Genomic DNA, 71140 nt, shown 5'->3' on the forward strand with positions numbered 1-71140 from the left:
TGCATAGGAGTGCGTAGGAAAATCTGTCGTCGTCGTCGTCGAGGCTGGAGTGGGAGAGCAAAACGTGGACTGGACGAGACAAGTTCGTCGGCAGAGAAACGAATCCACGAGAAGGTTGTGTCTGGGGCGGAGGCGTCTCATCAGCTAACAGACCCGGAAGGGAGCCCACCCAGGAAAGGCACCCACGCACACGCACACACACGCACGCACACGCACAGCAGACGCACACGCACACCCCCTCCTGCAAATAAATACACACGCACGCACGCACGCTACCATGAGAGCCCCCTGCCCCCGCTGGGCTCGGGTCAGACTCCCCCGCGAGCTCCGCTCCATGTGAGGGAGTGTCCCATACAGCGGGTCTGGAGGACGCACGGCCCCTTCGGGTGCAGGAGGAGTTCGGCCACCCAGTGCCCACGGCCCGTGCATCCCGCCTCCTGGTGGCAGGAAGACGGCAGCGCCAGGGCTAGAGAGCAGAGCAAATCCGCGTGTCTGCCATGGCCGGACAAGAAGGCAGCTGCACTTTCGGACTTTGGCATTGCACAACCTTGACCAGAGAGCTCTGGTTCGCAGGAGACCTCCCTCGAAAACACACCAGGCCAAAGCTTCAGTGAGGTCGCGCCTGGGGCTGTGTGCCAAGTGGGCTCCAGGGTCCTCTTCAATCTCTCCGCATCACTTCCAAGACATGACGAGACCTTTACTGCATCCGTTGGTAACCAAGCTGCCAAGTGGCCCAGAAAGTTCCATTAAGAATCCCAGCATACTATGCTCGGCCATGTAGAGCTCACTGTGTTTCTGAAACAGAACACGAGTATCCTGTAGTCCGTGAACATAGTGAAGGCCTCTGGCCGCATGTGGTGGAGAATGTGGATAATGAGCTCATTCCTGGGGGGGGGAAGACAGAGCAACAGAGTGTGTCTGTGGCCAGAACTAAAACTTGAAACACCCTCCAGGCCTGGCGACGACCTTGAGTGCGTGTGGAAGGCCCAAGATACCCAGACTTCCCACAAAGGGTTCAATTCCTGGAAGTCGCTCAGTCTGGCATTAACAGCGAAAACTTCCCAACTATAAACTAAATTTGTGATCTGATTATAAACGGAATAAACCCTAGAGGAGACACGTAAAGAGGCAGAAAAGAGAGCTATGGCTGACAAAATGCAGAAAGTGGTTTCAAACATTCATTTTCTAGTTTAACCTCAGTAACGCAAGGACAGAAGGAGATGGTCCGAGAAGCAAATAGGCTGCCAAAAAGCAACTGTTTTCTCTCTCACAAAAGTGAAGTGAACAAGTGAACAGGGTTTACAACTGAAGAGAATAAAGGTGGACTTTGGAGTAAACGGAAAAAAAGGAAAGAGCCTCCATTCTCTGCCCAAATGACCCGAACAGTGTCCACAACTGAACCAAGTGTAAATGTTGGCACTGCTCTGATGTGACCTCTAGCATGGGGACATGACCTCTACTGTCGTGGTGTGACCTCTACTGTGGTGGCATGACCTCTACTGTGGCAGTGTGACCTCTACCGTGGTGACGTGACCTTTGACATGGTGGCGTGATCTCCAGCATGGTGATGTGACCTTTGGCATGGCGACACAGCCTCTGGCCTGGTGACATGACCTCCGGCGTGGTGATATGACATTCGGTGTGCTCAGTGGGGCTCCCAGCATAGTCAGTCCCCCGCCGTGCCTCCCCCGTGGCCCCTCGCCCGGCACCACCCGCCTCATCCCCACAGCCTGGCCGCTGTGGTACAGGAGGGAACGGTTTCCCAAGCGGGGTTTCCAGTGGCTTTGGACGGCGGAGCTCCGTGAGGGTCAGTCGCCAGGTTATCCCACACAACAAATGCTTATACTACACACGTGCCTAGGGAGGGGAAGAGGAATCCCAGGGTTTTCTCCAGGCTGTGAGTGAAAGGACCCCCCTGCCTGCCCCCAAAGACACGCTCCCATGGTGGCACAGTGGAACCCGCCGAGGGAGCTCGGCCTCAGGTCTTCCTCCAGGCGAACGCCTCGTCGGCGAGCACCTGGGCCAGCCTGGTGTTGAAGGGCCCGTAGAAGTCCTGCAGGATCCTCTGGGTGACCGGCCACATGGGCCCCAGGTTCCGGTCCTCGGGACGCCGCGCGTTGGACGCGGGGCTCTTTGTCATCAGGGTCTCCTGTTTCTCCCCCAAGGGCCCTGGAACACAGAAACGCTCCCGTGAGGCCGGAGGCACGGCAGGAAGGAACCCTGCAAAACCCCCAGCCCTGCTTCGTGCTGAGACAGGAGCTCCCCCGAAGCGCTGGGGGATGAAAACTCTCCGGCTGGATCCATCCCAGAGCCGCTGAGGGCAGAACGTAGAAGGGCCCTCGTGAAGAAGCAGGGACTGTCCGGCCGGGGGCTGCACCCCTGCCCTCAGACGTGCGGCGGGAACCGGGGGATGCAGCCTCACCCGAGCCTCCCCTCCTGCTTTCATGGCCACAGAGCCACGAAGGGCTGGCTCTCGTGGCCGTCAGCCTGTCCCTGGATAACTGTCTGACCCACCTGGCATGGTCCCTGTACTTAGATATTCCTGCTAACCAGCCTGCCCGAGTTCTGCCAGTGTCGTTTCTGCTTCAGGCTGCTGATGCGAAGGGCCCGTGGCTGTGCCATATTTCACCTTGTGTATCATGCTGTACAGTGGCCATGGGGGCCGGGAGGAGGCCACCTGTGTCCAGAGACTCCAGGAGCCGCAAGGGGTCCACCTGCCACAAGGGGACCGATGGGGAGAGAGGCCCGGGAACAAGCCACCTCCATCCGCAGCCCTCTAGACCACAGACCTCTCCGTGGCTTAACCAACCAGATCACTGCTCAGGCCCCCCGGATTTGGCCAAAGTCCTGAGCCTTTACACAGAAAACCCTATTCTAGTGTCCTTGGGATGTGCATAATAGAAGGAACAGAACAGGCCTTTCCTGTCTCAGGGACTAGCTCATCAATGCAGCAGGATCTACCAGGGGTCAAATCAAAGAAAAATGGTTCTGGGCCGTCACAGGGAAAAGTGATCACCTCCCTCATGCCACTAGCTCACCCACGACAGAAGGGCTCCAAGACAGTGGTGGGCCAACGTACTTCAAGAAATATTCCAACAACAGAATTCCCAGGCCAGATTATTAGATGGGGCCACGGGGCGAGTCCTGGGGAAGAACGTGTGCTCTGCTCTAGATCCTCAACAAGTGGTTCACGGGGGCCACCCACATGGGCAGCAATCCGTGTCCACACTCCCACCCTGCTGGCCATCACCATGGCCAGGAGCAGCTAACCTTCCTAGACGTGCTGCTCAACTATGCGGCCCCAACTCCAGGGGTTCCCAAAAACCTGGGACGATGCAATTAACTGTCCATTCCCTCCTCCAAGCCTTGTGGCCTCTGCAAGACTGTTCCAGCCACACACTGACCTCTGACCTGTCCTCAAGGCTCAGCTCACAGACCATGCCTTCCATGAATATTTCCATTCCATCCTTCAGCAGCTGGGACCCCAAGTCACGTGTGTGAACCTACAGCAAGCGTGCTACCCCTCCCCCACTTCATTCTACTAGTTACTCGATGACCTGAGCTGTGGCTTTCCCGTCTCCCTCTGCTGGACTGAGAGCTCCCCGATGAGAGACCCCTCTCTACCCCAGATGCAGGCCCTGCACTTGGCAAACAGCTACTGAGCTAGCTAGGCCCAGCCTGGCGCACGGAGTCTGCCTGTGACTCAGTGAGCACCTCGGCCGCGCGGGGTGCACGGTCTGTGCCAGCCCCACGCTCTCCCGCATGACATTCCTACCGAGGTTGAGGAACTGGAAGACCCTGTTCATGGTGTACTTGACGTTGGACGCGTGGTCTTCCAGGCGGAGGATGAGAAACTGTTCTTTGTTAAAGACGGCGAGCCAGTCCAGGAGGTACACGGCATACAGACCGACCTGGAGCCTCACCTAGAACCAAAGGAGGAGGCAGGCGTTACGTGAGGGTCCTTCCCCCCTCGTTTTCCCCACAGCGCTCGGGCACGGGTATGAGCCAATGCCAAGAGTTATCCAAGTGAACAGCTGCCTTCAAAGGACGGATTTTGAACCCCGAGAGTTCTCGGGTCCTCACGCAGGGTTCTGAGCTCCCCACACAAATGCTTCCTGCTCAGGGCCACACGGAATCCTCACGACAACCCCGTAGCTGGCAGCAGGGCACACTACAGAGTGAAGGAAGGAAGGAAGGCCGAGGAAGGAAGAGGCCGAGCCCGCACACAGAACGGGCAAACGTTCTCTGCACAGTAACCGGGCGCTCCTGCTCCTACACCCAGCACACGATGGCCATGAAAACGCCTCAGGCACAAGCCAGGTGAGGGAAAGGCCGAGCGCCTGGGGCCACCCGAACCCCGTGACCAGGTGGCTGTGTGGATGGCCAAACACAGCCTGTTCTAGGCAGTCACATGTCCGGGTCCCCATGCGCCTGTGCCTTTGCTCACACCTACCTGGCAAGATTACACACACACTGAAGAATTAACCCTACCCGGAGGGAAGTCTGGCCCCTGTCCTTGGCTCCTGGGAGGTGACCTCTGGGTCACCTAGGATATCCTGCCTGATAAGTATCTTTGCTCACCTGGGACATCGGGCCACCTGACAGTAAACAGCATGAGTGACGACAGGGGCTCTTGGCGACACAGGATCAGTCTGACCTGTGGTAGGGGCTGGACAGTAAAGATAGTAGGTGACTGTGCCCCAGGACACAGTGTGGCCATCGAGGCTTGCTGGGCTTCCCTAGCGGGAATGCTTGGTGCAGACCACGTGCTTCTTCCCTGCACGGGTTTTAATGGGTACCCCTCCCTGCTGTAACCACGAGTCCCCGTCTTCAGTGTGCCCTTGATTCCTTCCTGGGACTGAACCCCAGAAGTGGTTTTGGGGACCCCCGACTTACATCAGAAAGGAGAGCAGTCTTGGCACACTCCCGTGACCTTCACAGTTGCGGAGGGAACAGCTCTCTCCCCCTCCACCCTGCCGCCCCTTCTCCTTCCTCCCGCCTCCCCAAGTCCTCCGGACCCTGCTCCACTTCCTGTCTACTGCTCTGCCTCGGCGACCTTCCCAACTGTTTCCCTCCATGGCCTCTGCCTTGCCTCACGCCAGCTGCCCCGATCAGGCCCCACGGTCACGGCCTCCTCACTGGTGCTCCCATCTAGTCTCCCAGCACCCAGCCCTCAGCCACCACCAGTGAAAACTATCCCCACGCCCTGCCCTCCCACCACGGTCCCAGCGTGGCAAGCTCTTGGTCCGGCTTGTGCTCAGCCCCCAGCCAGCCCCTCTGGGCCTTGGCTCCCAAAGCTGAAGGCCCAGGCTCCTCCGTCATCCTGCCGCACAAGGCCGACCAGGCTCCGGCTGACTCGATTCCTCTCCCACTATTCTTCTCCCACTTTGTTATTTTTCCAATCCTGTGGGAGGATGCAGAGGAAGAACAGTGAGAGGGGATAAGCTGTCTCCAAAACCCATTAGGTACCGCCAGCTCCCAGGATGTCGCTTCCTTGTGCGCCAGCCCGTAACAAAGACCCCAAGCTGGGCCAAAGCCAGAGAGAACCTGGGTGTGTGCCAGCCTCAGAGATCCTGTGTGCGTCGCCTCCAACACAGACAAACCATTATGAGCAGGTCTTCTTGAGTCGTCGGCCTCCTAGAGCATTTCCACTTTCTGTCAGGCCCATGGCCAATCCCCCTCAGGGAGGACCGGCCTCACGAGGGTCATCTCTTCCAGAGAACCTACCTTTGGGACCTGAGAACTTTCTAGAATGAAAGAAGCTGGTGTTTGCGACAAGGTGGGGCCCTGTAGCATCACCGGGAACCCACACCTGACCTGGTCACGTGTGACAGACTATTTCTCGGCAAGCCTGCTTGTGGCCACCGGGGCAGAGCCGGCACAGCCGCTCCCGGGAGGAGTCTTCCCTCACAGGCGGCAAAGGCCCTGGCGGGGGAGGTGGCTCTGCAGGGGAAGGGAGGTGGGCTGGCTCCCACAGCCGCAGGTTCCCTGGTTCCCTAGACATGCCCCTCTTCGGGCCGCCCCGCCCCCTTGCCACTCCAGGGAAGCCCTGGCCGCCCGAGTGACACATTCTGGTTCACACGGCGTCACCACTACAACAGGACGCCATTAAGACACACCTAGGACAGGCCCCCTCAGAGTTCTTCTTCGCCTTTTCCCCGCAGAGGCCAGAGAATCAAAACGGAATGAAGATAAAAAGGGTATTTAGAAGTGTCTGACAGATTTAAAATGACAAAATCTCGGAACACCTGGGTGGCTCAGCTGGTTAAGCCTCTGCCTTCAGCTCAGTTCTTGATCCCAGGGTGCTGGGATCGAGTCCCACATCGGACTCCTTGCTCAGCGGGGAACCTGCTTCTCTCTCTGCCTCTGCCTGCCTCTCTGCCGGCTTGTGCTCTCTCGCGCGCGCGCTCTCTCTCTGACACATAAATAAATAAAATCTTTTTTTAAAAATGACAAAATCTCAGAACTAAGAAAAGCCTTTGAGGTGCTCTGCCCAGCCAACTCTTGATGGAGAAAGGGAAACCCAGGGAGGGGGAGGGGTCTGCCGAGGTCAGCTGGGAGCACCCACCAGGAGGAGCTGGTGCCAGGGTCCCCGCCACCAGGGCTTTTCCCCCACATGGGGACAGAGCCAAGGAGAGGTGGATACAGGCTCTTCCCAGACAGGCACTATGCCAAGCCTCTCCATTCCCCATCAGGGGTTCAGGTGGGACACCCCACCCAGCCCATCTGCCATCCGCTAGTGGTGAAAACTCCTCGCTTGTTCACTCGTTCATTCTGCAAATAGTCACGTGCACACGGCACGCCAGGTGGCCCACGAGCCAATGGAGACATGCTGCTATGTCACCAACATGGGCCCTGGCTGCCTGGAGCCCGGGCCTCGCGGGGGAGGTGGAGCTGAGCTGCTGAAGAAACCAATGTCTGGAGCCACCAGCCCTTCCTGCAGGAGCTGGCCAGGGGCTGAAGAGTAAAGCCAGTCTGCGACCCGTGACGCCCACCACCCCTGTCCTGTCTACCCGTCCTGTCCCTGGGCATCTCTCTCTGACCGCTAAGCACCACCTCGGCATCCTCAGCAAAACTGAGACTAAGCGCAAAAGGTCAGTTTAGACCTTGGGAGCTAACCAGCTAAGGTAGAAACGCCATGAGTCTGAAAGGCCACAGGACCTGGGACGAACATGAGGCCTGTTACCAGCTCGAAGTGCCTTCCCTTTCTCCATCAGTGTCTGGGAGCCTCAGTGTCCTCATCTGTAAAATGGGCACAGATTTCAGGGTAGCGTGGAGGGTAGAACATGGAGTACCACGAGAGCTCAAGAGGGTGCCTGGTGTAGCGTCGGGAGTGAACAAAGGTTGGATCCCGCCGTCCTGTTCTCCCCGGCAAGGGTGCCGAGGGGCTGGAGGCCCGGCCAGCTCCGGGGGACACAGAGTGCCCGGCGGCACGGATGTTCATTCTTTTCACCACGTTTAGGTCAGATGTTCACTACTCCATGAGAGACACACAACATGAAGCCCCTGAAATGAGCCCTGCCCCCAGGAAGGAGCCCCACCCGGCCCTGCCTGGCCTTGCCCTTCCAAAGCCAGCCGGCGTTAAGCGCTTCCTCATCCAAGGCCGGGAGGGGAAGCCCACACCGATGCCTCCCTTTCAGAGTGTCTGCGGGATCACCTCCTGAAGACAGAGCTCAGTAGTCACACTGCCAGGGATGTGGGAGAGCAAGACCTCAGCGGGTAAAAGAGACAATAAGAACGGGAACACGCGTTAATGGCAGCAGCTCTATGCGTGTGACAAAATCCAAGTCTTCTGGCCATCGGTCCGCACTGAAGCCAGCGACGACGGCAGATAAGATGGCTGGGCCTGCCGAGGCCCGTTCTCCCAACCTCTCCAGCCCCCTCGTTAATGCCTCACTAGGATCCGTGCTGACAGTCACATACACAGTTCCTGGCGGCCCCTCACGTGATGGTTTCTTGAGTTGTTTTTCCCTCCCTGCTTCCGCACACTTGACATTCTACAATACAATAATGAAACCAAGAATCCACCTGGACTGGGGCTTCGCTTCCGGCCTGCACTTCTGCTGCTGCCAGGTCGTGCAGCCCCCATGGGCCTCTCTTTGTTCCAAATGACTGGACTCTGAGTAACCAGTCTGCCTCTTGACAAGCGTGCCACACAGCTCTGGGAGAGGATGGTTCGAGCACCTCTCTGAACCATGCTAGCTGGGTAAGTCACCTCAGCTCGCCCCATCCTGCCTCGTGCCCTCCCTCTCTTCCAGGCCGTGCCCGGCTCGGGTTTCCTCCAGCACCGGGCACGGTACTGAGCACGGGATGGGCACCCAAGAGATGCCTCTGGAGACGAATCGAGACTCAGCTGTAAGTGAGGCCAGTCCCCATTTCATGCCACGCCCTTGAATTTTTAGGAAATATCTCCAGAAAATGGCTCTTCTGTCCAGCAGGCCCTGCATGGATGACCCTTACGGTCATAAATAATCATGATTAAAAAGCAACAGCTAAGAGTCAGAGCCATTTTGAAGCAAAAACTGTACTTGGCACCTCAGCCAGAAAACACACGGTTTCCCCCTCTGATCTCACCGGTTCATCCAATCCGCCTACACATCTTTTCCACTATTCCTCCTAATTGCTTCTAGTAACCTCCATTTTTTCATACCCTGTCTCCGCCACCAATTCTCTTCCAGAAATCCCATCCCTCCCCACCCTGGCCTCCCTGCCTCTGGGAGACAATCCCCCTCCCACCCCTGGGGACCCAGGACACCGGGCATCTTTCTCAAATGCAAAACTGCTACAGCAATCCTGGCCTTAAGCCCTCCCTGGGGACCCTCTCCCTCAGGATGTGTCCAGACTTCCAAGGTTCACCGGGTTCCTGGGGATGCAGGCTCACGCTTCCCTTTTCCCATCACCCCACCATCCACACAACCACGTACTGTGGCGGCTGCAGCAAACACCCTCCAAGCTCACCCCTCGGCCTTTGTACAGCCTGCTCCCCTCTCCTGCACATCTATCTCCATGTCCCTGGATGACTCATCCTTTAGACCTCAGCTCAACATTACCTCTCCTGGGAAGCCCCCCTGATACTCTGTGTCCAGATAGCCTCTGCTCCTACCCCAGCCTCTATGTCTCTCACCCGGGACCCAGTGACACGCCTGTCCTGCCACAGCTGCAGTCCCAGCCCAGGTGCCAGCCCAGACCCAGCAAGACGACGAATGCGCGTGAAGGATGGTGGAACAGAATACGCTGCCTGAAATATGCCACTTTGGTATCAGGATTATTTTGAGCTGAAGGCAACTAAGAAACACAGATATAAGAGCTCTCTGCCTTTACCCTGTTGGCCTACAAGCAGTACATTAACTTGTATGGGGGCCCTTCCCCGCTCTCCACCAGGATGGACCAAAGTTTGTCACTGGAGACAACTCTGGACCTCTGCCGGCCTTCGGACAGCGCTAAGGATCTGACATGACAAACCTCACTAAAGCTTGCCCTTACCAGCCATTACCTCCCTCGTACGTTTATTTGCCTTTCCACCATTTGCTGCCCTAGAAATTCAAAGTCCTTTTCCTGTTAAGTTGTTATATAAGCCTGAGATCTAACCACTCCTCTGAGTTACTCATCAGAGACAAGTGTATTTGCAACACACGCGTTAATCAACTTGTGGGTTTTTTTCCCCTTGCGCATCCGTCTTTTGTCAGTCTAATCTACGGGGCCCCAACCAATGACACTACGACGGCTGAAAGAAAAGGATTATTTATTTCTGTTCTCCATGTGAACGAACGATTGCTCTGATCCTTACAGCTACTGGGTGAAGCAACCGTATTACTCCGTTTTATGAGGAAGCCACTGAGTCTCAGAGAAGCTCAAACACCTGTTCAGAGTCACACAGCTAATAAACACCCAGGCTGGGAACTACACCGTCTGACTCTACCCTACACCCCTGGCCAGATTCCGTGCAGATCTGTGCCCTTGTGTGCACCTCCTCTGACAAACTAAAAACTCCGGCAGGAGCGCGTCAATCCAGCTGGCAACATTTTAAAGCACCAGAGCCATCCACCACTGGAGAATGTGCTCCAGGCCATCTGAGAGCGGGTCCCCGTGTCGCCAATCCTAATCGCACAGTGCGTTTTCTGAGCCTCACTATATGGTAATCTTCCTAAATGCACCCTCATTCCCGCAGAGGGAGGAGAGAGTATTGCACTGGGGAGATCAGCAGAGAAGGACACCTGGTGCCCGCTCGAAGGGCCCATCCCTTTTACAGTTTTTACGTCCGCGTATTTGCCTGTGCATCAGCCACTGCTCAGAGGCACGGGGAGAGGCATCTGCACATTCAAACGCTTCTCTGTGTCTCTGTGCTCCCGTCCCATCCACCATGCCGCCTGCATAATAAGCACCGGGGCGCCTGTGCTCGCGGGGGGGGTGCTTCCAGGATACGCACAGGCATGGCATTGTTGAGCGTGTTGTTGTAGACGCAGGCGCGCAAGGAATAACCGAGCATGCAATTTTCAAACAGCTGCAGAGCTTCTGTCACTTTTTCATGGAAGTCATCGGCAGATTTATTCGAACTTGCGAAGTAGAGATAGTCAGAGTACAACCTGTGAATAAAATAGAGGGATATTTTTACCAACCCAGGACTGGGAAACCACGCTCCCGGCGCGACAATGACAATCAGCATGCAGTCACGTGGCCTCATAGCGCCATCAGGACCCTGCCGCTTCTCGCTGTTCCCTGCGGATAGGCCACCTTCCTGTACCCTCTCACACCTTCTCACCCCTGCCAGGGCCACCAGGCTCTCCTGGACTCAGAGTCGTCTATACTGGCCCCAAACAAGCCACTGGTACTTTATTCTTTCCAGCCTCTTTTTTTTTTTTTTAAGATTTTATATATTTATTTGACAGAGAGAGACACACCGAGAGAGGGGACACAAGCAGGGGGAGTGGGAGAGGGAGAAGCAGGCCTCCCGCTGAGCAGGGAGCCCGATGCAGTGCTCCATCCCAGGACCCTGGGACCACGACCTGAGCTGAAGGCAGATGCTTAACGACGGAGACACCCAGGCGCCCTCTTTCCAGCCTCTTGCGTGCGCAGCCCTGCTTTGCCTGTCCCAGTGAGCTTAGAAACTGTACGAGAGCGAAGACAGGCCCTGGAAATGTTATGCTCCTCCCATTCTCTCTCTCCTCCATCTGAAGCAACGAAAGCATCTGTCGCTTTTACATTACAGTTCCTCGTGAAACTCCTGCCCATTCCACAGACGTTCCAAACATTAAAAAAAAAAAAATTATGAGATGTTATCTTTCTAGATTGTTAGGGACCTATTTTTTAACACAATATAAAAACACTCGCACATGTGCATGTAGTCACCGTAACCCTGCTTGTCCGCGTTCACAGGTCCGTTCACATGGATCCCTCCTCACAGACGTGCCGTGTCTTCCTATGGACCCGGCGGTGCCGCTCCTTGACCGAGCTTTCCTGGGGCTCCTCTAAACCTCTTCCCAGCTAGGTCTCACCTTATAGATGACCACGTCCACTCCTGAATTGCCCAATTTCAGCAAGAATCCAGCGAGGTTGGTTTAGCCAAAATTCCCCGCCCTCTGATATCTGATCATGCTCTGATATCTGATCGCCCTCACTGGGTGGTGGCTTCCTGGTCCCCCACTGACACTCAGGAGATGTCTGGTCCCCCCAGCCCACCTTCAGCCAGAATCCTGCTAGGTTGGGTTGGTCAAAGCACCGACCTTCTTACCCTGATGCATCCTCAGTAATTTCCAAAGCCCCAACCCGTCCTCCTTGGCTATAAGTCCCCACTTTCCCCTGCTGTGCCCGAGCTGTCCCCACGCTGTGTGCCGACCCCCCACACCTGGCCCAGAATAAAGCCCGCCTTCCAGCCTTGACCAAGCGGCAGGATAAGGGTCTGCTTGCTCGCTCGCTCGCTTGCTCTTTCCTTCCAACCTTCCTTCCTTCAGTACATCCTCTGCAAATATACTTTACTGGACTCTGCATTACAGACGGATTTTTTTTAAGCACGGGGTTTTTCTTTTCTTACATCACATGAACAACCAGCAAGACGAGATGAGTTACAGCAGCATAATAAACACAGCCCCCATGGGACGTCATCCTGCCCAGTGTCTCCAGCGGCCGTAACTGGGAGTCCCGCTCCCCAAAGGGGACCTTCGTTATCGCTGCTGAAATACCCTGCCGGAAGTTTCTTGTGCTACTCAAGCACATATCCACACATTTTATATTTCTGAAAACACACAAGGTGTCAGATTGCATCCGATGGAGTCAGGTCACAGACCTACCACGGTGGCACTTTTCCAGGTGCCTCCTTCGGAGGATTCCAAGCACCCACAGCAGCGGGCGAGATGGGACACAGCAGCCTGACAGAACCGGGATCCCACGTCACCCAGTAACTCCTTTCTTTAACGGAACTGGGTTATGAACGCCCACACCTCTTCCTGCTCTGCTTGCCAAGAGGCTAAGCTCTTCATCTTTTTGTTTTTCAAAAATCCCTTCTTCATTTCTGCCTGGTGCCTTTCCGATGCCTGCTCCGACGGGACCTCCCGGCCGCACCCTCCCCTCACACACCATCCTCGGCCTGCTTGTGGGAACACGGGGCTGACGCGGGGCGGCCCCCTGGCTCCAAGGACTCAAGTTCTCCCTCCTGGGACGCCATACTTCCTACCCCCCGACTTCTCCAACATGGCTGCACTCATGCCCGTGGAGGCAAGTCAGTGCCTCTTCCTCTGTACCGAGTGTCTGAGCGCACACATCTGTCCACACATCTGTCCTGCCCACCACTCCCCACGCTAGGGCCTGACCCTGGAACGCAGCACACCCACTGGTCGGAAACCACAGGACCCCACGGCAGCTGCAAATGTTCCTCCCGCGCCCCTCCCTCTGACGGGAGGGTACGCAGATGCACCGACAACAAGCGTGGCTTCGTGGGGACCGGAGCTTCTCACCTTGGCCATTTGGCACGAGGCCTTTGACACGACCCTTTAGAATCCATCCACAGCCAGTGTCCCCAGAGGACACCTGTGAGAAGTCTGGAGATGCCTGGGATCTGCCCACAGATGGCCTAGAATCGACACACATCCCGGAATGGGAGTTTCGCAGACTTTCACCTGTTTGGTTAAATTCTTCAAAAGGCCCTGCTTCCAGATCATCATTAGTGATGCTCGGTGACTGGTGAGTTCCTGCCCCACAGATCCGTACCCATCCGAGCACATCATGCAGGATGATACTACATCCATCCGTTACAGTGTCCCCCAATGCCACCTGTCTGTCCCTTGCAGCACCCACTGCTGGAGGCCGGTCATAGTCTTAACCTCGAGGCTGATGGGTAAATGCCCAAATCAGATTTGCACGGACCTCAAAGAGCAATTCAGTTGTACCTGCCACATGTGCCACGTGGCCGTGAGTCTGACGGGATGCCCTTCTCGGCTCACACCTTTTATATCAGTCCCGCTGATATTATGGCCTAGGCCAAGAAACTCTGTCCAGGAAAAGTACAGACACCTTTGAAACTATCATCAAAATCTGTGTTTAATAGGAAATCCAAGAACAAAGTTCTTCCCCAGGACTCCTACAGGACTACCCACATTCTTTAGGGGAACCAGAATTCTATCGCATAAATTGCTATCTAAAAACTCAACCACTGGGTCAAGCTTTCCATATGAAGAGTTGATTCTGTAGTTATAACGTTTCTTGTGGACGTTTGGCTCATGAATAAAACAAGAACCCTGAAACCTGCCTCAATTTTAAACACCAAGTAACTTCATGAAGAATCTGCTGATTCCATACAATTCTTTAGAGATCAGGAAGTAATCGCAGGGTGCAGACTGGAACGTGCCTGATGTTCCAACCAGGCCAGGCCAGCCCTGGGAGGGAGAGGACTATGGGTTTTCATGTTTGAGGTGAGGTGAAATGAACTCAGGACCCCCCCTTCTGGGAGTCAGGGTCAAAGCCTATCACAACCAGGCCAGGCTTACTTTCTCAGTAGAGCAGAGGGGGGCTGTCCCTGGTCCCTCAGACTCTCCAGGAACCCCAGATCTGCCCACAGAATGTGCTCAGGATTCCCTGGAGCCCACACGCATGCCAGGATGGATATCTATAAGCCGACGTCCTTCATGCTCCACTTTGCCAAAAACATCTGAGCAGAGACTTTATTCATCACAAGGAATGGCCATCCCTCCTATGTGGATTCTGTAGATCCCCCCAAAATACATCCCCAGTACCTGTGAATGGGATCTTATTTGGAAATAGGGTCTTTGCAAACAAGATTATGTTGAAGATCCTGAGATGAGACCATTGTGGATACAGGGTGCGTTGTAAACCCAGTGTCCTGACAAAGGAGAAAGAGATACCGGGGAGAAGGCCACATGAAGATGGAGGGAGAGGATGGTGTGATACCACAAGCTGGGGACCACCCAGGGCTGTGAGCCACCAGCAGCAGCTGGACACAGGCCTGGGACAGTCCCTTCCACAGAAGCCCCAGAAGGACACTACCCTGCTGACACCTGGCCTTTAAGATCTTTTTATTTATTTATTTGTCAGAGAGAGAGAGGGAGAGAGAGCGAGCACAGGCAGACAGAATGGCAGGCAGAGGCAGAGGGAGAAGCAGGCTCCCTGACGAGCAAGGAGCCCGATGTGGGACTCGATCCCAGGACGCTGGGATCATGACCTGAGCCGAAGGCAGCTGCTTAACCAACTGAGCCACCCAGGCGTCCCGACACCTGGCCTTTAGACAGCTAGCCCTGGGTTGCTTGAAGCCACCAGCTTTATGGGAATTTGTTGCAATAGCCCCAGGCAATGCATGCAGGTCCTAACCTCCCATTGCCAGGAAGACGGAGGGGTCATTTCTGCCAGCACCCCTCTCCTGCCCTGAGACCCTGGCAGAGTCCTGAGCGTGCAGCTGGATGGGGGCACAGGTCATTTTCCCACAGAGATGCAAGAAGGAAGGCAGAGGAAAAGCACGAGCTCTCACTCTCAGGGGAGCTCTGTTTACACCCCTGAGGAATGAGACTCATGCTTCACAAGAACAGAAGCAATACTAAAAGCAATGATTTCCCTGTAGCTACTCTTGGGGGAGAAAGGACCAGGTAGTGACCAAGGATGACTGAAAGCCACTTGGATAGTTTAAAGCCATTAAGAAAAATGCTGAAAAGGGCAGCAAATGTATCAAGAAAAAGGATCCAAAAGCTGGAGCAGGCACAGTCAGGTAACAAGAGCTAAATCTCAACATCCACATTCTGGTCTTTCAAGTCAACTGTAGAACGATAATGTAGGGGGAGAAGCCAATGGGGAAAACACACAGCAGGTGTAAGCTGACCTAAGCTCGTAATGAATCACCACAGAGCTGCCGGGACGCTTATGCAAATCTTAGGATGTATTAACCAAGGTATGGCACGGAGAATGAGGAAGGGTGTCACTCTGCTCCTCCTGGCAGGTCGGGACCCCAAAGGATGCTTGCCTGCTTCAGTGCTAGGTACCGAATTGGGGGTGGGGAGGAGCTGTTCCATCCGAAGAAGCAAGACTCAGAAGGAAGAATAGGTTTCAAAGGCTACATGGCTATCTGGGGCTGGAAGCAGACCTGAACGCTGCTCCTGAAGGACTACCTGACCAGTGGGTAGAAGGTTCGGGAACTGGTTTGAGGCAAGGGAAAAAGTCTCCAGCTGGGACAGTCCAGCGTGAAGTGAGTGGCCCCAGCCCAGGGGCAGTCAAGGCTGGTGGGGCTGCGGGAGAGCTGGCTGACCCTGCCGCTCAGCCTGCCCCCCGCGGCTTAGGGGCTGCCAAGCCCCCTTTTGCTGAACCACCTCGTTTTCTTCCTCCTCAACCATCCCAAACAGATGGGTGTTACATTTGGCCAGGACTGTTTCCAAGAACAATTCCCAATGTAAGTCCAAATACATTCCATGCCTTCTGTGCTAGGCTTATTTGAAAAGGCTGCTAGGCGTGGGGTTCAGCCCCCACTAAGGGAGTTGGCCCTCGGGGAGGTGCGCTTAGCTCCTGCCTGGGCAGTATGGGGGTCCTGGGAGCCAGCACCGCTGCGATAGGGAGTAGGGGAGAATGTGTGTGCGGGGGGGGGGGCTCCCTCAACCTGGTGCCTCTGGAAGGGACCACGTCTCTCTCAGGGGCACAGATGAGAGGCCATCGGGGCCACCACTGAAGGCCCCACCATTTAAGATCGAGACGGTGACACCAAGGCCAGCAGTCATTTCTTCAACGACACTGAGAGGGTGTCACTCCGAACCTATGTGAGCAGAGGTGGGGGGACCGAGCGCCACAACAACGGGGGCAGCCCCTACTCTGTGGGCTGGTCTCGTGGGCCAGGCTGTGGCCTTCAGCTGCCTCCATCCTCATGGCTTCCCCTCACCAGGCCCTGCACTGGGCACTACGCGCACATCCTCGTTCTGTGTTCACGACCTGCACGCACCCCCCCCACCCCTGGACACAAGCTGAGTGTCCTCACCCTGTCTCCGGAGGAGAACACTGGCTTTGGGAGAGACCAGGGAGCCTCGCAAGGTTACGCAGCCCCAGCCCCTGGCCTCAGAGTTTAGAGACGGAGCCAAACCAATAGCTGATGAGAGCAGGGTGCGAGCCACCAGAGCCAGAGGGTTTGGGGTTTTATTTTGATGTTCTGAATGTCGGAAGTACACGGGGATTCGGAATGCTGAGGAAAAGTTAATAAGTGGCAGCAAACAGAAAAGCAATCACGACGCGTCACAGAGCCGCAAACAAACAAATGCTCGGGATCAACACGATGAGCTTCGCTGCCCTGGGAAAGCCGACGTGGTTACGGAGCACCACACTGGGCATCCGGAGAATGACAGCAGCGACAAACAGGTGTTCAGGTATTTGCTAGAATCTCAGAGCTCCCGGCGTGACCTCTGGGCACCTGCATAAGCGGACGGTCCTTGGCTGCAGTAACAGCTCATTGGGTTTTAAGGGTTTTAGCTCTTCAATGACGACGTGCTTGTCGGTCGGCCTCCCTGAGACCAGGAGACCCAGGCAGGTTCCAGCTCCAATGTCTCTAGCTCAAGGAGGCTGGTTTGTTCTCCTTTTGTCGTGGTTTTGTTCGTACCATTTTAAAATGGAGAAGTAATCCACACACCAACAATTCAGTCATTTTTAGCAGACACACACAGCTGCACAAGCCCCACCAGCCAATTCCAGAAGACCCGCACCACCCCCAGAAAGTCGCTGTTGGTTTTAACCTGCCAGTGCCCAGGGAGGCTCACAGGAGAGGTCACGGCGATCCGAGGGCCACAAGGCACAGGGAAGTTTTGACCGCATCAGCTGCGTCTCGAGAGCCCGCGCGGTGTCATCCCTCCCAGCTACTGCTCCACGCACCAGACATCTGGGAGAGCTGGGCTGTGAGAAACGACTGGGGGCAGACCCCGAGGTGGGGGGCGGTGGGGAGCAGCTGACGGCTCCTGGGGGGCGGGGCTCAGCGCAGGCTGTCCTGGCCCAGACATCGCCGTGCACCCAGAGCCCCCGCCAGCCGGCTTCTCAATGACACACATGGGAACGGCCCTAGTTCCTCAGCCAGGAGCCCCCAAAACAAGGGCACGCTCTCATCCTCTGCTTCAGCCCCCGACCCCGGGATATCTCCGCCTTTCTGCAGCCACCTGAAGGGTGATTACAAAAATGAAACCCAGAGCGTCCCTTCATCATTCTCCATTTGCCGTCATCCACATTCAAATCAATAAGTTCCTGACCTCTGATATGGTGCCATCAATAATGATTACGTATATTTTTCCTACAGGGAAATAAAGGCCATTTAACGTGGCCGGGAAGGAGGCCCTTCTGTCTCACTGAATCATAAGCTGTGACTTTCCTATCATGAGGAACAACCAAGCAGGACTGACCAGGCCGGCTCCCTTGGAGGAGAAGTCGAGAGTCACCCGAAGCCATACACATGGGTGACACTGCTGAGGCTCATTTTCTGCCAGAGAAGAACATCCAGGCTTGGGCCTAACGTGTCCACGTGGGCGCAGCACCTCCAGCCCATGGGGCTCGTGTTGGGGCTGGGTCATCCCTTCCCCTTGAGCAGGAGTAGGGTTCTGGGTTCACCTTTGTTTCTTCTAGAGCATCCAGTCATGGGTCCTTGGTCAACGTTCATGGAACCAAGCGTAGAACCTCTCAGAGATGAGATCAGAAATCTCCTTGGTCTACGAGCCCGGCATGGTTCACAAAGCACTTTCACACAGTTTCCTGGTGATCCTGACAGCAGGTGTCTCTGGCAAGGAAGAAAAGGAAGCGCCCAGGATCGCTGGGCTACCCCTGGTTAAAGCAGCGGCCAAGTCAGGCCTGGATCCCAGGCTGGGGGACCCCACCACGGAGCATGGCCATGCCCCCCCGAACAGCTTCAACTTGCCAACCTCACAAATCCAAGGTGTCTGAAGTGACCTGGCGGTCCGGGAGTGGACTGAGCAGCCTCCCCCGCACTGTCCTGGCCAGTCCTGGCCGGCTCACCCTTCCCGCTCTGTTGGCAGAGGCTGACTCCCTGGCCCTGGGGTGGGCCCCAGCTCAGCCCTATGAGCATGACCTCACATCACTTTTAAGGCTCATCAAAGACATGCCAATGACACCCAGACAGACAGCTTCTGAGACGCAAAATGCCTCAAATTTCCAGGGAACAGGCCACTGAGAGACACTCCAGTCTCCTGCAGATGGCCGCTGATCCTTCATCCTCCCGGGTCTTAAAGACAAAGGTGAGAGCAAGAGCCGGAGGAGGGAGGCAGAGCGTGGAATCGATCTGCGGCCTCATGACCTCTACGCTCCGTGGCTTCCACCCCCCACAACCACAACTCGAACCCTTGCCCAGAGTTCTCCAAATTTCCCTTTAAGATCATGGATGTTGGGCGCCTGGGTGGCTCAGTCGGTTAAGCATCTGCCTTCGGCTCAGGTCATGATCCCAGGGTCCTAGGATGGAGCCCCCCGTGGATCTTGCTTTTCCCTCTCCCTCTACCTGCCCCTCCCCGTTTGCACTCACTCTCTCTCGCTATCTCTCTGTCAAATGAATAAATAAAATCTTAAAAAAAAAAAAAAAGGTCACAGATGTTACTAACTAATCCACCCCTGCTAGGGAACAGCCAGCCCTCTAATCCTGGCGCAAACACGTGCTAGAGAGCCCGTCACGGGACGCCAGCAAGCCAGCTCCCCTCTCCCGCTGCAGGGAGTGTCCACGGCACGACATCAGTGCTTCCAGGGACGCAGAGACGGTGAGCCTTTTGGAGAAGATTTTCAGCACAGGCTGAACCACGAGAGAAATTCCTGCCGCGGGTAAGAGGTCTGCAGCAACTCAGGAGCCTGGGTGGGCGCGGCTTCCTATCATCTGAGCTCGATGTCGCCCTGGGATCGGTATCCTGATCTCGCCAGTGTGGAGTCCACGCTTAGCCAACCAGGAAGACGGGGGTCCTTATGGCTCACAGAGCCTTGCCAAAGTGGGGAGTCATCCTGCTGGTGGCTCATGGTCCCATCCCATGCAGCGTCTGCCATCAGCGGGAAAGACCTGCTCCGTGCAGGCCTCCCCAGGACAGACGGTAAACAGTGGCTGCTGGACGGGAGAGGCCTCAGCGGCGCCATCTCAGAAGGGCGGTCCCAGCCACATGGCTCCTGATGGCATCAGGGAGACCTCTGTGCAACTGCGCCACGGCCCACCCCTTCACACTGTCGGCACCCACCCCCACCCCGGCTTGTCCCACGACGGGCCCCATAAACCTCCTACACACACAGCTATCTCCACCTCTGCGTCCCGAGGACCAGCCTCTGATAGGGAAGACAGCTCGAGTCCTCAGTCAAACCGACAGGGGCTCAACCCCAGCCTGGTCACTACTAACCAGGTGACCGCGGGTAGGCGACTGAGCCCCACCGCCCACACACCGGCTTGCCAATTGCAAATGAGGCAATACCTGAACAAGGCTTAGCACAGAGGCAGCCTGGAGTTAATGCCAAGGTCACTTAATGAGGGCTGTCCCCACCCCTTCCATTAGACACGGGCTCCGGGAGGCCAGACAAGGATTTTGCCCTCCAGTGGTCGTCTCACTGCCAGCCCTTCAAAGGTGTCCAATAACTGTGTATAGTGAGCAGATGCACACTCGCTCGCATCACTGTTAGTATTTACTCCACTGTGACCTAGTCGTAACAGCTACCAATTACACAATGCTTTGCATTTCCAGCCTGTTTAAATATGTTACCTATATTAAGTAACTCTTACAACCCTAAGAGCAGGACGATTTCCCCCCATTTCACCAAGAAGGAAATGAGACACAGAGAGGTCAAGTAGCTGCCCCAAGGTCAGTGGCAGAGCTGGGACCATCTGGTCCCCCAAAGCTATGATTCTATCAAGGTGACCCTGGTTTGCCACTTATTACCCATACGTCCTACCACCCACTTTGCAGATGGAATAAAATCCATGAAACCAGGATTCCTGTCCAAAGGCTTAGCATTGCTCGTTACTTTGTCCGAATGACCAAGTGCGTGCAAACGGATACACTGTATTAAGTGCTTCACTCCCTCCCTTCCTCGTGCATCATCATAGATTAATTACTGACCCAGTCCAGTAGATTGTTAAAAAGTTAGTTTCTACAAGCAGATGAAGAAAACAATGCCCCAGGAGTCAAGGTTCAAGATGCCCAGGTCAAAATCAAGTTCTCGTTCTTAACTGAGCTCGGTTCTCCTTCCCGATTTGACCATCATCATAAAACGTGAGCAGCACCCAGCATCCTGCGCTGGTCACTGCCCTCCCCGGCAGTAAGACGATGCACAGACTTAAACCCAAAATACAGACACAGTAAAATCCTTAACAGATGGCGTGTGACCCCACTCCAAGTGTCCCCTGAATGAACTGTGTCAGCACCTTCCAGCCATTTGTCCCGGTGAATGACGGTGGCCTCTGAATTACGAGGCCAACTCTGTCAACCACTCACAGACGAAGAGACGGGAAGCTACCGGGAGATGTGTTGGAAAGAACAGTCTTTCCCACTTTAGAGTCGAATTAAAGGAAGAAAAATTCTGCTTTTTAATTAACTAGGCCAATTTGGCCTAGAAATGTTTCACTTTTTAAGCTGTCATTATCTCTGACGTAGAGAAACTTGCAGTGTGAAACTTGGCTGGCCCTTCTGGCCACGAGAACCGGCCTTCCACTCTTCCTCTGTTCTCCTCCCGAAGGGGGAACAGCAAACGTACCATTTACATCTCTCTCTGGAAACTTAAAAGTGATTGATTTGATTCTGTGTGCAATCCCAACACTTTAACAACCCCCCACGTTGGATCAATTCTAGAAAAAAGGTTAAATGTGAATCTGAAACTAAAAACAAACTCCACCCCCACCCGTGCCAATTTGTAGATGGAAAGAACAGTTTAGCCTCATCCCACTGGCAGAAAGCAACCCTGCAACCTTCCCCTGCAGAAGCGCGAGGTCATGGAACAACCCAAAGGGGCTGATGGCCTGTAACCCAGTTAGACCAATGGGAACAGGGGTTCCGAGTGTTTGTTTCTTCAAAAAACCTAAACATTGAGCATCTATCATCCTTTCCCGCTGGGATGGCTAATAATCCAGACATTTAAGAGAGGCCATGAGTCACGGGTTTCAAAACAGAAATTCCTATGTTGCATACTTTTTAAAATCAATGTTTAAAAAGCAACGGAACAGCTGTTGCTGTCAGTAGCCCACACAGACATTGTGTGCATGAACGCCCCCCGCCCCCGCCAACTGTGCATGTGCAGGCTCTGCCTCGACACGGCGACGCACTCGCAGCCTCTCTGCTCCCGGTCACACCACTGGGGCCTAGGCTCCTGGACGATCAGACAGAGAAATGGGGAGCAGGTGTAGTAGGCAACCATCCCTGTTCCTTGGCATGCACACCCCGCCGTCTCCTCCCCTTGAGTGTGGCCTGGCCCTCATGACGTGCTTCAAATCAAGCGAACATGGCCAAGGTCATAGGCTGACACTCCAGTGGTGAGATGACATGAAGCTGTGACTTCCGACCGGCCCGCCGTTTCCCTCCCTGGCCAGCTCTGACAAAGCAAGCAGCTATGCTGGCAAGGCCCAGAAGCAAGGCACCGAGGGCAGCCTCTAGCCAACGGCTGGCAAAGAGTGGAGGCCCTCCTTCCAACAGCCATTGAGGAACTGAATTTGGCCAGTGAGCTTGAGAGCGTGGGAGCTTGGAAGCAGAGCCTTCCCCAGTCAAGCCTTTGGATGAGACCCCACCGTGCGGAAGCCCTGACCGCAGGCCTGGCAGAGATCCTGAAGGAGAGGACACGGTAAACTGTGCCAGATTCTGACCCACAGAAATGGTGCAATCCTGAGTGTGTAGTGTTTTAAGCTGCTAAGTGTTGGGGTGGTTTGCTACATAGCAGTTGATGGCTAACGTAGCAGGCACCCTAACAACCGGCTCAGCCTCCTGAGGCAACTGCCACCACGACATCCCACCACCCCCTCCTCGGCACCACGTCCACTGTGAGAGAGGGAGGGCCTCACTTCTATGTAGAAGTACCTGTTCCCAGAGGGTAAGCCCTGGGTGGGCCTTCATGGATACGTGCGTGCACAGCACTCAGCACCATGCCCAGTGTACGGCCAGGGCTCAAAAAAATGTCTGAATTGATGAACTATCTCCACTGAGGATGAGAAAGGCAAGAAATCTTCACTTTCGGGTTCTATAATAAATGGAGTATTTGACCCAGAAAGCAAGCAAGCAAACAAAGGGGTGACTACTTGGTGACATCTTTTGGCCCTTGAGCCTTCTAAAGGCAGGCAGGCTTTTGGCTGGGTCTGAGAGGCAAGTTGGGTAGGTCGTGCCTCTGGCTCACTGTCTGAACCTGGGCAGCACCATGGCCCTCCCCATTCAAAGGCTCGCCTATGGCGGTTGTGTTCTCAGAGGTAGAATCGGGACTGCAGAAGGAGAGGGCCACATGTAGGGAAGTTGACTCCACTCTCCAACAAGAGAGCCCGTGGTCTTTACCTTTGTCCTCACTGATCTCCCTGCTCAGAATGCTTCTTCCTCTCAACCACGTTCCTTCTTTGTTGACTTGGTAAACTCTTACTCATCCTTCAGAACCCAGCCTGGCTTTACCTCCTCCAAAAGGACTTTTCCCTACCTGAAGCTCATTCCCTCTTCTGAGCCACGTTCCCTCTTCTTCCCGCGGGATCCACAGACCATAACAACCACAGCCATTCCTGTCTTGCAACCAGCCGTGAGCTCCCCATGCCCGCGGCCTAGAACAGGACTGACACACACCAAGAAAGCCCAGAGACCGGTTCCCACTGGTCTACGCCCAGGGAGTGACAAAATGTCACAGTTTTCACTCTCTGGTCCCCCTGAGGTTGAGGCGCAGAGTGACCTTCCTCAGAACGAGGAACCAGGGAGATGTGACAGGAAGACATTCAGTGAGCAGAAAGCGCACTCTTGAGAGAATGTTCCAACCTTGTGAACTGCAGCTGTGGGCTGTCTGGGGGAGGGAGGCAGAGCAGCTGTGAAAACACTTCAGTGGGCGGCGAGGGGTCACTTAGTCACTGAGCCTTTCCTTTCAAGGCTGACAGTTACATAATCACGTCTGCACGAGAGCACCACTGGTTTGTATCAACTGTTCTTAGCCTGAGGGGGACCAACCCACTCCGTGAGCAGAAGGACCAAACTCCTGCCTCCAAAGTGCTGGAACGAGCAGGTAGGATGAGACGAGCTGTGCCGAGGGCGGCGGCTGCCTCAGCACCGGACCAGATGGATTCCTGAGGCTGAGAGAGGGACAGAACCAGAGCGGAACCATCTGGGGCACATAGATGTGTCTTGTGGTGTAGCACCAAGAGCGCTGCCGGGACGGAGATGGGGCCGAGAATCCAGCTCCCCTCTGACCAGATCACATTCACAGCCGCAAGGGCCATTTTGAGAGCTCTACTGAAGGGACAGAGAGAGAAATTCAGGGAGAACAAGCAGGGAGGGGACGTGAAGGCCTGTCCTTCTGGGGGCAACGGCGTGAAACAAATGAAGTGACATGTGAGACTGTATGTGCTTACTATCGTGTGTCTCACACACACACACACACACACACACACACACACACACACTGCACTTAGCTGCACAGGTAAGCAGTCTGGAAGAAAACATACCCAATATAAATAACAGCTATCAGATGGGAGACTATAGGTGCTTTTTTTTTTTTTTAAAGATTTTATTTATTTATTTGACATAGAGAGATCACAAGTAGGCAGAGAGGCAGTCAGAGAGAGAGGAGGAAGCAGGCTCCCTGCTGAGCAGAGAGCCCAATGCGGGCCTCGATCCCAGGACCCTGGGACCATGACCTGAGCTGAAGGCAGAGGCTTTAACCCACTGAGCCACCCAGGCGCCCTAGAGATGCTTTTTATAACAGTTCTCCTCTGTAGCTTTCCAGTACTTCCTCAGATTCCCACAACATGTCTCATTGTTGCCATTGGCAAGAATGTGTGGAAGGAAATGCGCACCCATCCAAGGAAGGTGTTCAGGGTCCCTTAGGTTCCTGGGGCCACTATCACAATCTTGTGGTCTGTAACTGCAGGAATTTAGTCTCTGGCACTTCTGAAAAATGCAAGTCTGAAATTCGGGTGTCGGCAGTGGGGGGGTTCCTCCTGGGGGTTCTGCAGGAGGGTCTCTTCCAGGCCTGTCTCCAGCTCCCAGTGCCAGCTGGCAACCCTAGGCGTTCCTTGGCCTGCAGACATGTCCCTCCAATCCTGTCCCCGTCATCACATGACTCTCTCCCTACGTCCGGATGTCCTCTTCTCACAAGGACACCAACCCCCGGCTTTGGGGCTACCCTAATCCGGTAGGACCTCATCTTGACCTGAGTCCATCTGCATAGACCCTGTTTTCAAACAAGATCACACACACCCATACGAGGGGCGGGGCTAGAACTTCAACGCATCCTTGGGAAGGGCACAATTCACCCCCTAACAAGAGGTAGGTAGAAAAGGGAGACACAGAGGGCCGGATCTGCTTCGATACCCGGCGGCCTCTCCCACTTGGGGAGAGTGACCCTTGGGTCTATGTGGCTCTATAGGGAAGAAACGGATCCAGCAAGATGCTCCCAAAAGACAGACTTGATTTCAAAGCAGGAGGAGTGTTGTAACAGAGCTGGACTGCTCATCTTGGGTGGGGACTCCCGCTTGAGGGTCCTGGAGTGGCCTGAGGGCTCCCCTCTCTGATGGGACGGTACGACACAGACCGTCCCACTAAGTGATTTTCAGGTCCCGGAAGCCCCCATCTTCCGCCATCCCCACCGGCTTCATTATGGCTCAAGCTTTGCCAGTGCCGGCCTGGCCACCCCCATGCTGTCCAGTCTCACACGAGCTGTGCCTTTCTTACGGCAAAGCAGCCCTGCCCATCATCTCTCCTCCTTTCGGTCTTCCCAGGAAAGCTAGAGATGGAACACTCAGAACTGACAGGGTTAAAGGCCTCGCCCACGTCAGGACATGAGGAATAGTGGGAGCCAAACCCCTCGGCAAACCCTGACGTCCCTAATTCCAAGGGGGTTTCACATGCCCTGACAGTCCCCAGGGAGGGTCCAACGTCCCCAGGTCAAACCGGCCAAAGGCTGAAGGCGCACAGACCACGGTCAGAAGGTCTAAGAAAACGATCCTCAATTTGTTTAGAGCCAGTGGAGATCGCACCAACAATAACATTTACATAGGAAATAGCAGTAACATTGCAAGTTAAGCTTGTTTATTTAAAAAAAAAAAAAAAAAGCAAGATCTTGTTCATGATGAGAAGGCAGGCTGTCCTTCAAAACTGCCTGTTCGCCCCAAATACAAGAAACCCAAAATGCTCACCTCTCTACAGGGTCCCTGAGCATGACGATCAGCTTGGCGTCGGGCTGAAAGGCGTGGATGAAGTCCTGGGTCAGGAAGGGCGGCTCCCCATCCGTGCTGTTGTCGTAGAAGAAGGTCCAGGCGTTGTTGTCCCACATGGTGGAAGCGCTGGCCTCCCCTGGAAGCAGAGGACCCCGAGAATGAGCAGCGCTGCGTGAGGGGCTCCCACGGGGCAGCTTGTGCGAGGGACAAAACCAGGCTCCACCATGAGCACATGGGACTTCAGGAAGAGGTGGCTGGCAAGGCCTCTCTGCCCCAGCGACCTCCCCTGCTCCCACCAGAGCTCTCTGTCTGGAAATCCAGGTGATGTGGGCAACAGTGAGCACCTGTTTACCTGTTTCCTCCCAGTTCCTCTCCAGGAGATGTTTAAAAAAAAAACAACAACCCTCTCCCAGCATCTGGCCTCCCAATTTCATGATATTTGACATTGCTCTCGGTACACAGCTCTGTGGCATTTTAAAGGGCCACTGAGAAGGTACTAGATGGTTCCCTTTGAAAAGCACCAGGGATGAAGGAGTCATTGGGGAAGTTGACCCTCATTAGGAAATTCAATGCAATCTGCATCAGATTCTCCAAGAGATCGCAATGCACAGCTGGCCCCGGGCATGCTCTGAGACCAAGCAAGAGGAAGATTTCTAAGGCTCATGGGACCTCCGTCTGGAGGTGCTGTGTCCTACATGCCCACACGCCCCATCGCCCTGCACACAGCTGGTGCTCAGTCCATGCTGACTAAGTGGACAGGGAATGGGTCCAGCACTTTCTCATTGTGGTCTGTATGAATGAAGGATGAAATGTGATACGCAGTCGAGGGTGGTCATGCGACCAAGATCCACACATTTCAACATCTCTCACTCAGATACTTGAACCAATTCCCTGACTTTTTTTTTTTTTTTCAGAAGACTCATCAGAGGTTTAGAAAGAAAGGCAAATCGATCAATTACATACAAATTCAATTTCCCGACATTTTACATGGGCATTTGATACATCTCAAAGTCACTTATTCAGGGAAAACTAGTGTCTTTGATCAGTGATGAGTGCATCACAATAAAGCAGGGAGTTGGCCGGGCCCTGTCTATTCTGTTGGACGTGCAATCACATCGAGGTGAGCATTTCTGTTCTGGTCTTTCCTTTCTTCTCTTTTTTGAAAGATAATACCTTAAGATACAGAAGAGACAAGTCAATCAGAAGTCCTTTGAAAATTCTACTCACAGTGAATACAAGAATATTAGAACAAGAGAAGTATCTGAAACGAAATTGACAAAATTCTGTCAAATATAATAAATGGACTACTTCTACAACCATAGAAACATCTGTCCATCCACCAGTCCATCCATCGGTCCGTCCATCTATCCACTCATCCTCTGTTCATTTCACATCCATTCATCCAGAAAGCATTCATCTGGTGTCTACTAGGTGCCTGGCACTGTGCTTGGCACTAGGGATAGGAGGGAAATAAGACAGACAATCCCCTCTCCTCTCCAACCTTACAATCTAGAGGGAAGCGGCAACTCCGTACACAACCATCTCCCCAGGCGAGCACATGGACGGGCAGAGCGGGGCACCATGAGAGCAGAGGCAGGGAACTTTCAGTGTGTCTAGAGCCCCACCCCCAAGAACCCAGCCCCTCGAATCCTTTGTCAGCCAGCCATTAGCCCAGACCACTGAGGAAAGGCTCTCTCTGACCCCTGAGCTGAGAAGAAGAAAGGTCCTTCTGCTCTCCCAAAGATCTCATCAGAGGAAGCGGAAGCAGAGCTGAATCACATTCTAGGCCTGGGAGGAGCCAGAATGGAGCTGGTCCAACCAGCCCATTGCACAGATGTGCAGGCTGAACTCAGGAACACGTAGACAACTCTCGTCACATGGCCCAGAGCTGGCTGGTGGCATGGGCGGGGCTAGCTGCCAGCTCTCCCCACGCCTCTCCTCTACATAAAACTTCCCGAACTCTGCTTTAGGTAAATATCAGAGTGGCAAATTTTTTCTCTAATTTTCCTTTTTAAATCTAGAAGTAAGTAAAATTAGAAAACCAAACTAAGGCTTTCCTTTTTCATTCATTATCTTGGACTCAATTTCCTAGCCCTAAGATGTATATTTTTAGCTCTTTCATAAGAACACAAGATTCTCCTAGAGGCATATGGTGTGGGAGTCACATGACACAAATATATGAATATAATAGTCAACTATTAATTAGACTTGTGATCTGGGGTGTGTGGACCCAAGGGTGCAAGAAAGTAACTAGTAGCCAATTCACACCAGGGCTGGGGTGGTATGGGACCTCATCCGGCTCTCACATCTTCATTTCTTTGCCTTAAAAAAACAAAACAATAAATAAATCAGGACTTAGGCATGTAAGCCTCTCTCCTAGGACAGGAAGAGTCAAAAGCAAAGAGCCATCTTTCAGATGGTTGATTACAATTCCTCTTGGTTGCTAACAGAGTCATCAAATTTGGAGAATCAAAATATAATAGATTTAGGAAAATTAAAAAGCAGATCACTGCCTCAGGTAACAAATTTAAGGAACATATGTGGCCAGACTTCACTCTTTCAGAAGGTCTAAGTGGGTAAATGTCTTCTCCTAAGCTGAATCCAAGACAAATAGGTAGGTTTTTTATAAAACGTTCTTGTGAACCAAAAAAAGAAAGAAAAAAAGATTATTAATCAAGCCACCCCATTGTGAATGTCTAAAGGCATTAACCTGACAATGGCTTGGCTTTTTCAACAGCAATTAGTCACCAACAATGCATTAGGGCTATATCTGTTTCTGGAGAGATGGCCTCTGTCTTCCCAGGGTCCTGGGGCCAAGGATTCCAAAAGCCACAGCAGTAAATCAATGACTCCTTGGTTAACTGTGCTTATGATCCCCCATCCAAACTTAGATCAGTACATCATAAAAAGAAACCAAGCCATGTGTGCTTAACTTAAATTTTTAAAAATGTCAATTTTTAGAAAAAACCATTTCAGGTACAAGGGAGCCTCCACAGAACTAAAAAAGTCCACTAAACATTTCTGCTTTACAGAAACTATGTCAGTAATGCAAACGTACATAGTGTTAAGAGCGATGGCCAGGTTAGGAAGTGGGCAGGCATCCTGCAACTGTCCCCCGGGCCAGAGCAAAAGCCGGGCCAGCCCCAGAGCAGAGGGTGCCCAGTGGGAGTGGGCCCCCTCTCCCAGCATCTGGCCTCCCAATTTCATGATATCTGACATTGCTCAGGGTACACAGCTCTGTGGCATTTTAAAGGCCCACTGAGAAGGTACTAGAAGGTTCCCTTTGAAAAGCGCCCAGAGATGAAGGAGTCGTTGGGGGAAGCTGACCCTCATTAGGAAATTCGATGCACTCTGCATCAGATTCTCCAAGAAATCACAATGCACAGCTGGCCCCAGGCCGGAGCGGCCCCTCTGGGGACCCCCCCAGAAGCCGTACCGATAAGGATCCTAGTCATCCTGCTCTCCTCCTTCGCAGAGCCGGCCTGCAGGCCTTGATGAATCTGGTGTGCGGCCAGGTCAAAGAGGTCCAGGTAATCTTCCACAGGGTAGCGGTCCCGAAGCCCATCTCTCAGGCGGACAATCCCTACGAGAACCAAGAAGCAGGAGTTACTGAGGACGAAGTGGCCACTGCTGGGGGGTGGCCTCCTGGGGAGGGGCTGAGAGGGATGTCAAGGCCCCAGGGACCCAGCTGCAGCAGCTGAGGCTCTACCCTTGTGAGCTGCCAGAAGGGGCTGGCAGTGAGAATATTTGCAAACTGGCCGTCCTCTCACCTGCTCACTCAAGGGACCACCATTCAGCTGCAAGTGGCAGCTTCCAGGATGGCGCACCTGTTAGAGAACGATCAGTGCATCTGTTTGGAGAGCCAGGCTTGGGGCTGGCTGACAGGTGCCCTCGGTGGTGGGCGGGGGGAGTGGCTGAACAGCAACGCACACAGTGTATCAAACAGGAATGGGAGGGTTACTATTTTTTTTTTAGATTTTATTTATTTGAGAGAGAGAGAGAGAGAGAAAATGAGCAGGGGAGGGGCAGAGGAGGAAGAAGCCTCCCTTGCTGAGTGGGGAGCCTGATGCGGGGCTCAATCCTAGGACCCTAAGATCATGATCTGAGTTGAAGGCAGATGCTTAACTGACTAGCCCTCCAAGTTCCCCAGAAAAGAGAGTTTTTATCTGAGCTTCTATCTCTGGCCTGTTTGATCAAGCAGCTTGTCTGTCCATCCAAACAAGGGTAATCATCCCGGAATCCTGGGACATGTGGTTGAACCCACTAGTTATTCTGCCATTGGTCAATGCAGCTGAAATTTGCCCCTTGGCTTAAAAGTGGGTCAATTTCATGTGCAACTCTATTAGCAACACACTGCCCCCAAACCACAGCTACCAAGGTTAACGGAAAGTGGAGAGAAAATGTCCCATGGGCACAAGAGCAAGAGGTTCAAGGAGACTCTGAGTAAAGGATCCAACAACCACGCCCCTGCGCTTCCCTCGTCCCAGCCAGTAGGAGGCTGGTTCTCATTAGGGCAAATGGTGACCTGTGCAGGGAGAGCACGCTACGTGACGCCAAGGCTCCCGCAGCTGCCTCTGCCAAACCACAAAAGACACATTTACCCTTCTGTTCGTTCACTCCAGGAAGAACATCAAAACATCGAATTGATTAAGTCAATTTGTCAGGAGACAAGCAGGACTTGGTCTCAACTTAGGCTCTACGAAGGAACTATTTTAAAAAATTCCCTTCTAAGCAACCAGTCCTTTACATGAAACATGCCCTCGAGTCCCGCCCCAGCTTTGGCATTTGTCAAAGTGACCGAACGTCTCCTGGCAGAAGGGAAAATGTTAAGAAGAGGAAACAGTGACCCGAGGGCTGTGGGGTGGCTCAGACTAGGTGGGGACCATGTCCACGGTCACCCAGAATCATGTCCATGTGATTTTCCTTCTGAGCTTAAGGCAGAGGGACAGAGCAGGTCGGACAAAAAATGAGGCCCAAAGACTCACAGCTCTCAAAGGAGCCAGCCAGAAGCTTGAAACTCACCCCGTGTGGCAACCTTTCTTCCTGCAGTGTCCCTCTGGGGTGGGGAGCCCTGGGGACAACACAGCAGAGCTGGGGTGGGGACAGCCCCAGGAAAACGCCCACCTGGCATCTGGCACTTACCACTCACCACTGGCGGGGGTACCAAAGGTCTTCAGGGCAAAAACAGCCACCATTCTGCACCCTTCCCCTTGCCCTGCACAGTTGGCACTCAATAAATGCTCTCTGGATGGCTGGGAGTTGCATCCAGCCCCGTGGGTATTTGTGCGAGGAGCCCGGACTAGCCAACTGCCTGCTCTCTGCCTCTCGGGGTGTTTCCTCATCGCCCGCCCTGCCTCCCTGGCGGCCCTGAGCATCCTGCCTGGCCCCGCCTACCGACACGGGCGAAGCAATGCTGAAAAACTGAGGACAGAGACAGGAGGCGGGGCCAGGAAGGCTCACCCCGCCCACACGCAGGCCCCGCCCGTCGCGCTTACCAAAGCGCTTCCGGGTCCACCAGTGCGGCTCCTTGATGGCGGAGAACTTGACTTCCGGGTGCAGCCGGAGGCGATCGTAGAGGTCAGTGGTGCCGCACTTGGGCTGCCCGATGATGTAGAAGCGCGGCAGGCAGCGGAGGCGGAAGTGCTTCCCGCTGGCGTGCGACAGGTGGCCCCAGAAGGCCTTGCGCAGGGCGTCGAAGGTGGAGCGGAAGCGCTTGGAGTAGAGCACGTAGGAGTTGGTCAGGTACGGGTCGGTGGTGTTGCGGCCCGTGAACTCCTCGTACCAACAGGGGCTCTTGCTATTTGGAAGAAATTTATTGGGGATTACTGAAAACATCTGCAACGAAAGAGAAAAAGAGGGAGAGACAGACGAAGGCGGGAAGTTAGCAAAAACATGTTCTCACCACGCCGTGGTCATGCCCTGATCCCCACTACGGTGTTCACATGTGACGTATTATTTGACAAGGACAAAACACTGAAATAAAGCAAAAGGTGGTGCATGGCCAAGGCCGTGTTTTTCCTTAGCCCAAAATAAAACTAAAATCTGGAGAGACAAGATAAAAGCTTCCTCAAAATCCAGCCTACACGCACACGCCGGCACGCACCACAATCTAATTAAATTTCACAGTTGGAATCTCTTCACTAGTTGTGTATTTAAATGACCATTAGAGACAAAAATGCTAATTAGGGCACAATAGAAATAGGAGGATAGTGATCTACAGAAACAAGCTGAACCACCATGGCAGCGAGTCAAGTCCCCGTTCTGCGAAGGGGTGGCCCTTGGGTGTATCTAGCGTCGCATCCAGTACCTCGAATTTCCTCCTTGGTGTAAACATCGTGAACACACAGCCCTTTCCCAGTGCCCACGCAACTGTGAGACTATCAAACTATCCTCATTGCACACCTCAGAAATTTTTTGGTCATTTTTCTTCACTGTGTTTCCCAAAGATGGTGACAGCAAAAGGAAGCATCTATTTTTAAAAATCAATCCATCCCTCAATCAATCCAGATTAGCACAAGGCTACTCACATGCAATTCCTGCTTCTTGAGATCTTCTCTGTCTGGGAGCTGCCTGGTGGTGAACTCGATCCTGGCGGTGATGCTGTTAATAATTAATTTAATGCTTGGGTAGTCTTTCACATATGAAATATTATTTACAGAGGGCTGGTGGTGATGTTCTTTCGTGTCACTCGGGTTCTCGCCATCCATCAAGCTGGGATTGCTGGGGAAGGCTCCGTAATGGAAAGGCGAGGAGATCAGAAGCTCTTGGTGGGCTCCAGAAAGGATGTAAGATGCCATCACCAAGGTCATGATCATCAATCCAAACACGAGGCTGCATCGCTTCCCCTTCTTGAAGCGCAGAAACCTGCCCCAGCTCTCATTCCCCTCAGCCCTCACCTCGAGGACAGCAAGCAAGTTCATCTGCTTACCGTCTACACGGAGCACAATTTTGTTCTCTCCTTTGCAGGCGGGGCACTCCAGGTGACCGTGAAGGGGGCCCCCTCCGCAGCCGACCTGCTGTTTGTGCTCGTTGTTGGGCAACAACTGGATGCAGCAATTAATACAGTGCCTCATGGTAATGCCCTTGGACGGCTGGCCCCCAGAGCCATGGGCGAGCCCCTGGGGAGCCCGGATGCGTGCAAGTAGTGCTGGAAAAACTTTAAGGATGTCTTTTGATTAGATAAGATGGTCTTAAGGCACAAGCAACAGACACAAATAGAATGTAAAAATGAGCAGGCACCAAAGCCCTGGAGAAAGAGTAAGGGCCTTCTTTGGTTCAACTCCGAAAGACAACAGAAAGACGTGCTCTCCTACTGTCATGTTCTGTAAGCAGCCCTGCAAGCTTGGAAAAGTCCCCAAGTGTGGGAGCGAGTCTGCCTGTCCTTCAGGTTTTTCCCATGGCACAAAATGAAGTGTAAGATTTCTCGCTGGAGGACATAGAGACACTCAGGAGATCGGAAGGGCTCATGGTCTCAGTGAGGCATGGGTCGGCACGCCATCCTTGGAGAGCCCCGTGAAGATTTCTTCTTCTACATCCCACACTCCTTTAAAATGTTTCCTCCTCAGGGGGGAGCAAAATCTTTAAAATGTCAGATTACCTGAACAACAAAGAAAAGAGGTTTTATTACATGATGTGATGATAGCCATAACCCTGGGATCACTTTCCCAGGAGAGAAGCTCTCTTTTCCACTCCTAGGTTTCAGTCACTCTGCTGGGTCACGAGCAAGTCACAGAAAATCACGTGGGATAAAAGGAGAGCTTTTGGAGCTCCCCATCAAACACCTTATTTTTTGCACAGCCCCTAGATCCTCTAATGCCCAGCCACACCACAGCTAAGTACTGATCTCCGAATCTCAAGACTTCGTAGTCGTTCCCAGATGCGTGCACGGTCAGTGACTTTAAGTTGAGAGATGAATTTAAGTATCCATGCTTTAAAATCCACAAAATATCCAAGAAGCAGCCCAGTGAGGAGAGGAGTATGCAGAGAAAATATGTTTCCTCTCTCCCAATAGCACCCATAGTCTGTTACCAAGAACTAACCTTTATCATCGGCTTAGGAGGCAAAAGTTAATGAAAATTTAGAAACACTGAAATGATTCTCTCCTTCAGTAGAGTGCATCATATTAAAAAAAAAAAAAAAAAAACATTTGACTTTAAGTTATTAAGCAATTAAACCCAATGTGCTGTATTCCCCTGAGTAACATAACACTCAGACCCTGAAATCATTTTTCACTTTCATCATCCGGGGGAAAAAATGATTCTTAAAAATCCATTAACAGAATTCTGTGGTTAGAAAATGTATTGTTGCCCAAACGATGACACTTCTTTGTAGATGCTGTAAAAACAGCAAAAAAGTAGACTTCATTTCCAATAATGGCAGACCACCACTAACTAGCTGTGGGACCTCCAGGGGGCCATATAACGTCTCTGAGCTTTGCCTCCCTCCCCAGTAAAATCAGGGCAAGAGTACCTCACTTACAAGCTTGAAGCCAGTATTAAATTAGCTAACACACATAAAGAGTTTGCTTAATGTCTGCCCATAGTTATTTGCATCCCAAAAGGTAGGCAACATTCATAACAGCATCATCAGTGACCATTAAAATTATGTTTTTTAATTGTCAGTGAATGCCAAGGATGTTCAAAGTGGAATCAAAGATGGGAGATCCTATCCCATTATTTTTCCTTAGGGCTTGAGAGTTACCCAAAGGCCGTAGACTCACCTCCAACTTGGCACACACACACAGCCCTCAAACGATCCTACTGGTCCCCAGAGAAGGTAGGATTAACCAACTCTGCATTAAAGCCTGCTCGTATTGGTTGGAGGCTGAACAATGAGGACTCACCAGCAGGAACCTTCCCTTCTCTTGGACAGAAAAGCCCCTGCTTTATCAAAATACGCTGACCAAGAAAAAGCCAAGTAGCGCTTCCTAAAACGTCTCCCTCTCAGTGTTCTGCATCTTGTTGATATGTGCTCTGTGCTTAAATGACTCAAGGAAAAGTTAAGCTGAACACAATCAGACTTCTTTACAACAGGACTTTTGGGGGTCTTGAATATGCTAATGAGCCCTGGGAGTCCACAGGACAAGACTAGAAGATGCAAAATTTCCAAAACATAATTGGCCATGGAATTCTCACTAATGTCACAAGGAACCAGCTTGAGAAATGCTAGTTAAGGGAGGCCGAGATTGGGGTCAAGGCAGTTCTGGGAAGAGCAGAGGAGTGGGGGTGTGCGGGAACAAACTATTCTGGAACCAGGCCAACACCCGGGGCTCTGCCGCCCGCTCATCTCTGAGAGAAGTTGGAGGGACGTGACAGGAACCTCAAGGCTCAAATCCCTGCCTCCCACTCGCTCAACCACCTCTGACCCATCACTTGGTACAAACAATTCTTCCAAACCAAAGAAACAAAAGGGCAAGATCCCCTACTTGGAAATCCTATTGCTAAGCCAAGAAAACATTTTTTTTATATGTTGAAGACAAGGCCAAGCGGGGCTAAAAGGAGCCTCCAACCAGGATCTCAGTGGGGAGTGTGTTCACACCCTTCTGTGCCTCTGGCTGCAGAAAGTCTAATTAGATTTTTTTAAAAAGAAAAAAGACAGAGTCTTTGAAGCTCCAAGACAAGAATGTACAAAATCTGGACCCAACAGAATGGGCAAAATATTCCTAAACAAAAACAAAGGTTTCTTCTAACAAGCCAACTAACTGGGTCATCGGGGAAGCTGACAGGCTCAACAGGGAGGCTCTGGGATGTGGTGAGCCCAAACATTCGTACCCCTGGGCAGGCTGCACCCTCTAGCCAGACCTACTCCAGTCTCACTTCTTAACACAGAACAGGGAGCTGAGACCTGGGGTGACAACTCATTCACTTGTTTGTTCTTCTGTTAGGCAGATCCGTTCTGAGGGGCAAGCCTGGGGCAGGTAGTGCTGGAGGTGCGTTTGGGTCATGGAGACCCAAAGCCAACGGAAGACAGAGGGGAACAGAATACAAAATGAACATGTGGTCTTTGTCCCCAGTTCCCAGCAAATAGCTTCTAAAACCCTTGGAATTTCCTCAGTGAAGGAGTGAGAGGAGCATCTTGTTGTTATTCATAACAAGCCCCATTCAACCACAGCTGAATTTATGCTAATGAGATGACTCTTGTGGGAAAGCCCCCCCGCATAGCTTCAGGATGGGGCTCGTGGCCAGAAAGCCCAAGCCTCCATTAGACGGTCAGAAGGTTGGAACTTAGAGCCCCACTTCCCCAACCTCCAGGGAGGCCAGTGAGGGAATTGTCAAGGCCAATGATTTATTAATCATTGCTGATTTATTAATCATAATATTAATCATGCTGTTTTTACAGCATCTACAAAGAAGTGTCATGTAACAGAACCTCTATAAAAACCCCCAAAAGGACAGGATTCAGAGAGCTTTCTAGCTGGTGAATTCGTGGAGGTGCCGGGAGAGTGGCTCCGCGCCCCTCCCCCCAGGTCTTACGCCAGGCGTGTCTTCCCTCTGGCTCTTCCATAGTTGTATCCTTTATAACAAACTGATAATAGTAAATAAGGCACTTTCCTGAGTTCTCAGCATGGGTCTAAGGAATTATCAGACCTAAGGAGGGCCTTGTGGGAACCTTGGAACTGGCAGCTGGATCAGACAGAAGCTGGGTAGCCTTTGGACCCCGAGGCTTGTAACCGGCATCTGAAGTGGGGTAATCCTGGGGGTCTGAACCCTTAACTTGTGGGGTCTATGCAAGCTCTGGTTAGTTACTATCAGAATTAAACTGAATTGTAGGGCAATTCAGCTGGTGTCTGGAGAGTTGGAGTTTGTTGTCACGGGGAAACAATATATAATTACCCTACAAGTTTTACTGAAACATATGACCAGTATCTAGTATGAAAACACCCCTTGACGATATCGATTAAAAATAAATCCTATGGGGGCGCCTGGGTGGCTCAGTTGGTTAAGCAACTGCCTTCGGCTCAGGTCATGATCCTGGAGTCCTGGGATCGAGTCCCACATCGACTCCCTGCTCGGCGGGGAGGCTGCTTCTCCCGCTGATCTCTCTCTCCTCTCATGCTCTCTCTCTCTCTCTCTCTCTCAAATAAATAAATAAAATCATTAAAAAAATAAATAAATCCTATGACCATATCCCACACATGGCTGTGGCCCTTGTCAGTGCAGGGCCTGGGGTTTTGAGGCTTCCAGACCAAGCCCTGGCTGAATGGATGGGAGTTGTACAGAAGAAACCGGGGCAGAGGGGCTTTTCCCCACCTGGAGCTTATATGTTGCCAGAGTTAGGGGCTGCGGGGCAAGAGCCAATGACCACGACAATGTCAGGCACCGAAGAAGGTTGTGAAGGAAACACAAAGGGAGAGTACAAGGAAACTGCGATGACAGGCCTTCTCTAACGCAGCACTAGACCCAGGTCATTCTTGTAGTCAGGGGCTGCTCTGTACACTGACCTCCATCCCCAGGTGAGACTTGCATCCCAACAGGAAAGGGAGTCCGGCAGCAGGATGTCCAGAGAACAGTAGTTGGGGGAGGGGGGTAACATCTGAATGATGAGAAGGAAGCCAGCCACGCGGGGCTCAGGAGAAGTAAAGACCCTGTGAAGGACAGAAGCTGGGGAGTAAACCCCAGGGGGACCCCCAGGAGGATGGAACCCTGGGCTTTGGGACAGATGGGGGCTAGGAACCAGAAGCCAGATCCTGTAGGGTCTGGAAGGTAGGATCCCGGGCTGACGTTTGTCCAAGCGCAAAAAAGCATGCACGCCACGTATTCTCTCAAAAGGACCTTTACAAGACGTATAACTATTAACCAACATAATCCAGTGAAGAAAAATCGAATTAATGTGACTGTTGAAGGGAAAAGGGATTGCTGTTATACTCCTGAACTGGCCTTTCCCAAACGCCGCAAACCATCCTGAGAACAGTGCCGCGGGAACCGAACACTCAGGTAGTTCTCCCTTAAAAAAAACAAGCAGCACACATCCCTTGCGCTTTACCTATCTGGAATGTTCCCACTTTGGTGCCTGTCGACTCAGATGAGTCAGGACCCCTGGCACGCCCATGCGGGTACTAAACCAAAGTACTCAGGTGTACATTTCAGTGAGCTCGCTTCCCAGCCCCGGCTCAGCGCTGTGCCCGACAGAGGCAGACAGCAAGTGTGGGAACCCGGACCCCTGTGCGAGATCAGATGACTGGTCCCAAAATAGAAAGCGTTCAATTACCCAGCCCTGGCTAGGATGCCCCCTATTAACCTATGCACCCCAAGCATCATTAGCAAGCCATTTATAACAAAATTGTAATTGAGAGACCCAGAAATACCACTTTAGAGTAAGTAATTGAATGCCCCCTCGGTGTAAGATCGATAAAGGGCATCCAATTTCACCCTAGGAAAAACTTATTAAATTATTGTAGCTATGAGCTGATACAGCAGAAGATGTACAAAACTTCAAAAGAAATCTGGATGGATTTAAATAAATAGCTTCATTTAGGTAGACCATTTACATCTGCCCTCGGGGAGGAGAAAGGAAAAAAATAGCTAATTACATTATTTTACTTGAATGTTTTAAGGGAAAAAAAAATTTGATGGGTCTTAAGTGACCTTTACTAAAACACAAGGCTCTCTTCTGATTAGCATGTCTAACTGCTGACATTTCTCTTTGGGCTACGCATATGGAAATAGATTTCTTCAAGGAACATTCATCAACAAGTATAAGAAGGAACATGTCTCATATTTAACTCAAAGATAGAAGATTGTCCCCGAGAGTGAGAAACAGCAAGCCTGGAGAGTCCTGTACAAACAACAGATAACCCGTTTCAACCTTATAGCTGGAGTTTTATGCTTTTGACCACAATGCAGTCAATCACCAGAATAAAACAACGAGCCTCAATGATCTCACTGGCTATAGTCCAGTGGAAAGAAGCCAGTCAGCAGATCTGTGGGCCAGGACACCAAAGCGGTGTCCACCTGGAGACTTTAGGCAAGTTCCCGAAGTGATCTGGGCCTCTGGATTCTCAAAAGAAATCCCTGACAGTAACAGATCACACACAAAACTGGAGCCTGGGTGCCGGAGGTGGGAGATGCGGCTTTGATATTGAGCAAATCGTCCTGTTGCTCCCATCCTGTTTCCCTGCATGTAAATGGGGAACGCTTGCAGGACCTACACCAGAGCACTGCTGTGAGCATTAAGGGATCAATTCATATAAAGTGCTTAGAAGAGTGGCCCATAGTAAGTGCTCAATAAATCTTAGCTCTTTTGGGGGCACCTGGGTGGCTCAGATGGTCAAGCATCTGCCTTCGTCTCAGGTCATGATCCCAGGGTCCTGGGATCAGGCCCCACATTGGACTCTCTGCTCAGTGGAGAAGCTGCTTCTCCCTCTCCCTCTCCCCTACCCCCACCCCCAGCTCATGCTCTCTCTTTCACTCATTTTTGCTCTATCTCAAATAAATAAAATCTTTTTTTTTTTTAATGTTGGCTCTTTTTATATAGACATAGTCCTAGACCACAAGAATTATCTGGTGAGGAGCAGTTGATTACTGCTTTACGGTAGATTGCATTATTGTTCCTTTATCAACCTGCCCTGTAGTCTGCCTGCCTTCAGTGAATGACTGTGCAACCCCTTCAATGAGACTGTGGAATACAAGTCTCCGCCCCTTAGCTTGAGTGTGGAGACTGGCTTCAGCCAACGGAATGAGGCAGAAGTGACAACGTGCTAGTCCCAAACCCAGGCCTTGAGACTCATCACATGTACCCATTCACCCTCTGCACCTCTGCCGTCACCATGGGAAGAACATGGTGGCTTGGCGGCGCTTGTGGGGGGCTTGGTACGTGATAGAAGCGAACCGATACACTCTTCCACAGGTTATAAGCACTAGGTGTTACTAAGTTAAACCGGTATAGTTTTACGGTTTTTTTTTTTTTTAAGATTTTATTTATTTATTTGACAGAGATCACAAGTAGGCAGAGAGGCAGGCAGAGAGAGAGGAGGAAGCAGGTTCCCTGCTGAGCAGAGAGCCCGATGCGGGGCTTGATCCCAGGACCCTGGGATCATGACCTGAGCCGAAGGCAGAGGCTTTAACCCACTGAGCCACCCAGGCGCCCCTAGTTTTACGTTTTTAGTTCCAAAAAGTGTGTTTATATGAGCAAAGTGAATCATGAGCGATTCAGGCCAAAGCAATTCATCCAAAGACCCAGACCCAACTGAATCAATGCTTTTGCCTAATAGAACCCCTTGGCTAATGCCAAAAGCACATATGCCAAACAGTGCTGGAAACCCAGCTGGCAGCTGTTCTCGAACAAGACATAACTGCCCAAATGTCATGCACCAGGTCACTTTCTGGCAAAATGTGGGTTTATGACAACCGCAGCTGTTCTCCTTTGTTATCTGAACTGACCCCATTCTCCCCACTTCCGGATAAAGACACCTTTCTCCCTGCCTCGCTCTGGGGCCGCTGTGATTTCTTCAGTGCTTCCTTGAGCAAAGCCCTTCCTAGAGCCTAGTCCTTAGGATGTCCTTGCCAGGTTGCCCCTTTCCTGATGACAGAGACACCTCATCCGTGCTTTGTCTAAAACAGGGGTTTCAAACTGTGCGACCTGCAGGGTCTTCCTGGTGCGCCCAAAATGTGTGTCAGCGAGAACACGGGCAGTTTTTAAAAACTATTTTTAAAGCATCCTTGACCGTATTGTAAATTCATTATCAACATAGTTGTTAATAATAACTATTTCCCATGCCTTATGGTATGTAACTAGTCTTACGTCCCATGAAATAGGGAAGAAACAGGCATTTCCTCTGTGATCAGATCTCCACAGGATACAGCCAGTCTCCCTTGCATCTGGTTTAGAGGCCGGATGATTCCCAACTCAGTAGAAAGTTAGGATGTAGCAAAAATGTTTTCCGACCAATCCAAAGTGTTGACAGGCTTTGGAGTGAGGCCGACCTGCATTTCCATCGACTCCTCTCCCTGCCAGCTCTATGATCCCAGGCAAGTGACTTGACCATCCTGTGACTTTATTCCCTCATCTGTAAAATGGGAGCAAAACCATCTGTGTCACCTAGCATGGATGTGAAGGGGAAATGAGATAGGAGATATAAAAAGCTTCAACCGGCATCTGGCACCTGGCCGACCTAGTATGTGACGGGTGTTCTTTGCATTCTTCTAGGAGAAGCTCTCAGGCCCTAGCTCCAGGCCGACTTGCTTACAATGTATACATAATGCTAGGCCAGGTGTCCAATTCTCCTGTCTGCAACTAATCTGAAACAATGAATGCAAAGAAGCAGGCGACAGCAAGAGGCAGCACAGAGAAGGAGGAGGGAACAGCCCAGCTTTACAGCAGAAATGAGATGCTAACAAGCAGACCCAACTGGGATTATTCGGGTGCCCTGGACACCAAGATGGGGAGCCCTGGGGAGTCTAAGACAGCTGGAGGTGCAACTTGGGAAAAGCTCAGTCCCTTCACAAGGCTCCTCCATCCATAACCTGTTCAGTGCTTAACCACGAAGGGTCAGTCTTCCAGAAACGGGCCTGTTGCCAAAGGTCTGAAGGGCTGGGCTCAGCTAACGGCTTTACGGATGGGAGATCAGAGCTGAAAGGAACTGGTGGAGGATTCCTGGGCACTTTGACTGTGAAGTCCTTCAAGCTATGAGAGACCTAGAACACTGCAAGAAGGACGGTGGGCAGTCAGGCCCCAGGTCACCACCTGGACGGACTCCAGGGAATCCAAACCGCGGGTACCTGCTCCTCCAGGCATTTCACAGACAAAAAAACCGAGGCCCAGTGGGATTCTGTACTTCCCCAAGGACACGCAGCTCCTTGTAAAGAGCCAGCGCCCTGACCCCTGTCTCCCCCCACCCCACCTCGCACCTCATCAACGGGGAGCCCTGCCCACCATCACCCTAGCCTGGCCTCAGACAGTCTGGAAGCTCCTCCCAGCCCCTTCCCATCCCTTCAGAAACTCTCTCCTAAAGAACAAATTTGCACAGAGATACAGGATGGGGGCCCTGGACGTGCAGGAGGCAGCCATGGTGGGGAAAGGCAGGTACCTCCTTCAGTGACCTTGTCGGCCTTGTCGTCCTCGAGTCTTAAATGGTCTCAATTCAGACACTATAATTCAGACCCTATTCATCCTGCAGGCTCCTCTGCTCCAGCTGCAAAGTATGGCAGGCACCACGGGAGGACAGGGAGTGGTGGGGGGGGCGGCGGGATAGGGACCAGGTTTGCAGAGGCTGGCCTGGTGCCAAGTGTGGAGCAGCGGACGGTGGTGGGGGCTGGTCCATTCACAGAACGCCGAAGCTAAGACAGCAGGGAGGAATGGAAAGGGCCCCATAGGGCGGGGAAGCAGACGGAAGCCCCTTTTGTTCTTGCGCATCAAAGGGAAAAGACTGGAACCTCTACTCTGTGCTTTGAAATTTTATAGCCACAAAAGTGCCACCTTCCCAATGAGGCAGCAAACTAGTACATGGGGCCCTGAGCGGGTGCTCCCCAGCATGTTCTCCCCCAAGTCCTGATCACTAACCTGGCTGGTCACCCACGGCAAGTCACCGTATGTCTGGGCCTGTTTCCTTGTAGGTAAAACCTGGAGCCGGCACGACCTCTTTCAGCCCAGACACTCACAGGTGTAGGATTTGAAGGGACCATTTCCCGGATACAGACCCACTGGCATCATTTTTATGTCTTCTACAGCTGCTAAGAAGCTGGTGGTCTTGTAGCAAGCACTAAGAAGCTGGGGCATACCTCTTTTACGCTAGGCAAAAAAAAAAAAAAAAAAAGCTACACAATCAGCTCGAAAGACACAAAAGTGTTTTCTCCTTAGCCCACACCCTTAAGCACATATTTATCAATCACCGATTGCATTTTCTGAGGCAACAAACACGTGAAATACAGCCCAGGACTTCTGGAACATTCCATCAAAGGCTAGAACAAAATCTCCAGAAACATGGCCACACTCAGAATCACATATCCCATTTCAAGGGCTGTCCCCAGCCCCCCATGCTCCACCACCCCCCCAGCCCCAAGAGTCTGCAGACCCCAGGAGAACCAGCTCTGGTTTGCAGAGCAGAGAGGTGGCCTCACGACAGGGACGCGGACCCACGGGATCTCTGCCAGTTGAAGGCTGGGGGAGGAGGGGAACGAGTAGGATCTTTTTTTTTTTTAAAGATTTTATTTATTTATTTGACATAGAGAGAGATCACAAGCAGGCAGAGAGGCAGGCAGAGAGAGAGGAGGAAGCAGGCTCCCTGCTGAGCAGAGAGCCTGATGTGGGGCTCGATCCCAGGACTCTGGGATCATGACCTGAGCCGAAGACAGAGGCTTAACCCACTGAGCCACCCAGGCGTCCCGAATGGGATCTTTTTAATATTCTCTGAGCTGGTGGCTTTCCAATAGGGTCACAGCCAGACACCCCTGTCTCTCTGCCACGTGCAGCACAAGGGGATTTTCTCAGAAGGGAAGGGTGGACAGGAGACTCTGATGCTCGTGCTGCTGCCATCACACGATGACGTCAGTGTGTACGAGATGTGCAAGGTCTTTGTGACACGGCCAACAATTTCCTTTTTCTGAAACCAGTTGTGGGGGGAAAACGATTTCCGATGGTTCATTTTCTTACTGCCAGCGGTAATGCAAATCCACACTAGATTTAGGTACTAGATTTCCCACTCAGGCTTATAGATCTACTGACAGCGGTTTTCTACTAAGGTAGAACCTACTGGAGACAAGCTTCCACAACCTGCTGAGAAACCTGAGCACCTAATGCCCCTTGGCAAGAAAGCAACGACAGTTGCCTAAGGTAAAGAATTTCAAGGAAACAAAGTTTGGTCTGTCTTAAGGCATTCAAAATGCAAACTTAAATATCACCCTTTGTGCAGACCCAAAATACGGTTTTCAGGGACCCCAGAGAAAGAGTAGGTGGGGAGAGGCAGAGGGAGAGGGAGAGAATCTCAAGCAGACTCTGCACTGAGCGCGGAGCCCAATGCGGGGCTCGAACTCACAACCCTGAGATCACAACCTGAGCCAAAATCAAGATCAGACACTCAACCAACTGAGCCACCCAGGTGCCCTGATGTGGGTTCCCTTCTTGATGGTAATCTTCTGAGGTCAGCACTGCGACCCTGTGTTACACAGGGGAGACTGAGGCACAGTTGGGGTGAACGCATACCTCGAGCCCCACCATGGCTAGCCAGTGGCAGGACCGAAATGCAATTGCAGGCCTGTTTGGCTGCAAAGCCCATGACCTCTCTCCCCACCGCACCATTAGGTAAGACAGCGGCTCTGGGAGAAACCTGCTTAGAAATTGAGGCCACCAGATTCTGTAAGAGCAGCCATCGGCCAGCCTACCCACCACCCTGTCTCCTTGTAAGCTCTTCAGGGCAGAGCCAGGAATGCTCAGCCCCGAATTCCAATCAGTGCAGGCACCAGAGCTCCCACACAAGCTTCGGTATCTACTGTGCCTGGCACCGGCTGGGTACCCGCTAAGTCTTTTTTTTTTTTTTTTTTTTTAAGTTAATGAGGGAAGGAGCAAACTCCCAGCAGATACCCAGAACAGAGCTTTAGCCACTTAGTGACAACAATACAAGTGATATGAGCTCCAACTTAGTAGGGCTTCCTTTTGCCTAGACACCAGGCTGGAACTTTTTGGATCACCCTATTTACACATCATGGCAATCTAAGAAGAAAGCTCGGTTAGCATTTCCACTTCACAGATGGGGAAACTGCGGCCCAGAGAATGTGATGCTCCATCCCTCCTCCTCCAGATGACATAGAATAGAGAGAGCAGACCTGGGGATCAGTAGGCCTGGGCAGAGCACTTGCTGAGCCCCTTAATCAGCCACGTGACTAGAGGCAAACCCCGGCAACGCTCAGACCCTCATCCTCTTCTTCCCAGAGCAGACACGGCACACGGCGCAGTAATCAGGAGCCCAGCTACGCGATATACTATTACTCCTCTTTTTGCACACTTTCAAGGGTTCCAGCACCTGCCAGGTTCTAGCTGCCACTCAACAGTGTTCCCTTAACACAAACAGCAAAGTGAATGAAAAGTAGCAGCAGCTCCAAGTATAAGGCACAGAGATGACATCTCAGGGCCCAAAGGAGCCAGGTGGCTCTGCCCCAGCTGAGTCCCCAGCACCCTCCCACCGACTCGGACCGGAATTCAGGAAGAGGGGAGGGCCAACCCAGATGTCCTTCAGTTCAGGCGAAGAAGAGGGAGGTCTCACATAGACACATAGCTCACATGTTCAAAACCAAGTGCAAATAAGGATTTTTGCAGATGTACAGCAGCACCCTTCAATGAATAAATTAAAGGCGGCACAATTGAATGGAGAGCAGCTGCGTACTCCCCACCAGATGGCTTTGCTGATCTGAATAGTTTTAAACATTGTTTTATTTTCAAAGATAAGCAAAATAAGAATCTGGTTAACCCTTGAATACAAAGAACCTCCTGAAAACACTTCTTTGGAATTTATTTCTTTTTGATGAGAAGAGTGAACCATCTGATGGAATCACCATGTCCGAGGGAGTGTTTTAGAACAAGGTGAGATGGATTTCTCCAGGGTGTTGATGAACATTCACTGTCGGCCCACGGGCCTGGCCCTTACTAGCTGTGGCAAGAGGCAAGGACCACTCCAGCACCAACCCCAGCTTGGGTGCACGGACCCCACTGGTGTGGGGAGGTTCACCAGCCCCCGCAGGGATATGGAGAGGTGGGCCAACCCCCCAGGGATATGGGGGTACACCGGCCCCCAGGGGTGTGGGCAGGTGCGCCAAGTGCTGCGGGAAGCTACAAGACAATGTGAAGCTTCCATGTTCAAAATATGTACACATTTCCAACATAAAAAGCATTGTTTTTAAGTAAAGTTAAGCTCAGATTTGTCACTAAGTGCTACAGAATCTGCCCAGAGTCATAGCTTGCCTTGCTGTCTGCGCCCTGCTTGGCGTCAGCTGGGACACCCCACTGGGAACGGTCTTCTGCCTTCAGGGCGCCCTGGAGGTGAGTTTGAGAAGCACTGCCATAGGGCAGGGGGAGGAGAACCCACAGGAACGGGGCACCTGTTCTGTGGCGGGCACTGTGCTGCCTCCCATCTCCCTTGATGACGAGGTTGTGCTAAAGGCACATGTAGTTGCCCGCACCAGGGGGTTCCTCAGCAAAAGGGGACCCTGGAGGACACTGCCTTGTGCTGTTTGCTGATGCCAAATGAGACTTCGACGATGAAGACCCAGGACCCAGCGTCATAGGAGCACACAGGCATTGAATGGGCACATGGGCCTCGTGGAAAGAAGAATGTAGTGGCAGAGAAAAAAGACGAAAAAATGCCCATCTGGTCGCTGTGCGCCCCTGGGCACACTGCTCTCCCCTCTGGACGTCAGTCTGCTCACCTGGAGGATGGAGACGCCGGCCGCGGCTACCACACCGCCCCAGGCACTTGGGGGATAATCCACGCGGGATGCTGGCTGCTGGCACCCAGCGCCCAGGGAACAGCAACCAAGCCACCGTCCTCGCTTCCCTCCTCCTCTCCCTCCCTCCACTGCTGCGGGGATCCCTGCTCAGCGGGGAGGGATGCCAGACTGTGTGTGAAGACCCAGCCAGGTCTGGCTGCGAGGCAGGAAGGAGGAAAGCTGCAAAGGCTTCGTATGGGCCAGGTCCGAAGAGACAGAAATAGGCCTGCACAGGAGCCCTCCCCATGGTGACATGGTGACAAAGACTCCAGTGCCACCAGGACCCCCGGAGATGAGCGCTGCTTTTTGGATGGACAGAGAGACCCCCAGAAGGAAGCAAGTCACAAGTTAGTGGTTTCAAAGCCTCCTTTAGATGCTGAAGAAAACAGACCCCGTTTCAGGTAACCTCCCTCCACTCTCGTATCCACAGACCCAACTCAGTAAAAGAAACAGGTCAAGCAGGTGTTATTTATGGACGAGTATCCCCCCCCCCCAGACACGGAACGTGGATACGGCCAAGCCACGGAAGAGGAATTCTCTTCTCCAGGAAGCGGAGACACTCTCAAAGTGTTGAGTGGCCTCTATTTTTCAAAAACTCTCCAAGTTTCAATACTTGAAGTGTCGTCGCACAGGTTACGTCCTCCTAGAACACCTCCGTTTCTCGCAAGCCACCTCCCTGACCGTCTGGCTGGCGAACAGGGGCTGCTGCTTGCCCGGGAGAGAGGCCTCTTCTCCGCAAGCAGGGGAAGCAGGACAGGGAAACAGGAGGGAGCTACACCGCGCCGGAAATCAGCCAGCCGGGCTGCGAGACGCTTCTGGACCCTCGGTTCTCTGGACCCCAACAACAAAGGTTGTAAACAAAGCAACCTCGTCAAATGACCCAGAGAAGAGTGGAATCTTTTTCATAAAGATCTGGGAAGCCTTCAGGCCTCATTATAAAGGTCAGGACTTGTCTGCAGAGAGAAAAAAAAAAGTCTCAACTTTAAAAAAAAAATTGACTTTAACAAAGTCCTTATGGCTGACTCGCTATCAAGAAGTGCTCTGGTCTCTGTTTCAGCAAAATAAATATTTGGCTAAAACACACAGTTGTTCAGACCTCGATGCTGCTCACAGTCAGTAAGAATTTTTCTTCTACACAACTCGAGTGCCTACGTGATGCTTTCCTCATCCCTGCAAAAGCCCAGGAGAGGCTGTGGAACCAAAGCCTGAGCACTGGACCTGAAGTCCACAGGAATGCATGGGAGGTTGAGCAGAGCACGGGGCTCGGTGGCACCTACAGCCCAGGGACACCACCAGATCCTGAAATAACCACACCAGCTGATGACTTGGGGCAGGCCACCTAACCTCAGAGCTCTGGGCCACTGGGCTGTAAATGGGGGACATCACCCACTCTCCCACCATGCTATAGGAAGACGAAGGGAGAAACAGAGGCCCTGAGTGCCCCCTCCACCCCTCTACCATTTATCCCACTGCCACCCCCCAGCTCCCCAGGCCACCTACCACCTTCCCCAACACCACGGCTCATGAACTCCGGTCACCCTTCAGATGTCAGCCGAGGACCCCCATCGACCCCATACCAAGTCGGACCCCACACTCATCCGTCCAACCCCTCCCAGCTCCCATCTGTGTGTGCTTCCCGGGCTGCCCCAACCCTGACCATGTACCGGTTCTCCACGGCAGCTAGAATGCCTCTTCCTTCACTCGTACCACTATTTCCTAAAGGAAGAATATGAGAAAGGGAGGCAGGAGGCAGGAAACACATATAAAAATACAGCACATCGCAAATAGAGAAATCCCAATAAATGCAGGGGGTGGTGGTATTTAAAATAGAACTCAAATTTCTGCACGGTGAAATTCTGCCTCTCTAGGATGAGTCCTTATGTCAACCCACTTCCTGGTGTCTGTTGGGCCGACAGCGGGCACAGGCTTCCACCACAACGCCGTGGGCTGGCCCGGGCCCCCTCGGCCTCAGGTTCCTAACGCCTCCAAGAGCCGCCCCCACTGCCCCAGTTCCTCGGGAGCAGAAGCCAAGGCCACTGGGGCCTGAGACTGTGTCTCATTCCCACCAATGTCAAGTACAACCCTCGCTTTTCTAAATTAGCTTTCATGCTTAAGAACACACAAAATGATATGTCTTAGTAAATTATATGATTCTTATCTGCGGCCAGAGGTTTGTTTTTTCCGTTCCGTTTTTACCCATCTTCAGTTCTTACAACCCCCTTTCAGGCAAATTTCTGCACACACTTGGATGCCACCATCTCTCTGCACAATGCCACAAATCCCAGGACTGCATTCACAACAAGAGGAAAGAAAGACAGACCCCTGCTCCCTCCGGATCGCTTTCATTCCCTTCCTGTAAAGGGCTTGGAAAGGTTTCAAAAACGTCAAGTACGGAGAGTGGACTAAAAATCTGGATTACCTTTCTTTGTCCTTCTTTCTTTCTTTCTTTCCTTTTTTCTTTTGTGGCCCCTCCCCCTCTCCCCTCTTCTCTACTTCAGAAGAGAGAAAATACCAATCCCCTCTATAATTCAATGCGTTCCTCCATTTCATGAATTTGGGGGACTTACTGGGTTTTACGGGTGGGGGAAGCTAGCTCGGGGTTAAAGGATTCTTGGTGGCATGGGACAGGGCTGAGGCAGGCAGGGCCTGTGAGCGGGGACTGGCTCCGGCAGAGGGACGGGCACGGGGGTTGAACCCGGGGCGCTTCACACGACCTGGGGCTCGAACCCGGGGCTCTCTCCCACCCTGGCCACCAGGCCATGTCTGTCCCGGCCTCTGCCTCCATTCCCAGGCTTCACCCACGCCTCCTCTCACCACGCCGCCTGGGAGAAACGACTCTTTCACACAGCGATGGGGGCTGATCTTTTTTTCTAAATGTTCCTGCACTGGGATGACCTTCCACCTTCTGAGGACAAACAGTTAGGACCTGGCTGGACCGTCTGTGGCTGACTCAGTGTTTCTGAGGTTTTCACACCCTTTCTGCCGTCGTAAAACCCGAGGCTAAACGGGAGGATGGGAACAAACCCCCGAGGTGCTGGGACGGCCAAATGCGTTCACTTCACCACCTGGAGAAGAGACGGGCCGTTTCAGCTGGGACAGGGCGGCACCCTCCCTAGACTGCGGGTCACCTCCCTCCTCAGGGCGGCTCCCCCCGGCCCCCCCCTTGCTCCAGGGCCTTCTGGCCACAGAGCCTGCTTTTGCCCCATTCGCCCCCACCCCCCGCCCGCCACCCCACAAAGGGGTTTTGCAGCTGGAGCAGAGGAGCTGTTTGCACATCCCAGAGTCACCGGCTGGCCTTTTCCGAGCATCGCTGGGCCCAAGGGCCCCCAGCCCCAGCGACTCGACGGCAGCCCTCCGAACCCCATATTCCGCACTCACACGAGGACCTGCCATCGTGCCAGGACTCCTGCGAGCAGCCTACTTCAAGCCTCTTTAAAATCCTCTTGGGAGATTTCAAAGAAGAAATTAGGAACATTGTTCAAAGGTAGCATGAAGCTCTGAGATGCTTATCTTTTATGGATATTCTCTGGCCGGTCATTTCCATTCACATCAGGGAAACGGCAGCATCTCGTTCAGCCCCAGCTGCTCTGTCACCAGGGCTGGGCCGGGAGGAGGGAAGCAGACCAGAGCCAATGTCTGTGCGGACCTTCTAAGACCTGCCCTCCCGTCGGGCGCAGAAGCCACCAGCACAGCGCCAAACACCTGTGACACCGTCTGGTTTGAAGCTCTCATCTCACAAGTAAGGAAAGGTCGGTCAGGCTGCCCCAAAACCTAAGGTGACTTTCGAGTCTGACAAGGAGGACCATGGGAGGATGTTATGTGTTGGGCAGCTGAGCTCCGAACTGGAAGCCTCGGCTGTCAGAAATTTGGGGAGACAAAACTAGATATATGGTAACATCATTTCCCCCAAGTAGAGTCATGTTTTCCATTTTTTTTAAGGTTTTATTTATTTATTTGAAAGAGAGAGAGCATGAGAGAGAGCATGAGACAGGGGGAGAGTCAGAGGGAGAAGCAGACTCCCCGCTGAGTAGGGAGCCGGATGCGGGACTCGATCCCAGGACTCCAAGATCATGACTGAGCTGAAGGCATCGCTTAACCAACTGAGCCACTCAGGCACCCAAGTGTTCAAATTTCCTTTAAAAGTTGCATCTAAACTCGTAAAATGAAGCAATTAGCCAGATACTGAACGTCCAAGCTCCCAGAACCTTTGCCTGAGTTCTTAGAATAATGGAAGCAAAAAAGGAGTATCTGGATGATTCCGGGAGTCGCTGCCTCCCGTCCTCACCTGCTCCAGGGGCCACAGGCAGAGCCAGGGGTGGCAGCGAGAGGCTCCACGGATGCATGGCTCCGCATGTCCCCCGCTCGGGAGCCAGATGGTGGTCACAAGCACACGGCCCATCCAGCTGGCTGGGGTTCTCATTCTGGCTCCAAGGCCTGACCCCAAGCCCACCTCAGGTCCCCGTCTGGGAACCAGAGATGATAATGACAATGTCTAGTCTAACCGAAGTGAAGGGAGGACTGAGAGACTCCATGGACGGTGCTGAGCCAGGAGCCTGGCACCCCCCTAAGTCCTCGACTGGACGGCAGCCATTCCAATGATGCACACCGTCCCCGTTACTACTATTCCCATTCCTATTAGCATTCCTGCTCTTTGGGTCCGGGTTTCGCTGACACATCAGGTAGGTCTCTGGTCTGTTCTGTTCTGTCTCGCTCAGCTCCGTTCCTCCTTCTGGTCTCTTCTAGAAGGCTGGCTCGCTGAAATGCATCAGAATGAATTACTTTGCTTTGCTGTCTGTTGCAACAACTGATCCTTCATGTTCTAATCCAGGAAAAGAAGATCAAAACACATACATTTTAATGTCTTCTAAGTCAGTGGAAAAAGAATTGCTGTACTCTTATAAAAAAAATTCTGCTTTCGTATCAATGCCTTGATGGCCATAGTCTTAAATACAAAAAAAAAAAAAAAAAAAAAGCCAGAAAAAAAAAACAAAAGAAACAAAAAAAAAAAAAAAAAAAAATACCTTGTGAATAACTGTAAAGTTTTAATAAAAAACACAAATTCAAGTGATTAAAGCAGGATCATTTTTATCTTTGAGTGGCAGGTCTGATTCTGGGCCTCAAGCCCACAAAGAAAGCATAGCAGAGAGATAATCCAAGCTAGGAAGGAAGTACCCAAACAGGTAGGAGCAAGTCCCTCTCTGGGCTCAGCGGCAGTCAGACATGAGTGGGACATGACCAGTTGGGGGGGTGGGGGGCTCCGCCTCTCAGAGATGGGGAGGCGGCCCGTCCCCACACAGACATCTGTGTGCACACATCTGTGTGCCCCACACAGACATCTGGGGCCCAGCACCATGCCCCAGAGGCTCCTCCTGTGGAGGCCTGGGGCTGAGTTTCACCGGGCAAAGGTGCGAACTCCCACAAGCCAAAATCCCATTTGATTTCCCACATCCCTTAAAACTCCCAAATGTAGGAAGAATTGGGGTCAACCGAATCCCACAAGCTCGGCTCTCATACAAAACAATGCCACACACACCATCAATACAGCCAAGAGACACGAGTCTAGCGAAGTTCAAGTTCATCCCTGCTATTTTTGGACCCCCATCAGCCGCTGGAACAGATGACAAGGGGAGGAGGCTGTGTGAACGGTGTCACACGGCACGAGTCACTGGGTCTTGTCCTCAGGAGGCTGCCGTCAGGGGCCCAGGGGCCCTGGCAAGTCACCCGCTGCCCCAACTCCTCTGTGATGTCATCATCAAAGTCCACGTACAGGAGGAGGCCCTCGAACCAGCAGAGAGCAGAGCCTATGGCCTGGTAGCAACTGAAGGGGGCAGGTATTTCCCAGAAAGTTCATGGTTTCAGGTGTAGAAACTTGAGTCACTGACTTTAAACAGCCAAGCAGAGGACAGAGGACCCAGGACCCAGGATTCATGTCATCCACAAGCGCCCACTGAGGGACAACCGAGACAAAGGCCAGCCTGAGGCCCTCCCCAGCCGGCCAGCTGGTCCCTGCTGAACCAGTCCCTGATCCTCCCCTCAGAGAACCCCGGGTTTCTCTCCCTCTGCTTTCCCACTAGCACGGGACCGTTCCAACTTTGGACACATGGCCCCACCTGTTTCCTGGGGCGACGAGAGAATGCCGAGGTGGCCCAGGGTGCTGTCAGGAACAAACGGTGGAGGAAGGACCAGCGGACAAACAGAACTCTGCACAGGTGGGAAGCTTCTCCCTTCAATGGGTAATGGGTATGGTGCTGTTGAAATAGTTTTTAGACAGGGAAAAAAAAAAAAAGGAACCCTGCACTTAGAATTTTAGAACAAGGCACAACGTTGGTCTGAGTTTCCTAGCCACTCCCAAGTCAGGGCCCCCACGCCCACCCACTGGGGTCTCACTTAAGGGAGGCCAATCCCCCACTTCCAAGGGCCCTACTAGATCTTCAGACACAAGCTCTGAATTAACCCATCCAACAAAGTCCACGAAACCCCTATGCGGACCAGGCCCAAGTGTCGCGCTAGGGCCACCGCAGTGAACCCCACAAGCCCTGTGTGGGGGGCTCCCAGGCCAGGTGCAGAGGCATCCAGAATCCCACAAAGGAGGCAGTAAGACAGATGGGCTGGGTGCGGGGGTGAGAACGAGCTGCTGAGCCGCAGCGCCCGCCGGCACACCGGTGCTCCCCCGAGCGCCACAGCCCACCACACCAGCCCGGGCTCCTCCAGGGGCCTCCCACCCCCCTCCAGAAACACAGGCGCCAAGACCAGGCCGAAATGAAATCCGTTCCACTTTCTGGGACACACTTGTGTGGCTCCGTGTCCGGAGTACTATCTTTCAGGGCACGCATCAGAGCGATGCTCATTTCCAAAGGCAGCCCAGGAAGAGCGGGGCACTCGGGCAGCGCACCAAGGGCTCGCCCCTCCTTCGAAAAGGCACCTTTGAGGCCACGTGTAGGGCCGGGTGTGTAATCAGCCACAAACCCCGCTTCCAGGTGAGCAAAACAGCAGGAGACGGCGGGCAGCCCTGACCTCCTCCCGTGACCTGGCCGCTGGCTCCGCTCCCAGCCAGGAAGAGAGAGAATCCTCAGAGCAGCGTGTCCTACGGAAAGAGAATGGGAGCCACACGCCCACGCTTCAGTGTTCCAGATGAAGTTCATCCTCACGTATTTTAGTCAACCTGCCGTATCCGAAACATTACCGCTTCAGCACGTGTGCGCCGTCAGAGAAATTAGCGCAACTGCTTGCGGAACTTCTCATACCCAGTCTTCAGAATCAGCGTGTATTTTACGCTTAAGGCACATCTCAATTTGGATGCTAACTTTTCCCCAGAAGGACCTGCTCTGTATTCAGAGTTCATAAAACGTACAGTTAAAAAGGAGCGTTACATGCCCGAGTTGCTCCAAACATTCCTAAAAAGGTTTTCCAATAACTGAACTGAATACCTTTTAAAATTTAAATTAATTAAAATTAAAAACAGCTTCTTGGTGACACTGGCCACCTATCCTGTGCCCACTGGCCATGTGTGGCTGTATAACCGTGTGAGCAGAGCAGATACAGTATATCTCTATCATCACAGAAAGTTCTACTGTACAGGGCTGTCCAGGACCCTGAGCTCCTTAAAATGAGGACTGTTTCAGACCTCCTTCAGTCCGCTCCTTACCCAGCCTCCCAGCAAAGGCACTGGGAAGCCGCTGTTTCCCACAACAGGTCTTCAGACTCACCTACGGCACTAGATAAAAACACAGGTGCCCAGCCCTGCCCCAGATCTACTGGGTAGATCTACTGGGGACAGGGGGAGGCAGGCAGGCAATCACCCCAAGGGACTTTTTTTTTTAAGATAGACAGAGATGACAAGTAGGCAGAGAGGCAGGCAGAGAGAGAGGGAGAAGTAGGCTCCCCACTGAGCAGAGAGGCAGATGTGGGGCTCGATCCCACATGAGATCATGACCTGAGCCGAAGGCAGAGGCTTTAACCCACTGAGCAACCCAGGTGCCCCATACCCCGGGGACTTTTAAGCCTCAAGCTAACAGCCACAGAGTTTGCTTCCTTCCGTGTCTCCCACATCCAGCCATCACTGTTGTAAATCAGGAACTGGTGGAACCAGGGCAGAGCAAACCCCTCAGAACTCACCCAGAGCCCCAGCAGGGCTCTGCATGGGGGACGGTACCTTGGGGACCCTGCCATATCTCCTCTCCCCTTCAGTTTTCAATCGCAACAGGAGACCGACCCACCCGTGCTCAGAGTTCTTGTCAACACACGGGGACCCTTGGGAAATGCCAGCTGCCTCTACCCCCTGCTTTGGACCCCAGGTCACACGAACAGCAGCCTTGGGGAAAGGACGAGGTCCTTGCCCACCCTGAACATGGGACGGGAAGGTCCGGCTGGTTCAAGCTGCACAAAAGAAGGGCCTGCACGGAACCAGCGGGTTCTGGGACCGGATGGATGGGCAAATAAAAGCACGCCCACCCACACTCCTTAGGAAACAGACCTCCCAGGCTTTATCCCAAGGCAAGCAGATACCCAAAGGGTGACAACTAAAATGCTGGATTCTGTGCTCTTTTCAGAGACCAACAAATCCCCATCCCCAAGTTCAGGTACAAAGACAGGCTTCCCGTGGCATGTGACTGTGGGAAGCAGCACCCCGGAGGGACAGGGGTGTCTCTGCAGGCATCAGAGAGACCTTCTCACTACCGGTTCCCATTCTTCCAGGCAACACAGTCCCGCAGAAGGACCAGCGGCTACTGTCCCAGGGCCTTCCTGTTTGGGGCAGGGGGCATAGGGGAGTCGGTCTCATGGGATGCTTGTTCCAGGCCCTTCCTTCAGGAAACTTGTGCGCACTTGGGTGAGAGTCGTATTCCATACGATCGTCTGGAAAACTGGCAGCGTCTGCGATGGCCGAGCATGGTCGTTCCCAAAGACCCACGATCCTACCACCAGGGAGACGGCCCATAGCTCGTGTCCAGAGGCTCATTGAAGACGTGCTAGAAAGCTCGTAGAGCTAGATGGAAAGCCCCAGACCGGAAAGGGCAGTGTCTCCCCACAGTCTAGGGGGTAAATCTGACTCGGCTGCAAAACAGAACCAATGACAGCTCGAGCCACACCCGGAAAGAAGATCACACACTGTGTTGTGCACGAGAGTTCAGAAAGGAAGAGAACACACCGCAGGACCCTGTTCGTGGCCAGCCCGAGAAGAGGGGAGACCAGCCGAGGCTGCAGAGGTCAGGACGGTGGATCCCCCCACTGGGGGCTTGGTTAGGGAGCAGAATGGAGCTGGGGCTTGGGGCGCTGCTCTTATTCTTGCCCTCGGCTAAGGGTGCCCGGGTGAGTTCTGTTCTGTTCGTGCAACTCCCTAGAGCTACATGCATCTGGGGGGTTCTCGCAAGTGGGTATCACACTCCAAGGAAAAAAGAGTTCATCGAGAAAGAAAGTTAGGGTGGGTGGTGTTCAGTCTCTGCCCCGTACAAAACCAGGAGAGAAGCCAAGGGCCCACAGGCAGCCAGACATGGTGTGGACGCCCCAAGGCACTCCAGCCCTGTCGCCCCGAGGAAGGGGACTGTGCTCCCATCACAGGGACTCCACTTCCTTTCAGAGGCACCAAACCAAGGCCTGTTCTGCTGGCATTTTAGAAGGGTCAACAGCGCTCATAACCACTTAGGGTTTATTTTATGATCCAGCTCGCAGTCAGACGGCTAATGACCTCCCGTTGCCAGGTCTGATGGGTTTCCAGGGGCTTAAATGGCTCCTCCGGGGCGGACGTGGCCAGGAGGCCTCAAGCCCTGGGCCCTCCTTGGCCGCACCAGGTGCCTGCTCAGCTCGGTGGCCCGGCCAGGCACACGGCAGGGGTGAGGTCCAAGGTGCGGGCTTTGGAAAGGCTGGCTCACATGTTTTTTCAGCCTCTTTCCATAGAAGACTTTCTGGGGCAGAGGCTGCACCGTCAACAGCAGGCCCGAGCCTTCCCACCGCACCGTCAGGGAAGGGACCTCGCCACTGGGTCCCCAGTCTCCCATCCCACTTCATGGCTAAGGGGGCCAGTACCCCCCAGGGAGGGAAGACACTGAGTCTTCACCTTGGCCTTGGAAATTTTCCTCTCTGCAAGTTACGTCCAGAGAATTTCAGAAATCTCCCAATGGAGCAAGAAGACAAGGAGTTCCCCGGAAACCTAACTGATCCCCGAAGGAAGCCCCCGCTTCCCTCTCGGCAGGAGGCGCCGGGCAGCGTGGGCCACCCCGCCCGCAGGGACGCAAGGCGGGAGTGGCGGCTCTCTCCAGGGACAAGGACTCCATGCTCTCTGAACCTTATAGAGAGAACCACACGTCCCAGCACCTCACTGGGGTTTGTGTGCCCCCTGTCCTCACACTCGCCAACTGCAGACTCTGCCCCTCCAGGGGCCCGCTGGGGGCCTCCCCTGCCTCGCTCTGGGCCCCAAACTTCCTTCTGCCCACTCTCCTCCAGCTTCACCCATCATGGCCTGGAAGTCTCCGACGCCCCCTGTACCCGGGGCTAGAAGACCCAATACATCAACAAGCGCGCTCATGCACCACTTCCGCCCCAAGGTCTCCCCTGTGACACGCTCATCACCACTGCAGTTCAATGACCATTTGACTACGTGTTTATGTCTAGTCTGTCCACTAGATTCTGAGCTCCAAGTCTGCAGGGCCCAGATATGTCCTAGCCGCCGCTGATTCCCCAGCAGCCAGCATCCACGTCCTTGCCCGTGTCCTGTGGGTTAGGGCTCACGGAGTGGGAACACCAAGGCGTCCCCAGCATCTGGCTGGGCATGAACGTTACTTCTCTCCCTCCCTCCCATCTCCTGCAGTCCAGCCATGCGGCACATCCTAGAACCAACTCTCAGCCCAGCTCCTCCCAGCTGATTGACCCCAGGCAAGTTACTGAACCTCTCTGTGCTTGGCCTGCCCCTCCACGAACAAGTCTCATGCTGACTACTTCTTGGGGCCAACAGGGAGACTGACTGAGTTCTGTGAAGTACTGACCATGATGTCTCCAACAGGACAGTATGATTTTCTTGTATCTTGAGAGTTTCCTTCCATTTGAGGCCACTGTCCAAGAATGCTGGCTCACAGGCCTAACAGGAACCCAGTCTCTGGTTCATTCATCCATTAACAGGTTCCACTAAGCAAGTGTGGCGCTAAGTGTGGCGGAGGCCCCAGGCGGGGCCAAACAAGGTCCCCACCCCTTGGAGGTTATAGAGTGTGCAGAGGGGAAAGACTATCCTAGCACAGTCATCTTTTCATCTCTCTCTCTCTCTCATTTTTTACTTTGTGCACTGGATCTTCTTCCCCAACAGCTTTAACCCAGAAGTATGGTTGAAGTGATCTCAGACTCCCACACCAGGTAATAAAAATATTGTGGGTTTTTCTCTAATTATTTTTCTTTTCAAAATAAAAACAACGACCGTGGATGTCTTCACAGGGAAAAGAAAGAAAACCAGTTTTTGCTCGCAAACGAAGGCGCTATTCTTGTTACTGCCTGAAGAAGTTATAGTCAGGCCAGGGGCTCCCTTGGGCGGGAGGACCTGGTCCCAGAGCCACGGGCACAACACAGCTTCTCGGGCTGGACCAGGGCAGCCGTGGCTCCAGAAGGACGGGATTCCTGGCTTTGCTACCTTTCCCCAGCCAGGAGGCAGAGAGACGGTTCCTTCATCTTTCCTTGAGCTCACAGCCCCACTCAGACCCGTGGCCTTGTAATGACAAAGGACAGCACAGCTCCGGCTGCTCTGAGCTCACGTCTCCAATGACCTCAGTACAGCTCGGGACAAAAGGAGGAAAACCCAGCACACAGCACCTCCCCAGGATAAGGCTCTAAAGAGTGACCTGGGCAGCTATCCTGCAGCTACCCCTACGTACTCTGAGACCAGCACCGACCCCTACGCTCCCTCCCGGCACAAAAATCACTTTAACCCTCATCCCAGAGCCCCAGTTCCAATTTAAAACCTGCGAAGGCTGGCTTCCCCTTTGCTAGAGCTCTCTTCGGCAGCCAGCCCCCGGATGCTACTTTCTGTGTCTCCACCGGCTCCTAAGAGAAAAAGGCACCCACTGAGCGCGCGCGAGTCCCGGCTGCTGTGCTGGGAGAGAACAAAGACTTCACACAAAGGAGAGCTGGCCCTTCCAAGGCCTCGCTGCGCTGCCGGGACGACACTCCGTCCCCGAGTGCTGGAGTTCCCTAGCTGAGGGGCACCGGGCCGCCCCCGCCCTTCACATGTGGGGGGAGCGACCAGAGTGACTGGTCCTGGTGGCCCTGAAAGCCCGGACTCTCTCCAGGGGCCTCCCCCACAGCCGGGAGGGCAGGGCCCAAGCAGTGGAAGCCAGAGATGAAAAGGGGATAGGCCCCTCTAGGGACTGAGACACAGGGCCACAAAGACATTTTATCCATTAAGCCTCACTGGCTAATCACCGTTTGTCAGGCTTTCATACTGTGTGGTGAAAAATTAGCGGGATCTTGGTTTTAGACACACACTCACACACACGCGCACACACACACACATGCACGCACACGCAATCTAGAAGGATTTTACATTGAGGTTTTCCGTTCCGTAAGCTGGCGGTAAGTTTCCTTAGAGGACTTTGGCTCCGTGTGCCTGTCTCTTCTGAAAAGCACAGCGGTAGATGTTTCCAGATTTGGACACTTGGAACCCAGGAAAGCCACAGGAGATCCCACCCGCAGACCAGATCAATCGCTCGGGGAACCAGCCCAGCTCAGCAAGTCCCTCCCAGGCGCACACAGGGGTCTGGCACCCCGCCAGACCCCACAGAGCCCACGGAGGTGATGCAGCTGCGACCGGGCCCTCCAGCCGCTCACAACCGGCCGTTCATACAAGCAGTGGCTCTAAGTCGAGTGGGTCTAGAGTGCACACCCTACAAGAAACCCAGGGCCAGCTCCCCGGGCTGCAACCCGCGTGGTCCCCCAGGTCCCAGGCTCAGGAGGGCCTTGCACTGGGTTTAACGCTCTGCTATCTCCGTTCTGAAATTCTCAGCAATCTTTAAGGAACACGCCCACAGTTTCACGTCGCACTGGGCCACTGGGCCCTGCAAATTATACACCTGCTTGCGGAGATCTCTCACGAGTTCTGGAATGAGGATTCAAAGGAAAGAGAAATCACGCCAGAGAGCTTCTCTTATCCCTGGTTCAAGTAACCACAAAAGAGCAAATACCTGGAAACAGCCTTACCTCTCGGGTTTAAGCTCATCGTGGGTCTGAGCAAGGACCTTTCCCAGGGTGCTGGGAATCGGCACCTGGATGTCCCCACCAGCAGTGAGGTCGTCCCGAGGCACTTCCAGGAGCCCGTTGGTCATAACTCCGATCTGTGGCCGCCCCTGCTCCTCATCCAGCTTTGCTTGATGCTTTAAACAATATGGGCCCTTTAACTCATCACACGAATGCGATCACACACTCATCCCACAGTCCAGCCACCGGGCACTCAAGGGGAGGCTCCTTCTGAGAAATTTGCAGCCAGAGCTTACACTCTCCTGGCCCCTTTAAATGGGAAAATCTCTGCCTTAGCTGAGCGGTGGGCTCCTTCCACAGCCTGCAAAGGAAACGAAGGCCTCCGCCAATGGCCCCGCTCTGGCAGTTTCCACAGCCATCCTCAGGACGGCGAGGTTTAAACACATTTACAAACAAGCTTCATTTTAACCTTCCTTGGTGGAGAATGCAAAATCAATTACGTATCTGCTGATAATGCCCCCGTTATCTCGTGCTGGTGGCACTTCACAATTAATGCTGCCCGAGAGGCTGACCGTGAGCGGCCTCACACACGCCTGCTGGTTATTACGAGAATCACTCTGACCCACAGCGGAGCGTGCGGGGCTCACACACAGCACGCTGCGCGGGGATTTCGCATTTTTAAGAGATTGGCTTGTAGACGGTTTAATTAAAATACACTAGAGCATAATTCAGTCGGAATTGAGGCTCCCATCAAACCAAACTAGGCAGCGGGAATCTTCCCAAGCTTAAAAGTACCTCCTGGTTTTTTACTGGTGAAACTAACTGGACTCGGAAACTGAACAGACATGGAAGGAAGGGAGGGAGGGAGGGAGGGATTGAAGGGACAGGACAGAAGTTCTCAGCCAAATGCCTCATGCTTCATAACTGAACCTCAGTTAAAAGAGGTTCAGAGAGGTCAAATAAGCATTCCCAAAACACAGAGCACTCAGTGAGAACTGGGACCAGAAGTGTCAAAGTCTGAACAGGAAGGCCCCACTGTAAGGTAAGAGCATGCAACCTCTGATGTCAGACCAGCTGGGTTCGAGTCCCACTCTACCTCTCACCAGCTGCCAGCACGTAGGCAGGGTAAACCTCTCAGGCCTCAGTTTTTCCATCTGTAAGTGGGGGAGTTAGGCATGTCTATATCAAAGGCTGCTGAGAGTAAACACAGTGTAGACAAAGGCTAGCACAAGCACCCCATGACTGGTTATCGTTATCTGAACTCAAGCTTCCTGATTCCTTGCTCTATCACACCCTGTTTATCAGGGCCCCTTAGAGCTGAGAATCTCTCAGATCTGGGAACTAAGCCTGCCTACAGGCATGCACCCCAGCGGGTGATGGTCCCACAGAGCACCCTGTGGGCACATGGCAGACGTGAAATGCACCCATCGTGGGTTTTCTGGTATCAGCCGACCGACGGAAACTATTATTAATTGATGGCCAGTTGGAAGAGATCCAAGGACGGTCTAAAAGATGAATGACAACATTGAAGTTTATGAAATCCTCAAGTGCAGTGGATCCCTACATTTAATAAAAGTAAGTGGCAGCAGAATTCGTCTGCAGCTTAGTGACAGTGTTTTACCAATGTCGATCCCCTGGGTTTGATAACACTGATTTGATGACATGGTTACACAAGACAGTAGCGTTGCGGGAAGCTGGGTCGAGGGTACACAGGAACTCGGTGCTATTTTTTGCAACTTCTCGTGAATCTAAAATTATTTCAAAATAAAAAGCTACAATAAAGTTATGAGGCAGCATCTAGGAATGCCAAAAGGTGAGGGGGATTCTCGGCAAGTTTTCAGCATGTCAATAGTCAGTTTCCAGGCGGGACAGCCCCACGCGGACTTGGGAAGAGACGCTGAGTGCACACCTGGAATGATTCTAAATCAAGCTCTTCAGGGGAAAAAAATCATTTCTGCTATTTTTCCATTTACTAAAACTCAGGGAAATTTAGGTTTTGTCCAGAGTTTAAAAACTAATCACAAACAATATAAAATGCAGCTGGACATCCACTCCAACTACTCGTAAACATTTATAGGAAAACTTTGCAACGTGACACCCTTAAAGATGTCCAGGGAGGACCAGAGAGAGATGTAAAGTCTGTGAAAATAGTTGATAGAAATCGTCTGTTGAGGCCTTACTACGTATCAGGGTGGCCCGTGGGGTCTCGGGCATGGTTCCCACAAAAGAAAGACTGTCATCCACCTGTCACTAGCAGGGACTGACTACAGGCTGCATGGAGGGCTCCAGGTGTGCTCGAGGCCCAGAGCATCCTGAAAGAGAGGAAGTGGGAGATCTGGGGCCAGAGCACCAAAGAGGCCTTTCACGGAGCTCACGGGCACCTGGGTGATGGCAGGACCTGGGCTGGGGAGGGAGAGGATTGCAAGAAAGGGACAAAGAATGGCAGGGCCCCCGAGGGACAAAGTTGCAACAGGTGATGGGAAGGGACCTCAGGAGGGCAACACAGGAAGGGAAGCAGAGCCTCCATCTGAAAGTGAAGATGGAAGTCAAGTCCTGAGGGAGGGCTGGGTCTCAGTCAAGGCCAGGCAGGAAAGCAACGCTCAAGGAAGGGGCCATACCAGCCCAGGAATTTGCTCTGCCCCACTGTCCCGCCTAAGGGTCTCCCCACCGCCCCACAAGAGGGCTGCTTAGAGCTGTCACATATTCAAGTTACCAGCCGCACGGGCACCTTGGGGATATCATGGTACTATTTTCATCTTGTGTGGATGACTGTGGTTTCTGCTGCCCACTCTAAGCCTCGAGCATATGTTTACATAAAAATAACCTCTGTTGGGGCGCCTGGGTGGCTCAGTTGGTTAAGCGTCTGCCTTCAGCTTGGGTCATGATCCCAGGGTCCTGGGATCAAGCCCCACATCAGGCTCCCTGCTCAGTGGGGAGTCTGCTTCTCCCTCTCCCTCTGCTGCTCTGCCTGCTTGTGTCTCTTGTTCTATCAAATAAATAAATAAAATCTTAAAAAAAAAAAAAAAACCTCTGCTCACAAGCCAAAACCTAAGTGAGAGGACAAGGAGGATGGGGTTTCTCCCGGTTTCCTGCTAGCCGTGTTTCTGAAACTCTCTAGCAGCTGGGGTCAGCCAGCATCGGACAAGTGTTCACCCCGAGATGCACAGTGAGTGAGAAGGTCGGGCTGTAGATGGTAATTTGGAGGAACACAAAAGAATGGATGTCAACCCAAGCGTGCTAGAAACCAGATCCTCCGACCAGCTCTCCGGTCCCATCAACTGGTCCCCACCTGGGGTCTTAGCACTCGATGCTCCCTCTGCCTGGGATAATCTTCTGACGCTTCAGCTGACTGGTCTTCTTATGCAAGGATCAACCTAGATGTCCCCTCTTTGGAAAGGCCTTCCCTGATCTCCCAGTCAGCCACTGTCCCTCGCGGGCACTTCCTACTCTTTGTGCTCTGATACTTGTGAACCTGTCCACTGTCTGTCTATCCCCAGGAGAATATAGGCTCCGTGAGCACATGGGCCCAATCTGTCCAGCTCCTGCTGCATTCCCAGCTCCTAGGACAGTGTCAGGCACAAAGCAATTCCTCAGTCAGGAGAGTGACTCTAAAGAGGAGGTACAGAGCTTGAGTCAGAACCGGAGAAGGTGAACGGTCAGGCTCCCAAATATTCACTAACGGCACTGAGGGATCAGGGGCAAGTCGCTTCAGCTCCACGGGTTTTGGCTTCCCCAGCTGTAAAAGGGCTGTGGGCAGGTCAGGAAAACGAATGAGGGAACCCGTAAGACCTTTGCCAACCCCATGATATGGGTCAAGGTTTTCAATTATCCAATGTCTTCCTGCCTTTCTTCCCTTCACCCATGTGTCTGTCCATCCATCCATCCATCCATCCAACCATCCTTCTTAGAGGCTAGGCCCTGGGGAGATAACCTTGAGTAAGACACAGTTCCTGTCTCGGAGGGATAAACAACCTTTAGCCCAGATGGAAAGGACTAAGCACTGCGGGAGGCCACGGGGTCTCAGGCTGGGCCACGGTGGAGGTGGGGGGGGAGGTCAGTTCACAAGGAAGGAAAACGGACTTACAATCTCGCAGAGGCAGCAGAGCGATGGAGAATGTAAGGTGGTCACATCTGGGAAATCTGGTCAAGAAACTCAAAGACAGTCACTACCCAAGTCCCAACACAGACTGAGGACCAAAAGGCTCATTCCTGAGGATGCGGATTATCTTTCCACCCCTTTGCCACAGAAGAGCTCAAAATTCTCCTTAGAAGAATGACTACAATCACTGCTAAGTCCCATCAGGGGTTCTCAGCTAACGAGCTTACCTCGTCGCCCACACATACACGCACACAGGCACACGCACGCACAGATGCCCAGGGCCCACCCTCAAAGGCCTGACGGAGGACCAGAGACTGTCTTTCTTTCAGAAAGCTTTCAAAAAGGGGGTTCTGATGCAGCACCCTGCTTTAGAGCCCGTGAGCTGCCTGCAAAGTTCACTTCTCACTACGGGGTAGAGGTGCGTGACAGCAGTGACTCCGACATGAAATGTGTCCATGAGGATCTCGACAGATGGACTTTCCGCAGCCCTGACGCACTTCCACCTACGGCATCAGAACTAAAATGGCACCTGGAATCAAGCACATGAAAACCCAGCCTGGTAACACGGCTAGACACTCCAGGATGAAACCCCAGCTGCGCCGGCCGCCCTCGGGCCCTGGGAGGTGCCCCCACAGGCCCGCACGGTTCAGTCAATGCTCTGGCCCAATGTAATGCTTTTTAAAAACAACTTCATAATGTACCCTGAAGTCACAGCCACAGCCCCTTGTTTATGGGCTCAGCCAGATCAGATAAAATTTCATTCTCCGAATTGGTTCCTAATTTAATTATTCCCCGGATAAGCGTCGGCCTCCTGTAGCCGCAGGGAAAAAGAACGAGAAGGCACTGGCACCAGAAGCTGTGGTTCTGGTTTGACAGCTGTGGGGGGATGAGCCACTCTCCGGCCCCTGTCAGGTCTGCGGGGGTCACAACAGCGGGCTCGGGTAAGGTGGTCACCAAGGGTCCGTCCCAAGCCAGGCAAGAGGATGCCCCGGGGTTTTACTAAGAGCTTAGGAAGAACACTCAGGACAAGCGGACAGACTGAAAACCAGGATTCGATCCTGACCCTGTGCAGTCTCTTGGGGGCCTCAGTTTCCCATCTGCAAAGTGGGGCTATTCCCTGAAGGCCCTTCCAAGCTGTACAATTCAGACAATTCAGAGGGGGAACAGAAACCCACCTGAGAACGAAGCCTTCATGAAAGCCAGGAAAAATAGTAAAAAAAGTAAAGGAATCTTATTAGTAAGAGCAAATTAAAAAAAAGGAGCAAGTAAAAATAACTCATAAACTATAACCCTAGAAATGGATGCGTGTCCACACAAACACCTTCCTGTGAATATACAGAGAGCTATATATAACATAGCAGCATTAGTCATAAGATGCCAAAGATGGAGACAATGTCCATAAAAATGTCTGTAGAATGTGGTCTATCCATACAATGGAATACAATTCGGCCATCAAAAGGACAAATACAATTCAGCCATCAAAAAGACGGCAGTACGGAGGGAAACACCATCGCATGGGTCAACGATGTTGAGTGCAAGAAGCCAGCCACAAAAAACACACGTTATACAATTCCAGTCATAAAAAGTCCAGAAGAGAGAAACTGACAGAGACAGAAAGTAGATTCCTCCCTGCTCGGGGAGGGGCGCTGCGGGGCGGGGCGGGGCGCTGAGCCTGAGCACGGAGGGGGCTGAGAGCTAACGGGTCCAGACTTTCCATCTGAGTTGATGAAATGTTCCGAAACTAAATGTGGCGCTGCTTGCACATATCTGTAAATATACTCAAAACTACTGAATTATATACTTTGAATGGGTGGATTTAATTTAAACGTGTGGTATGCGAACAACATCTCAATAAAGCCATTTAAAAAAAGAATAGGTTGAATGGACCAGAAAAGAGTCTGTTGCGTAATTTTTAAAAATAAATCAGATGAGAACTTTGTAAGATAAATATATACACGCGCGTGCGTGCACACACATCCACACGCACGTGCACACACACCCCCTCCTGAAAGAGTTCTGCGGCTTCGCGGCTGCTCCAAAAGGTACAGAGCTGATTTTCAGTGGGCAACTCTCCTTCTTCCATAAACCGAAAACACTGCTGACTCAAACGTGGGCAGGCCTGCATTTTTTTCTACCAATTTGTTTCAGTTTTAACGGCCAAGAGCAAATTTCCTTTCTACCACCCAAATGGCAACCGAGATTTCACCTTTTAGTACAGCATTTTTATTCTCGGAGCCAAATTTTGTTCCACGTAAAGGATCCATGGGTTTGCCACAGTCTACCTGTGGGCAGGTGGGGGGGGTTGGGTTGCTCTGCCTGGAAGGTACTTCAGAGGAGGTCACATGGAGCACCCACTCTTGCCTCCCATCCAGCCCTCGCATCTCGTTTCTCGCAGAGACAGCTACAGTGAGTACAAACAGCTTTCTAAAGTTAAGACGACACAAATGTCAGGCTGCTCCCGCTCTCATTAATCAGAGCGTCCCTTCTTTCTCTTATTTATCCCAACTGATAACGTGCTGAGGCAAGTTCAACATGTCCTAAAAGCAACTATTTCCTCTGACTTTCGGAACAGTGCCCTTGGATTACTGGCCCACGATGGGGCTGTACAGGGCCATCCCAGGATCGTACGATCTTTATTAAGAACCGTGACAGAGGATCAGGGAGGGTCGCATCACGGTGGGTCAAGCTGAAGATGACCGCAGAAAAGGCCACCGTGAGTTTCCCACCATACAAGAACACCCAGACACACAGTAGTGGGTCTTTCCTATGGGCTCACTGTTTCTAAGCCCGGACAATAAGGAATGGGATAAAGGGATAAGGAATGTTCATGGACGAGTCAAAGTTAAGAGCCAACTGGATGGCCCATTGGGGCAGTGTGGGGGCTTGAATCCCAGCTCTGCATGCCTCTCCCCTCAGACTACCTCTCTCCCTCACTTCCTCCCTCACATGCCGCTGAGCATCCAGGGAGCCCAATAAAGGAAAAGTTCCCATCCACAGGGATGCCTGACATTCCTATAGTCAGGACCTAAGCCCCTTGCAAGGTGGAGATGGGGAAGGCAAGACAGAGGATTCCTGCTCCCTCAGCCAAGTCCAGAGCTAAGGTAACAGGTGCTGTGTCCAAGAAGGAGGGGGTCTCACCCAAGGGAAAGACCCTGGATGGCTGGGAAGCAGACACAAACGGACCCTGGTACCAGGGAACTTGGGGCCAGGAATGCCTATGCCCCCGTCTCCTCCATCCCCCACCCCGTGACAATGGAATAGTGGGGGTCAAACCTAGATTTGGGCTGGCCTATTGCCCAGCTGGCTGTTGCTAATAGGCCATCTGACCTCTACTTCTCCATATGTTGAGACTCTGGGAGACAGGGTTTCCATCCAGGGCTGCCACAGAGGGTTTGGAGAACAACTCCCCTCACCCTCCAACACACACACACACACACACACACAACACCAGGAACAAAAGTCCTGGCCCAGCCCAACCGCAGCCCCCACCCTCTCACCCGGGAGAAGAGGGCAGAGACCAGCTAAGTGGTAACAGTCCGTCTCCAGCAAGACTCTGACAAAGCACAGCTGGTCTTCCCAGTCAAATGAGAAAGTCAAACTGTCCCCAAGAATCTAGTAGAAGATAACATTCTTCAGAGTTCAACCATGAACCAGAAATGAGAACTTCCCACTTCCTCCACCAGACCACAGAATGGACACCAAGCTCCCATTCTTCTCCACATCGTCCTAAAGCAACAGCAGTTCTGAAATCCAGCATCCGGTTATGGGACCCAGAGTGAGCCAGCTGCAGCCACCCCCGACCTGGATGTCGGGAAACCTGAGGACAGAGCAGCCACAGACGATCTCATGGGACCTGGGCCAACACTCGGCCATCCTCAGAGTGGCGGCAGCAGAACAGACAGCATGATCTGAAATGGGCACTGGGAAGCACCAGCACTGGGTCCCAGTTCCCCAGGGCGACCCTGCTCTCTTAAAATCCTGGCGATCCCTTATGTGCACAAGCAAATATGGCCTTCTGTGCGTATGTTTGGAAGACTTTTTATATAAACAGGTTCACAAATCAGAGGAAATAATTCTCTGTAGAGCAATAGTCTGATCTGGGGTTTGGAAATTATGGTCCCAATAAATATGCGCCAGGATATACTTTATATTTTTAATGCAAATATTTACATTCCAAACAAAGGCACATGGAACGTAAAGAGAAGCTATTTATGCCAGCTATAAGAAACACTAGCAGCCCCCACATTTCTTCCCTGAGTAGATAGTTCCTGTTTATATTTCTGAAACACCAACCGAATTTCCATAACACTTCTCCCCAAGACTCTCAACACACACACACACAAAAGTGTTTAATGGCCCAAAACCTAATGCCAGGAAATCCAAGGTTATTACATTAGGCCTTGACTCCTTCAAAAATTTAGTGGCAAGCATTAACTCCTGTTACCTTGCTACCAAATTGGGGGGATTCTTTTATGTCTTCTGGGTGCACACCCAGGGGCCCACGTAAAGTCCATCACAGTCCAGGAAAAATGGGCTTTTGAAAGAATCCTTTTAAATTGAGGCATCCCTTCAAGAAACAGCAGTCTCTCCCGACTCTGCGTGGGCCTAGCTAGGGGCGGGGCCTCCCAGACACCCCCCTTGAGAGGCTCACCGGGCTGGGGCAGGACACCAGTGGGATGAGTTCAAGCCTGAGCTCAGCAGAGTAGAATGCAGAAGCTCAGAGGAGGAAAGGAACACTTGTGGGGAGAGAGGGACACAGGGGAGAGGAGGCAGACACAGGATGAGTTACTGGCAAAGGTTTCCTGAAGGTGATTGGGGCCATGGCCCCACGGGGGTACCAAGAGGAGGCAGACAAGGTTCTCGTGGCCGGGCGCTTGGTCAGCCCACACTTCCACTCCGGGTGAACGACATTCCAGTTAGACGCAGCCACGGAATCCACGGCTAATCTTTATCTCACTGTGGCGATCAGTCCCAGACACTGCAGAAAATAACACAGAGCTGACAGGCCTTGCTGTCTAACCTCAATGCCCCCCACCTGTCCTCACGGGCCCCATATGCCCCCCCCACACCACCAAGGGCCAGGCTCTGGGCTCAGCACTTACTATTTGCTGGCAGCAAGGGACTCTTCTGGCCCCTCCTGAGGTTTCCTTCCACGTGGGGAGCTCTCCGCCTGGGTGTCTCCACCTGGTGGTGTCCACACTGTCCCAGAAGTGTGGAAGGAAGACCCGGACATGAGGAGCCCAGTCAAACCTTCTCCCACCCAGAGGAGGCATTGTACCTGCTGGCTTCCCATGCAGGAGGAAAGCTGCACTTTTCCAGCTCTGCCTGTGCCTAGGGAGGCGAGGGGGTAGGGGGGCCGTTGGCCCAAGTGCCCAGTGCTCTCCAGTTCAGGACTGTCGCCCATTTGCCCACCAGTTTGGCCACCTTCTCCAACATCTGCTTCACTCAGAGACAAATGCTACGTTTTTAACTCCACCCATCTTCCTCCTCTCCCCTCTCTCTCCCCAGAGGTCTCAGAATTCCTGTAATATGCTGTCAACCTGGGGATGCTTTCATGCCAGGAAGAGGGGCTCAACTTGGGGAGACCCCTTGAGCCCTAAGGTGTACGACTCCTAATACTCAAAACACAACACAACGTAGAAATTATTAATCCCTTTTAATCGATGAACAAACTGAGGCACAAGGAGGTTAAGCCCCTTGCCTGGGGTCACAGTAATGGAACAAAGAAACAGAGGAGGGACTCCTCTTGTCATTTGCTGGGTCCCTACTGGGTCAGAGTGGTGCCAGGGCTTGCCACCACTTGCACTGTCCCCCTCCAAGGGTCTCCAAGGGATTCAACACCCAGGCCAAGAGAACGTCTGCGCGGAGGCACCAAACTCTTGGCTCACTGCAAACATGAAGGAGCTGGCTGAACGTGTCACGGGGGGCAGACAGAGCTACCCAGCCCCTTTCAGCAAGGGGAGGACACAATAATCCACCTTCCCAGACCTCTCGGAGTCTGGAATGCAGGTCCCAAGCTCACTGCAAAGTTGCCACAGGCCCAGGCTCTTGGTCCCTACAAGGGAGACCCAGGGCTGCCCTGGGAGAGACCAAACCACTACCCCTGGGGGCTATGCCTACCTGCACCCAGATCACCACTGACATTCCTGCCGCAGGGAGCAAGTGGATGGATAGGAGCACACTTCATTTCAAGAGAAAATGTAGAACAACCAGGTTCCAGCACATTTGCAGGAGAAAATAATTGCGCCTGGTCTGCATCTAATCATTTGCCCACGTTAGGGTATTTTCCAGGCACCTGGGTGACTAGGCTGCCTGCTTCAATATTTTCATCACAAACACAATTCTGGAAAGCGTCCAAGTTTCCATTATAATGACACCCTGCTTCTGCTTCTGAGGATCTGCCAACCTCACTTTCTTCTGAGACCCAAAAGGCCTGGACCAGGACGGCTTCTAGAAATGTAATACGGGTGTCGGGGAGAGCGCCTGCCCCAGCAAGGGGGCCCCGGCAAGCCTGCTCAGGACTCTTAAGCTTAGAGCGGGGCTCAAGATGTTAACACTGAAAAGCAAGCTACCCCAGCATGTTTCTGGCGACACCCGCCCGACCTACACCTGCTTCATTGTGACAAGTGGGAGCACAGCCGAACGGACCCGCGGCCTGCCCACGGTGTGAGCTCAAAGGGTCAGAAAGCAGCTGTTTATCCGGCCCGTCCTCACACACATGAAGAAACAGCCCCAGGAGGGGAAGCAACCTGCCAAAGAAAACCCAAATAGGATCTAGCTGTCCCGGGGCTCCTGGCCTTACGAGGCGTCAGAGAAGCCCTCTGAGGTAGAATTTGCTAGAAATCATGCCCCGTCCCCCAAAATGAGACAGATCTACCGTCCTCATGCAGAGCTGTACGTGCAACTTGAGGGAGACGGACACACTCTCTGTGCCTGGTTATGAGCTCTAGAGCTTGAGAACGCCCCAGGAGCCGAGTCTCTGAGTGCCTCCTGCGTGCTGGGCGCTGCTCCAAGCACCTGGCAGGTGTCAACGTACGCACAGGACGGCGGCCATCAGGCCAGGGCATGAAGGCCAAGCTCAGAGCCGCTACCCAGGTCCCGCCTCGCTCTCAGCAGCGTTACGTAACCGACTTGTGTAAGCACTGCCTCGCCCCGTAACTGGGTGCTGCCCTGGGGCTGAGAGCTGCCTCTCCGCGCCGTGCACCTGGCCCAGGGCCCACACCTGAGGTCCTGCCTCCAGGCTGCACATCGCTGTCACGGATGAAAGCGACGCGGCTCGAGGTTCCCTCGCGTCCCCTTTGAAACAAGCCGAGACCGAGAACCTGCTTTCCACAGCCATCTCCCCGTAACTTAACCGCTCACTGATTCACCTTCCCCTTCTGGGGAAGCCACAATTGTTCTTCTCCACCCCCTCTCCTTTCCCTCCTTCCTCACTATCATTTTTTCATCCTTCCTCCCATACAACTGGATGCCTGAAAACTTGGTCTGTGTGATCTCCGACAGCCTCCCCGCCCTCTAATTGAGACAAAGGGGGACACCTGCCCGACCTGGCTGGCACAGGGCCAGCTGGGAACCAGTGGGGACCCAGGAAATGACAGCTGTCGTGACCAAATGTCTCCCTCCCCAACCCCCATAGGTTAAAAAAAGAAAAAAATC

At 52.8% G+C, this 71140-nt stretch overlaps 1 protein-coding gene across 1 annotated transcript; it reads right to left on the bottom strand.

Moving 5' to 3' along the window:
• Window positions 1-220: 220 nt before the first annotated feature.
• On the bottom strand, window positions 221-33384 carry LOC111145346 (carbohydrate sulfotransferase 15). The gene is made up of 7 exons (XM_022500197.1): window positions 32335-33384; window positions 31303-31642; window positions 29244-29390; window positions 25787-25943; window positions 10427-10583; window positions 3776-3923; window positions 221-2169 (listed from the first exon to the last, which is right to left on the bottom strand). The coding sequence occupies exons 1-7, from the start codon at window positions 32878-32880 to the stop codon at window positions 1979-1981; spliced, it is 1686 nt and encodes a 561-aa protein (XP_022355905.1). The 5' UTR covers window positions 32881-33384; the 3' UTR covers window positions 221-1978.
• Window positions 33385-71140: the final 37756 nt, after the last annotated feature.

Source organism: Enhydra lutris, unplaced genomic scaffold, assembly GCF_002288905.1.
Source record: "Enhydra lutris kenyoni isolate GAN:26980312 unplaced genomic scaffold, ASM228890v2 scaffoldscaffold12, whole genome shotgun sequence".
Taxonomy (NCBI): Eukaryota; Metazoa; Chordata; class Mammalia; order Carnivora; family Mustelidae; genus Enhydra; species Enhydra lutris.

Excerpts from the sequence above, each read along its gene's own strand:
- LOC111145346 (XM_022500197.1), bottom strand. The coding sequence starts at position 32,880 with ATGAGGCACTGTATTAATTGCTGCATCCAGTTGTTGCCCAACAACGAG. Across the intron at positions 25,944-29,243 it reads GATGACTAGGATCCTTATCG|GGGAGGCCAGCGCTTCCACC; the intron begins GTACGGCTTCTG and ends CTCTGCTTCCAG. Across the intron at positions 3,924-10,426 it reads CGCTCAACAATGCCATGCCT|GTGAGGCTCCAGGTCGGTCT; the intron begins GTGCGTATCCTG and ends CTTTGGTTCTAG.